The following is a 72,089-nucleotide window of genomic DNA, read 5'->3' on the forward strand; positions in this document are numbered from 1 at the left end:
TACATTACCTTGACATCATCACAGGTCCCTCACTTAATTAAAAACCTGCATTGCCGGACAACAGTCATGTGCTTACAGGATCTGTGATGATGTCACCGTCATGTGATCAGTCACCTGTGTGGGAAGAGTCCGGGGTCACTTGACTAGGGGATGATCAGTGTCTACAGGACTCTGCTGTGCTGGTTGTGATCCCTGCTCTCTGAGATGAAGAATGTATGTAGCAGAGCTGTATGTGATGTACATGTAGCAGAGCTGTGTGTGTGACGTGCATGTAGCAGAGCTGTGTGTGTGACGTGCATGTACCAGAGCTGTGTGTGTGACATGCATGTACCAGAGCTGTGTGTGTGATGTCCATGTAGTAGAGATGAGTGTGTATGATGTGCATGTAGCAGAGCTGTGTGTGTGATGTGCATGTAGCAGAGCTGTGTGGCACATTGCCTAATGATTACTAGTATCTCACATACACACACACACATATATATATATATATATATATATATATGTTTCAGTTTGTTATCATGTTTATGCTTTTTGTAACTACATGCTATGCCTCACACTCACTCATCATCCCCATAGCATTACAGCATGAGCCACAGAAAAGTAGCCTAGCACTACTCACTTAAGAATGCTGTCTAAAAGAAAATTTATCTCAGTTGCAACCAATCATAGCACAGCTTTAATTTCTTACGACAGGAGTGAAAGTGCCCTAATGGCTTCACTTCCATTGAAGTAGATGAGAGCTGAAGCGGACATTACCTGGTGTCGGAGGTGTAAGTGAAATATCTGGCTTTAGCTCCAATTGATTTCAGTGGAAGTGAAATCTGCTAGGGCATCTCTGCTCCCGTCCCCAAGTGACGCATGTGAGTGCAGCGGGCCGGGTGATCAGGTGATTGCCGGGGATCTCAAATGATGGGTCCCAGGTCATTAACTATTGATGACCTATACAGAGGATTGGTCATTTATAGTTTTTGCTCTCCAAAAAACAGTAACTTGACTTATGATCAACTATCTCCACGCATAAGCAAATTGATAGATGATGCCATCACTGGTCGTTAGTCTTAAATGTGCATGGAGCAGGCATCATTTCACAGCGAAATTTCAAGGAGCAAAGCTTAAAACAGCATTTAATACACACCTGAGTAAAATACTTAACTTGCCAGGATGATAAGTTATTCCAATGTGAGTATTTCACAAACTCATTATAACTCATTTCATTTTCTTCGAAAATGAATTACATACCTTTTCCATTATGGAATACATTAAATTCTATTCTCCAGGCATAATGACATTACAGTCGCTCCTTCTTCACTGTTTAATATTCGCAGCATGCGTCCGCAGACCAAACAATTAAAACACTGGATGCAGTTCCCTCTCTATAAATCTTTATGATTCAAGACTATTGGTTCCGTCTTGGAGTGAATTACTTCTTTATAGCATGGTAGGAGCTGTAGTGAATGTGGGCACAGAGCGCTGCAGGGTAGCATAATAACCTATGGGAGATACAGAGGGGATGTAAGATGCATTTTATGACCTCGCTAGGAGAGCACCTGCTCTAGGATGCTTCAGGCATCTGACATGTTTCAAGTGTCGGATGGAAGTTCACATATCTGCTATTTTCACAAATGCCCAGGAAATATATACAAGTCTTAATAGGTTATTGGAGATATTTCTCTGAAATGAATGAAAAGAGAAACATGGACAAAAAATAATAATGCACTGTGATAAAAATGTCCGATTGCTGCAAAACTAGATTTGGCATGCAGTTAAGCCTCAGGCAGATATGTAAATGATTACAGTTGTGGTCTGATTAGATGACCGGTCTTCCCCCGTTGCCATATAAAAAGGCTCTCAGAGGCTATTTTTGTGTAGTGGACCTCCTGTTGAGAGATAGTTGACTGCTAGACATGCCTTTACGATGCACTCAAAGATATTTTGTCGAGTTAATAGACTTTGAGAGGAGGTGCATTATTGGAATGAGAGAAGAAAGATGGTTTTTTGCCCATAGTCTGGGCTATTCTGACAAGCTGTTAGGAGGTTTGGAACCAGTGGATGTGTGAGTTCACCCATACGGTACTGTTGTATCTTGTCTCCACCGGAACTAGGGGTGGAGACAGAGGTTGGCCGGCCATAGTGACAGGGAACACCCACGTTACGGCCCCCAAGCTTACAGTGGCCACGCTCTGCAGCGCTGTTCTGGTAGCTTTTTACAGCTGCTGTTTGGCTGCAGCACAGGCCAACAAGCAGTGACAGAAAGCGGGGAAACTGACAGCAGAGAGTGACAGCAAGAGAAAGCACAGTGACCCGAACTGGCATTAGAGATTACAGGTCAGCGGCGCCGATTGCAGGGCAGGAGGTACGAGAATTACATCAGCGGTGCACTTGAGATGGGGCAACTGACAGCGGCAGCAAAACTAACAGGAGCCGAGAGGGTACCTGAGCAGCAAGCTAAGTGTCAGCGGGGTGAGACTATTAAAATGCCGCAGCCAGAATCGGAGAAGGGAGAGCGCAGGAGACAATTAAGGGAGTGGGGAGGGTAGCTTACTAGCAGCCAAAGTGACATCAGGGTTCTGAAGGCAGATAGATTGCACTGCGGCGTACCTTAGCTCCTAGACAGTCCTCCCGACAACTGCCTAGGAGCGGAAGTTTTCCTGCTGCGGCTTTTTCTCGCAGGTCACAATGCGATGACCCGACTCCCCACAGTAGAGACAGAGGTTCATCCTGAGACGATATTCCCGACGTTGCTTCGGGGTCATGGTTCCCAGCTCCATGGGTTCTGCGGAGGGAGGGGTTAAGGTTGGAACCACCGAAGATGTAGACGTACAGACAGGGCTGGTCCGAGTCGTGGTCTGGCCCTCAAGCTTCGGTCAGCCCAGATGGCCAGGGACATGGCTTACTCCAAGGTTCTGAGCTCTGGGTGTGCCACCAAGAGGTCCTTGAGGCCCTCCGACAGACCGGCCAAAAACAGGTCCTTTAAGGCAGCGTCATTCCACCCAGTCTCCGTGCAGTGTTGCCGAACTTGTGAACAATAGTCCTCAGCCACCTTCCGCAACTGTCGCAAGGCCAGGAGTTTAGAGACTGCGAAGGCAGCACGGTCAGGTTCGTCATACAGCTGGCCCAAAGCAGCAAAAAAGGCGTCTAGTGACTGTCGGGTGGGGGAGTCAGCTGGTAAGGAGAAGGTCCAGTTTTGGGGTTCTCCCCTCAGGCGAGTTATCACGAAACCCACCTTCTGGTATTCTGTGCCAGAGGTGTGGGGTCGGAGGTAAAAAAAAAGCTTGCAGCCTTCCCTGAACACAAAAAACTGACTTCTCTCCCCGGAAAAGTCAAGAGGCGTTGCTCGGGGTTCAGAAACCGTACCAGGAGTGAGGGGGAGCTGCACCATATTAGAAGCCCATCGCTGCTCCTGATGCTGCAGGTGAGCAGTCAGGTCTTGTACCAGGTCCATCAGAACCTGGACCTGGTTGGCTAAGGCTGCCACAGCCTCCATAGCGGGGTTCAAGGTTGCTGGTCGGAGGTAGGGATCCGACTTCCTTTCGGCCAGTGTTACTGTCAGGACTCGGGGTCCGGGAAACTGGAAGTCCCTGAAAATACCCGCAACCCCTGTCCCTACCTACTTGCCCCCCTGGGCTAAGCCCCACAGCGACAACTGGGCGACGGTCCCTACACTCACTAAGGAAGGGGGACACTGGGACTAACAAACGGACAGACACTGGAACAAACAACAGCAAGGAGAGTCAGACTATCCGGGTCGGCAACGAGAGGGTACGCGGTACAAGAGGGTCAGGCAAAGGCAACGTCAGGTCAAAAGCAGAGAGTCAATATCAGGAGTCAAAACACAGAGTACGCTGGTGTAGCAGGAAGACCAAACTAACACTGGCACTGGTCTGCAGACACAAGCAGGTTTAAATGCTGTCAGAGCTCCCGCCCCAGCAGCTGATTGGGGCAGGGAGTCTGACAGCAGCTGAGTGCACCCAGCAGCACTGGGGAACCCGCCCCCAGCACTGCAGGAGGCAGGAAAGGAGACACATACATGGTTGCCATAATAGCGAGGACACGACGCGGGGCAACACCCACCGCGTCCCCAGCAACCCGGCGGCGAGGAAGAGCTGGGCGGCCAGGGGAGGTGACGAGGACTGGGGTCCCCCTGCGCCACACAGCAGCCGCATGTGTGACAGGACCGGCGGTGCGGGCACAATGGACTCGCGAACCGCCAGTCCTTACAGGGAGACATCACATATGACAGTCGGTCACCCCTAGTCGTGGTACGAGGGACACTAACAGCTCAGCAATATGTGCCAGAAATCCTCCGGCCACATGTGTTGCCTCTCCTGGCAGGGCTTCCGACAGGCATTTTTCATCAGGATGATGATGGCCAACACACAGCAAGGGTTTCCCAGGAATACCTACACCAGGTTGCCTTATTTCCTTGGCTTGCTTGCTGGGCAGATTTATTGGACCAGTTAGGATGCCAGCTTTGACAGCCTACAAGTGTGCAGGATCTAGAAACTCAGCTACAACATCTGTGTTAAAATGTGCCATATGATAACATACGGAGCCTGTATGTCTCCATTCCTGACTGCATCTCATCATGTATCCACGTTAGAGCTTCCTCTGAATTATCCAGGTTTCCCCAATATACTTATCACTTATCAGCTCAGCTTACATTCACACATATAACGTTTTATCCAATTCTAACAACTCCTTGGTGCATTATATTTTTTGTCAGTGAGTTTATTTATAATGCAAAACTAACTCGTATATTATAAGAGACAATGATTGATCTTGGCCATCTTATCATAGGACAGCCTCAAGAATGGGCAGGCATAAGTAATGAGAAGAAGTGACAGTCAAAGATTGCATTGAAACTTCCGTATGTATCGCACGGCATTCCATGTCATGTTGGAAGTTCTTATACTTTGAAGGCAATGTTATACTTTGGAGACTTTGCAGAAAATCTTTCGCTTGACAAGATGTTACATGAAATCCATGAGATTTAGAGGTTAGAGCGTTCCCTAGAACTGAAATCTGACAAAAGTAAAGGACAGTAATTGTAACAGTAAAGTGTTGTGTGCTACATTGTGTGATACTTTACCGGTTCCCAATAATGATTCTGGATTACTTGAGTCTCTGACACCAAATTGTCTCTGCTGTCAATTATATAAGAATTAGGTCAGACTTTCTCACTCTCAAAGAGATAAAACCACCCATAGTCCCAGGCCTCCATCCATTGTGCAGGATTAATCTTCCTCCGACTTCTATTATTTCTATATCTATTCTTTGCTTCTTTTCACTACTCTAAAAAAGATATTAAAAGTTTCCCATCTTCAAATGAGTAGAACTATTGGAAGTGGCGTCAATTGGAGCTCCTAGGTCTCCGAACAAAATCTTTCACATGCCCTTCCACCGCCAACCCACACACACACCTACCCTGGGGCATTTATAATACTAGTGTCTTCTTATGTGTCAGAGGGGAATTTGGGACCCCTCCTGGAACAAGAGCTCAGGTGCAGCTGCTACTTCTACACCCCTTAGGCCTCATGTCCACGGGCAAAATATGATTTACGATCCGCAGCGGATCACCCGCATGCGGATCCGCACTCCATAGGGATGCATTGACCACCCGCGGGTAGATAAATACCCGCGAATGGTCAATAAAAGTGATTTTAAAAAAAATGGAGCATGAAAAAAAATGGACCATGCTCAATTTTCGTGCGGGTCTCCCGTGGGGACGGCTCCCGCGGGCTTCTATTGAAGCCTATGGAAGCCGTCCGGATCCACGGGAGACCAAAATCGGAATATACTCACCTGCTCCGGATCTTCCCTTCGTCGCGGCTTCATCTTCTCTCCGTCGCGGCCGGCGCATGCGCGCGGCACGCAACTGACATGCGAGAGGTGAGTTAATTCTTATTTTCAGCGCTCATGTCCGCGGGGCAGGAGGGACCCGCTACGGATTCTCCATGGAGAATCCGTAGCGGGCCTGATTTTCCCCGTGGACATGAGGCCTAATAGTTGCTAACTACCACTGATTATTAATATTGAGCAAACCAAATCAGTAGAACCCTGTTTCGGGATGAGCTTTGCTAAAAGTTTGGTTTGGCATGCACCCAAACCGAACCTTTAACAAAGTTCTACCCAAAACAAGGCTCTACTAATTCAGTTTGCTTAAGACTAGTACTGAACATTGACGCATAACATTGGCTAAGAGACATAAAACTCTCAAAATGTTATACAGGGCTCTCATGGCTCTTAGACAGTGTTATGCACCAGTTTTAGGGATTTGGATCAACTTCCGGTTTAGTTTAAACTAATTCAGATCGAACAAAACGCTTTGCAAAAGTTCGGCGAAGCGGGCAAACCAAACTTTTCGAAAGTTCGCTCATCACTATTGATCATTGACTTGCCTATATCCATGCATGTGCAATACTGAACAATCTACAGATATTGAAATATACACCGGCTTCATTATTTGCACAGATTTTGCACAGAAAAAGCTGTGGATTAGACCCATCAAGTGACAATGTTCTTCGATGTGCCTATTTTGCCGATATATGTTCCGTAGAAATCAGTTTCAGCTTTGGATTTCTGCTATGGATTCTTTAAAAATTAATGTTGTAGTATAGGCAAATTCACTTGTTAGAGCAGAAGCTTGTCCTAATGTAATTTGGAGAAAGAAGTTGCAATGCATTTCTATTTTCGAGCCTTTGGTCTGAACACCACCCAACAGTGTTAGGTAGGGTGCATGCTGACTGCAAGAGGGTTTTTTATGTTTGGGTTAATGTCCAGCCAGCTGGGATTAAGTTAGAAATATAAGGTCTTTGTGTCACCTATGAAGTTGTGATGTGGTTCAGCCTGAGTAGTTCTGGCCATTGGGTGCACTTTATTCTTCCATAAGGAGAACATTTCCATAGTTCACTAATTTAAAGGGGTGCTACCAAAATTCCAAGTGATCTCCTATCCACAGGTTAGTGGTTAACTTGCTGATCAGCGGGGGTCTCACCTCTGAGAACCCTGCCAATATCTAAAATGGGAGTCCCATGTCCTGCACTGACGGTCACCGGGGTTTTGCTTCTTCTCACGCAGAGACATCACTGTGAAGGGAGCACTGGCTGAGCATTCATGGTCAGCACTCCATTCATTTCAAGGAAGCTGATGGAAATACTGGAGTGGATGCTGCTCAGGTATCTTGACAATTCCATTAAAAGTGAATGGAGTGCTAGTGCACTTGCATGACTGGCGCTTCATTCAGCCTCCTTCACACTATTGGGGCTGATGTAACCCAACACTGAGGAGGTCGAGGGATGTGGGACTTCTGTTCCTGAGATTCCCGGCAGTGAGACCCCCACCGATCAGCAAGTTATCCTCTCTGTGAATAGGAGATAACTTGCAATTTTGGTACAACCCCTTTAAGCATGAGTGTATGTAAACCGGAAGGTTGAGACATCCTGCAGGTGATGGTTCATTACACTCCTTTGCGTGGATCTTCAAGATGATTCTTTTCCCACCCCTCCTCCCTTTTTGTATGTTTAGTTGATGAGTTTATTGTATGCTGTTTGTTAATTTGTATCTATTTTGTAGTTTTCAGGATTCTTTCTCATGCATTTTTAAGGGGTTTTCCCACCGCTTAAAATTGCTTCACAACCACTCTGTCCTTCCTGATTGCTGCTGATCAGGACATGTGACTGCTGCAACCAATCAGTGGCTATAGAAGGTCACTGCTGTGGTCACTGATTGGCTGCAATAGTTATATGCTCTGGTCAGCATCAAGCAGGACATATGAAGCAATTTTGAGGGTTAGGAAAACCTCTTCAAATCACAGCTGCCGACTCTGAAGATTGTTGGTGAAAAAGATGGTGCCACAAAAGCTGACTTGCCCACTGGCAAGCTGGTGGTTAGCATAGCAATTCCTAGAGATGTTAAAAACCATTCAGTGCCTTTTAAAAGAATAATACAGTTGGTTAAAAATGAGTTTAATAATAAAAGCTACAGTCACCACCCTCCAGCAAAGATGAGAATTTTTTTGTCTGTGTGTTGGGTGAGGTGGGGGCTTTTACATCTAGGCTGGAAAGTATGCCCCCCATATTCATCTTGCTTCTGTCAGTTTTCCTGCAGTCAACTGGGATTATGTAGTCACTGAGTATACATGTAGTTACATTAAAACTTACCCTGGCTTTCTCTCTTCTATTTTTCTATGCCTGCTAATCTTGTGTATGGAATGCCTATAGTCATGTGTCTAATGTGGCTGCTTGGAGCCTATGTGTCATATAGGCAACCCAGAGAGATGCTATGAGAAGGAGACAATTACAGGCTTCTGCCATTTCCTTCCTACAAGAGATGGAAAAATTATGGATAACAACAAGATCCAAGTCCTCCTGTTTTGAAGAGCAATGCAATGAATCATCACCTACAGGATGTCACAGCCCTCTGCTCTATATACAACCATGTTCAATTTAGTGGACTATGGAAATGCACTCCTTTGATGAGATAGAAGGTAACAGCTATTGAAGATGTATCGACAACCTAAAGAAACCCTCTGGTCTTGGACAAACAAAGATGACCGCATTGGTTTACCTGATGTACATAATCCCTTAGTATGCAATGATAGTCTATGACGCTACATGCTGTTCTGACTGGCTAGTGCTGCTCATGTGAGCAGTCCAGATATTTAATCTGTTTTATCTCAAGCACACCTGATGTAACTAATAAAGCCCTTAATTAGTTGCATCAGGTGTGTTTAAGACAACACCTGATTTGCAAATGTGTGCTCTTGTGAGAGATTCTATTCAGGGGTTGAATAATTCTGAGACTACAGTAGTCATTAAAAGTGGCATTTTGTGTTGAATTTTGAGAAAACACTTGAAATATTTGTTGTGTTGAGCTATTTAAATTGCCCTTTTTTGATTGTAGTTTTGAAAGTTTGTAAATTTGGCAAATAAACCTAATTTGCAATGGTGATTTAATAATTTTGATTTCAACTGTAGTTTTTATTTATCTGCCTTTTTGATATTGTGGGATTTGTTCATATCTCATAAAGGTCACTTAAGCTAAACGGCTAAACACTTCAGAAGTTTTGCAACAGAGACACTGTTGTCAAATGGCAAGGGAGACTGGAATTCGCTAGAGCATGAAAAATTCAGAATATTCTCGAGAAAGAGAAGTCATAAAGAATAAAGAATGCACATATGCAATATTCATCTTTTTTTTATTTTGTGACCTGGATTCCCGATACTGTACATTATTCACACACAATCTCTTTTATGTTTCTATTGCCCTTTTATCATCTGATTGTCTGTTGAAGAAAATCACAGCTGCTCCTTGACTAGACTTCCAAATCCATAAAAGAACCTTGAAGGCTGACTTATAAGAAGGACTGCAGGGGATTCCCAGCAAATTGCAATCTCTCATTAGGGGAGTCTGTGGGGAGGACTGAAGGAAAAGGGAGGTATTGACCGTCACAATAAGTCTCACTGTTAATTCTTCAAGTAGAGGTTTTATAGAGTATTCTCTAAGCTGTTATGAAATCAGTCGCAGTACACCATGAAAGCTGCCGACTGCCAGGGTATGCTGGATCTGTATAGTCACAAGAGCCGGAGAGGCAGGCAGCTCAGGAAAAAGGATTAGACCCAGATAGGCATACAGATACCTCCTAAGTCTAGTCAGACACATTGCAATGCCTGCCGAAATTATCAGCAATAGTGCTCAAACAAGCCAATTACATATATACAGGGGAGGGGACAAAAATATGGAAACACCATAAGAAATGCATGGGATTTTAATAATCAGCACTGAGCTGCCCTTTTGACCCTTGCTTGGCTGAGTAATTTCCTGCCAAATTTGTGTTTACTTCACCTCTTGCCCTGCTCTAGGTGGTTTTGGGAGACAACTGGTAACAGCAGCTGAATGTCTCAAACCCCTGACCAATTGAGCCTTTCTGCTCAGGCAAATGTACACTTCTGCCCGGCAGCATCTGTGTCATATAACCTCCACTTAAGTTACATGGGATTATAAATCGTATTTCAATAAGACATGTAGCGACCGATTTTAAGGCCTGCATTTCGTACAGTGCTTCCATTTTTTTGTCTACCCCCAGTATATGCTTCTGAAAGAAAGCACAGAACTTTTAAGCAGACCCATGCTCTTTTTTGTACTTAGTGAGATCAGTATCAGAGAAAATAAGCAAGAGGATGCCTACATGCAATGTCCTGCATTACCCTGGTTGAATGTCATAGTAGCCGGAAGCAAATGAGCATACCGTGGCTTGGCTTTTATGAGGGCACTGTGACTAGCACTTTTGGCAAGGGCGTGGTTGTTAGCACTACTACTTAACAATGGGGTAACTATTAAATGATAGGGCAATGTGGTTGTTCATGGGGGCAATATGGCTGAAATTAGTTGAGGACAATATGGTTTTCCATTTATGATGACATTATGGAAAATACTCATAGGGATCGTAACGGCTGGCACCAATGGGTTCTGTAGGAGTGCAGTATACAGGATGGCCTGCATAGAACTACAGACAGGCATCCTTGAACCTGAGAGAGGGTTAACACCCGTGGGTGTAGCATAAACTAAAGATAAAGTGTCATTTTCTGCCATACTCAGGGGGCAGGGATAGCTTAGTGGAGCTGAAAGTTCTACTAGCCTGAGGTCCTGCGTGGACCTGTGGAGGCATCGAGTTAGACAGGGACTACAACTCTCGACTCTCATCCTGGTGAGGTCCAATGTGGACCAGTGGAGGCCTCAATTCCGACAGGGACGACTACCCTCGACTCTTACCTTGTATGTGCTGTATATATTTGCTGTAATGTGGAATAAAAACTGGCAGGTGCCAGATTAAAAAGAAAGACACGTCTCTTCAAGGGTTTCTATAAATGTGTGATGCCCATTTCCCGCTGGGGAGAGCGGCGATCTGAGAGATGAGTAACCCTGGCTTGCTGCAGTTCATTGTAACAGGAACTTATAAAAGGAACTGAAGCTGGTACTCATTGAGACACTGTATCTGTTACTATTACTTGTAGTCTTTGGCTGTCTTTTTTAAGGGAAACTGTGACTGTCTCTGCTATGGGGGTACTGTGGTTGACATTATGGTGGAACCATGTCTGTTTCTACCACTGGATGGAGGGTGCAACTGTCTGAGGTGCAGGTAAATGGGGGAAATGAGCACAACTAAGGACAAACTGGGGAAGCTGGGGTGTATTAGCCATTGAACCCACCAAGAGAATTTCTGGTGGGCCAGGCGGGCACTAGGCTAGTGCTAGAGTGTCCTTTTTATTCTATTTGCTGAAATTACTGAAATAAAAAAAAGTTATACTCACCTGTGTTGCTCCTTTCACTCTCAGCCTCTGCAGTCCACACTGTACTGGTGGTCACCTTCTGACTTCCAGGTAGAGTGCGATCACATGACAAGCAACAATGGTGATCGGCCAAGCCTCTGTATGGTGTGAACAGGAACTGGCCTTAGCATTCATGTCATTACTCTATCTGGAAGTCATAGAGTGACCACCAGTATTGTGCGGACTGCAGAGACCAGGAGCAGGAGGAGCGAAATAGATGGATATAACAGTATTTTTTAAATTTAAAATATAGAAAGAGCATTATTGCACAGTGGGAACTTATGAGAGGCATTTGTCAGAGTGTGCTGCTGGGATCTGTAGTACTAAGGTTCCTAGCAGCACAGCTCTACAGGTGAGGATTAATTGAGCTGGCTTGATGTGGTATTCTCCAGCAGCCAATCTCCTTTAGTCTGCAGCACATAAAAGGCAGCATCTCTCAGTAGTGATGCTGATCTTTGCACTGTTGGGATATATCTGGTTGTGCCCGCTCAGAGCTGTGTTTGCATGTAGGTCTGTTGTGTCTCTCTGCTTCCCTAAGACGGTTTGGACACCTGTAGTCCTTGTCTGTATCATATGCAGAACCCTTTTCCCTTCCCCTGACAGGTGCGGCCTCCAAACGTCTTATGTCTCATCTGTGTGTCAGTTGGTGGATTCCTGACACAGTTCCCTATGTCAGCTCGGTGGCTGACTGTCTATTCCACCTGGTGTGAGGACACTTTTAGACTTGCTGTGATTTTCATGTGTGTACATGTGAGCTCTGGGTGGAGTATGTGTGATTTGCACTATATGTTGTAAGTCAGTATCCTGTTGTCTGTCCTGTACAGCTTGTTGTGTGACCTGTGTCCTGTTGTCTTACTGCTACAGTTTGTAGTGTGTCCTGTTGTCTGTACTGTTGCTGCTTGTGGTGTGAACTGTGTCCGGTGCTTCTGTACTCCTGGTTAGTGTAGGGACTAGCGGTATAGCCAGGAGCCATAAAGTGGCCCGCTAGCTTCCATGTTTTGATCAAAATGTCAACTAATACCTGGTATTAATATTCAGCTTTACTATCTGCTACTAGTGGCTGCATTTTGGCTGCTGTATGCTGTGCTTTCTGGCTCTGTGTTTCCTGTTGTTCTGTCCTTGCCATGTGGCATGTGTATGGGTCCTGTTTTGGTGGTGTGGTTCCTAGGAGCAGCTAGGGCCCAGTTCCGAAGACCGCTGGGCCGCCCTTCATCAGGGCGATGTCCCTGCTCAGGTAGGGCCATGTCATATTGTCACTGCTGTGTGACTAAAGCTTGATCCTATGTACTATGCAGCAATGCTACATTATATGCTCATACACGGCACCTTCCAGTGCTGTCATTGAAATGAATGGAGCTGCTGCCTGTATGTACATCCTCCACTCCATATATGTAGGGACCATCACGGTCTCTGTACTTGGGATTGGTGGGGGCCAGGCTTTCACAAAGTTTTTTTCTTATGCTGTGGATAGGGGATAACGTAAAATTGGCTGGAGTGACATCACAGTGACCCACTTGTTCAGCTGGAAGGAGTGTGCCTGTCTGTACATATTAATTCCGGCTCCTCCTTCTGGAGGCCTCTGGTTATACTTTCCAGCTGAAGGAGTTTCTGGTTTAGTCAGCGGCTCTTGTCCTGTTCTATTGTCAGATAAGTGCATTTGGTGTTAAGAATATTTGGGTTGTTGTAACATCTATGTCCTTAAAAAATACTTATTCTGCATTGGCATTCCATCTGGTTCATAGCCTGCTTGTTTTTTTACACTTATGCCGCATATATTATTATTATCTATTCTAGTAAACTTTATCCCGTTTTCCAACTAGAGAGAGTCAGGGGCACTTCAGGTTCCTGACGTGGGGTCGCCCTCATCAGGGCGAATGCTCCAATTTTAGGTAGGGTCTCTTTGCATTAGTAGGTTAGGGTCAGATTTCCTTTTCCCCAACTTTTTATTTTTTTTTATAAATATTTTGTGTTCTTTGCATTAGTATATTGTGTGTATATTCATCCTTTTGGAACAACAAATTATGTCCAAGGAGTTTTGTGTCCATTTCGGATGTAACAAAATGCTTCTGAATCTGGGAGAAGAGTAGCAGGCTGAAACACAACAAAATGTCATCGGTTGAATGATATCCCAGATAATATCAGTAGTAGGGAGAACGCTGAACCTTCCATAAGCTGCACTGATCATCTATTATCAAAATGTCCCATGTTGACTCCAGGTCCCTGCAGGTTTATGAGTATCTGTAATTACATGTACTAAACCTTTAGCCGCTGACCATGTGTTCTGTCAATAAAGCCTACAATTGTTTACCTGATCTTCACCGCGGGAGCCGTTATCTGTGTGTCTAGTGTGGAGTCCGCAGAAGCTGCGTTCTTTATGCCCGCAAACATCCGATCTGGTTGCTGATATTAGTTTTTGTGTGAAATCCATTAGTTCAACATCACTTACAGGATTCATAAAACCTGCAATCAGACTCTTCTGTGGCCGATCTAAAGGATGCTGGACTATTATGTACTTCCGCTGGTGTCTTCTAAAATGTTGCCTTCTGCTATATCAATAAAATCATACACAGTATATGTAAATGGTATATTGTAAAACTGCAGCAGAAAGATAAATAATACTGCCATACAATGCATACATAATACCGCAGTGTAGTACAGCATACTATAAACACACAGGGAGCAATTAATAGCATTTTGCAAATCGCCAAAACAATATTGCCATACAATGCATAAAAAAATACTGCACAACTATACAGAACCCAAGTAATACTGCCAGGCACTGCCACAGAATCAGAATTTCTTCCTATAAAGTTGGCAGCAGAATACAGACTGCTGTTGGCAGAAGTGTGTGTTGTGTCTTGTAGGGGAACAGGGATTCTTGAACTTTCCAGTATACAGCAGTGAAAAATCCCAGTGCAAAGTTAGCATGACTTTATCTGGTAGTTCAGCATGTAGTTGTCAGTGGTGGCAATAAACTGATGCTATCATGAGATAAGTGTGGCTACACACTAGAGCATGTGCGCAATGCGCCAAGAATAGCATCCATTTTTCAATGGGTTCATTCTCATTTTCGCCTTTGCGCGTGCATTTCGTACATGCAAAAAACATGAGCTACTCTATTTTTGTGCACATTTACCCACCTATGGAGTCTATGGGAGTGCACACATTTGCAACCGATCCTTGCAGAATTGTGCAATGAACTGCATAGCCTTTTAAATCACCTGCGCCGATATAAGCGGTCCCCATGTAGCGCAAAAAGTCTGGTTAAAAGTGCTAAAATGTGCGCGACAGTGCAGCTTTCACTGCGCAAAAAGTCATGCCATCGTGTGTCTTTTTGCGCATATGCCCGTGTAGAGCCGCTCAAAGGGTTGTATTGCACTGTAGGGCGCGGAGCTGACTGACAGTTGTCCCAATGACTTTTGCTTCTGTGCTTTCACACAGTAGTCGACCAAACAATGGAGTCACAGAATCTCTGAATGGGCTGTTCAAAAATGAATGACTACTTGTTGACACTGATAAATGAATGACTACTTATTTAGGACTCCTTCAGAGAAGCGTATGTGCAAATACGCTCGGCGCAATGGAGCGGAAACAAGGTTAGTTTTACGCTCGAGTCTTGGTCGATTTTTTTAGGCCATCCAAACCCAGCGCAGCAGCATGCCACTTTGGAACATGGCTGAATTAGACCACTGTGTGAAATACCAGTCTGTATGCCCCAGTGTGTTGTATACATTTATATACGAATCTGGTCTTCGTATGTTTATAAACACAAATACAATTTTAATTTTAATCTACAATAATGGTTACATGAGCAGCATGGGGGATGTGCATCTACAGAACTATTCGATCTGGTTCTGAGTGCATAGATACATTTTGGAACAGTTTTGCAAATGTTATGGATTTATGCTTAAAGGGGTTGTCCCGCGCCGAAACGGGTTTTTTTTTTTTTCAACCCCCCCCCCCGTTCGGCGCGAGACAACCCCGATGCAGGGACGTACAGAAAGCTTACCGGAGCGCTTACCTTAATCCCCGCGCTCCGGTGACTTCTATACTTACCTGTGAAGATGGCCGCCGGGATCCTCTTCCTCCGTGGACCGCAGCTCTTCTGTGCGGTCCATTGCCGATTCCAGCCTCCTGATTGGCTGGAATCGGCACGTGACGGGGCGGAGCTACACGGAGCCTGCATTCTGCACGAGCGGCTCCATTGAAGAGAGCAGAAGACCCGGACTGCGCAAGCGCGGCTAATTTGGCCATCGGAGGGCGAAAATTAGTCGGCACCATGGAGACGAGGACGCCAGCAACGGAACAGGTAAGTATAAAACTTTTTATAACTTCTGTATGGCTCATAATTAATGCACAATGTATATTACAAAGTGCATTAATATGGCCATACAGAAGTGTATAGACCCACTTGCTGCCGCGGGACAACCCCTTTAAATATTACCATCATACAGAACAAAAATAATACCGCCACACAAAACACAGATAATACAATACCTAAAAAGAATACCAAGCAGAGCACAAATAACATTATTTTTCATCCCCACATTGTTGGAAATCTTATGGATTTATGGATAAATAATGCCGCCACATAGTACAGAAATATTCTAAAGGATGAGAGGCAGGGTTGTTCAGGAGGTATAGGGGCAGGAGAGGAGGCAAGAAGGGGCACAGAACAGTACAAAAATTACATACGGTACTTAATGGGAAACAGAACCGGGGTGATAAGGAGGTACAGGGGCAGAAGATGTATAGGATAGGCAAAGTGGAAGGTGTGGGGAGCCATAGGGAGGGGCAGGGGGCATGTTGTAGAGGGTGGGGGATTAGATCAGAAGATTTGGTGTGCCATAGGGAGGGGCAGGGGGCATGTTGTAGAGGGTGGGGGATTAGATCAGAAGATTTGGTGTGCCTCTCTGAAGAGGTGCTTTTTAAAGTTCCGTGCATTAGGGATTGTCCGGATGTCTTGGGGTAAAGCATTCCAGAGGATTGGTGCTGCTCTAGAGACGAGCATGTGAGGATCAAATTAGAGGGGCGTTTAATTGCAACGTGTTGGCTGAGCAGAGCACGTGGGCTGGGTGGTGTACGGACAGGAGGGAGGCAATGTACGGTGGCACCATGGAGAGCTCTGTGGGTGAGGGGCCCTAGCTGCTCCTAGGAACCACCCCACCAGAACAGGACCCATACACATGGTCAGTCAATGCAAGGACTGGCATAGTGCAGAGGCGTCTGAGAAGCGGCGGGATAGGAAAATTAGTCTAGTTGCTGCATTTAGTATGGATTGGAGAGGGACGAGTCTGGTACGGGGAAGGCCAATGAGCAGTGAGTTACAGTAATCGAGTCGGGAATGGATGAGGGTGACAATGAGTGTTTTTAGCGTGTCTGTGGTGAGAAATGGACAGATTTTAGCAATATTACTAAGGTTGCAGGTGTTATGTTCGGGCCAGAGATTGGATGTGGGGGAGTCCAGTGACAAGTCGGAGTCCAGTGTGACCCCAAGGCAGCGGTAGTGCTGTCTGGGGGTTATTATGATGCCAGACAGTGAAATGGAGATGTTGGGGGGGGGGGGGGGGGGAGGTTGGTTGGAAGACGGTAAGACGAGAAGGTCAGTTTTGAGAGAGGTAAAGTTTGAGAAAAAGGGGGACATAGTATTAGAGACAGAAGACCCCCTTTTTTTCTCCTGAAGTGTGCATGATGGCATTTATTGCTATTATTAAGCATACAGATAATACCACCAAACAAAGTACAAATTGGACAGTACATAAAAATACTACTAAACAGAGCAAAAATACCACAAACTTGCATTATCAAGTAATACTACCATACAGGACATGAATAATACCGCTATATAGAGCTAAAATAATACTGCCACATACTGTCCAGATACTATCATAAAATACCTAAACAACAATTAAATCTAACCACTGACAGTTAGATGATTGTAGTCATTCATGACTTTCCAGCTGTCATGGGGCTGGCGTGGAGAAGGCAGTGGACCATGTGATAGACTCGTTGGTGCATGCAAGTGGCATTCAATGTTGGACACTGAGGAAGAAACATCTCCCCTCTGATATTGAGCTGACAGGCTGGCTGAGCTGTGCATTGCCTCGGTCAGCCTATCAGTGGACAGCTTAAAGTATTTTTTACTGCACCTCCTTACAGATGATGCCAGTCATATATTTGCTCACTGATCCTGCTCAGTGGTTAGGCGTTTCTGCCTTTGTGCTTCTGAATAAGTCATTGTGTGCTTTCCTTTTATGGACTTTGGAGTTCGTACTTCGTCTGTCCTTTTCTCTCTCTTCTCTTGTTGCTCTTGTACTCGGACCTTGGTTTGGTTATCAAACCCTGACCTCATATATTCGCTCTCCTCTATATTACACTTAGGTATGTTTAGGAAACCAATTCAGGTTCCAGCCGTAGGGTTACTCATTTCAGGGCGGTGCTCCACTTTATTGGCAGGTTCAATCAAGACAGATCCATGGAAAGATCTTAGTCTTGACCTGAGTCAATTGTATTGTTTTGCATGTCTGGCAACCCAGAACCCCCTGTGCTTTACACATCATTCAGGCTGTCCCTGTTCTGTTTCCAAATCTGTTCATCGGTTTTTTTGACAGGACTGGAGAGGCGTGACACCAGCTTGCTGCATGGACATTTTTGGCTATTGTGATAAAATTCTCTTCCCCCAACATGGCACATCTCCTACTATCCCTTCTGATAGCAATCTCTTTCCTTTCTTTCTTCTTCCCCTCTTCTAGCTATTTTCCCTTTTTTCGTGTGACCTTTATACTACAAAGCCATGAAGATGAAGACAGGTAGTTCACGCTCCTAAACCAGGCGGTTTTAAAGGGGTCTCTCAGCTTTTTAATCATTGTAAGGTGAGGTTATATGCTTTATCTGTAGACAGCTTCACCTTTATTGTAACAAGCCGGGTTATTGTTCAAAAATCCAATAACTACAAGTATTTCTCCAATCCCTCCTTTGGAACAGACAGAAGATGTGAGATTTGATAGATTTTGTGACCTTTTACCCTCCGATTTTCATTGCATACTAAATTAAATCAGTTAACATTACGGATTTGTCAGGCCATAATAACAGTCCATCTCTTTCACTGCTGTACAGCCATAACATCCTTGTATTACATTTTAATGAATCTATAAATGCCAAGGATCACCGGGGTTTTAATATTTTACAATTCTATACGCTTCCCAACTGAAGAGCAGATGAGACGTTTATATTCCCAGCGCAGACGGCAGTAAAATGCAGGAAAATCCTGTTTATAGATGAAGAAAAGAGCAAGTTTAGGACAACACTGCCATCTAGTGGTAGACTGTGGATATAGTCATTATAGTCAATTGCTTTTTTAAAAAACAGCCTCCTAAATAAATACGGACCCAGGACCAGACTATCCTAAATAGATATAGAACTTTAAGCATATCCACTAAAAATACAGACCCCCCCCACCCCCCAACCAATCTCCTTAAAAAAAAACCTCTAACTTCTTAGGGACCGTGTCCCCTTTTTTTCCATTTTCCTTTTTTCCTCCCCCTTTTAAGAAAATCATAACTCTTTTATTTATTAGTTGACATAGTTGTCTGAGGGCTCGTTTTTTGTGGGACGAGTTGTATTTTTCAATGATATTATTTGATGCACCATATAATGTACTGAAAAACTTTAAAAAAATTCTTAGTGGAGTGAAATGGAAAAAAACCTAAATTCTGCCAACTTTGGGTGCGTCTAGTTTCTATGGCGTACACACTGCAACAAAAATGACCTGATAACTTTATTCTATGGGTCAGTACGATTACTATGATACCAAATTTAAATAGTTTTTTTGCTGTACTACTTTTTTTTTAAAGATATATATATTCAGAAGGCTCTCGGCTGCCCTGACACCCACATGGCTCCCTGTGATCTCATCGTAGGGGGGACATACGGGACATCGGTCGGGGGATTTAAATGTCACTGTTAGAATTGACTGTGGCATTTAAAGGGTTATCAAAGCTGTTGCCGCTGGGTGTCAGCTGTAAGAAAGAGCCGGTAGCCACGTTGTGTGGAGGGAGATCACCCCACTATCTACCTCCATACATACCCCAAATGTGCAGGACGTAACCTTATGTCCTGTGTTGTTAAGGGGCTAGACCTGACCCCTTAAAAATAGATTCCAGACTAGACCCTCTAAAATATAGATCCTAGAGCAGGCTCCCTAATAAATACAGATCCTAGACAAAGCTTCCTAAAAAATACAGACTCCAGACAAGACCCTTTAAAAATACAGATCTTTTACCAGGCTCGGTAAAAATATAGATCTTGGACCTGCTAAATAAATATAGACCTCGAACCAGACCCCCTAAAACCACAGACTACATACTAGACTCCTTGGAAAATATATACTCCAAACCAGACACCCTGAAACGTACACCCCAGATTCTGTATATACAGTCACCACTCCATACACCCCCCTGTTTACAGACACCTCACTAAACCCACTGTTTATAGACCCCAGGCCAAACTTTTGTATAGACTCTAAACTGCCCATACGGACCACAGACCGGATATTCACAGAATCATAGAATGATAGAGTAGTAAGGGACCTCCAGGGTCATCAGGTCCAACCTCCTGCTCAGTCTAGGATTCACTAAATCATCCCAGACAGATGTCTTTCCAGCCTTTGTTTGAACACTTCCATTGAAGGAGAACTCACCACCTCCTGTGGTAACCTGTTCCACTCATTAATCATCCTCACTTTCTAATATCTAATCTGTGTCTCCTCCCTTTCAGTTTCATCCCATTGCTTCTAGTCTTTCCTTGTGCAAATGAGAATAGAGCTGATCCCTCTGCACTGTGACAGCCCCTCAGATATTTGTAGACAGCTATTAAGTCTCCTCTCAGCCTTCTTTTTTGCAAGCTAAACATTCCCAGATCCTTTAACCGTTCCTCATAGGACATGATTTGCAGACCGCTCACCATCCGGGTAACTCTTCTATGAACTTGCTCTAGTTTGTCTATGTCTTTTTTAAAGTGGGGTGCCCAGAACTGGACACAGTATTCCAGATAAGGTCTGACTAAGGAAGAGTAGAGGGGGACAATGACCTCATGGGATCTAGACTCTATGCTTCTCTTAATACATCCCAGATTTGTGTTTGCCTTTTTTGCTGCTGCATCACATTGTTGACTCATGCTCAGTCTATGATCTATTAGTATACCAAGTCTTTTTCACATGTGCTGCTGCTTAGCCCAATTCCTCCCATTCTGTATGTGCTTTCTTCATTTTTCTTGCCCAGATGTAGGACTTTGCATTTCTCCTTGTTAAATACCATTCTGTTAGTCACCGCCCACTGAGAAAGTTTTTCTAGATCTTTTTTAATACTCTCTCTCTCTTCTCTAGTGTTAGCTATCCCTCCTAACTTTGTGTCGTCGGCAAATGTGATCGGTTTCCCATCAATTCCCTCCTCCAGATCATTTATAAAAATGTTGACCAACACTGGGCCTAGGACATAGCCTTGTGGTACCCCCACTTGATACATTCTTCCACTTGGATGTGAAGCCATTTATGACCACTCTGAGTATGATCACTCAGCCAGTTGTGAATCCACCTAACAGTTGCCTTGTCAACCCCATATTTGGTCATGTTTTCAATAAGTATAGTATGAGATACTTTGGCAAATGCTTTACTAAAGTCAAGATATAGTATATCGACTACATATTCCTGATCAACCCAGTCAGTGATTCTGTCATTCGCTTCCGTATCTCTGTTTTCGCACTCCTCTTCACTCCTCAGCTTTGATACTCGGCATAAGAATGTTGCCTGCAATAGCACCCAGGATTGGAGGCAAGTACAGTACAGGAATTGGGAGAAGTTAATATGTGCGACATCTGGGAGATTTGCTGACTCTTTCGGGAGTCCAGGTATGACTTGTATCTTGTATTTATCACTAGTTTTCCCTTCTGTAGGCTCTATCTCTAATTGTTAGTTTTCCCTGTTCTTGGCTTCAGTGTGTGCAGAGACTAGCAGCTATTGTGTTTATTGGGAATGGGGATGATGTTTTGGGCAGCTAACTTTCTGCCCCACGGCAGTCAAATCTAGTGTGTTGCTCCCCAAACCTGTCTGTGAAAGAATGTGTTGCGATGATGATGATGATGTGCACTGGGCTCTATTGTTCCCCGATAAGATGTTATGGTCCAGTGCAATACTTCAATAACAGTCCAGAAAACAGGAGAAGCAAATATGAATAGTAGTTTACTGTAGAATAAGCTTGGTAGTTATGTAAGGGGCTGGCCTTAAACGGTTAAAGACTAGAGATGAGCGAACACCAAAATGTTCGGGTGTTCGTTATTCGTAACGAACTTCCCGTGATGCTCGAGGGTTCGTTTCGAACAACGAACCCCATTGAAGTCAATGGGCGACCGGAACATTTTTGTATTTCGCCGATGCTCGCTAAGGTTTTCATGTGTGAAAATCTGGGCAATTCAGGAAAGTGATGGGAATGACACAGTGACGGATAGGGCAGGCGAGGGGCTACATGGTGGGCTGCATCTCAAGTTCACAGGTCCCACTATTAAGCCACAATAGCGGCAAGAGTGCCCCCCCCCCCCCCCCCCCCACTGTCAGCATAAAGATCGTCCTCCTCTGGCACAGCTGTAACAGCTGTAGCAGAGAAGAACGATGTTTGCCCATTGAATTCAATGGAACCGGCAATACAGCCGACTCCACTGAATGCAATGGGCTGCCGGCGATCGCAGGATGAATGGTCGGAAAGGGGTTAAATATATAACCCCTTTCCTGCAATTCATCCAGAAATGTGTTACACTAAAAATATATACCGGCGTATAAGGCGACCGGGCGTATAAGACGACCCCCCAACTGTCACCTTATACGCCGGTAATACAGTGGAGAAAAGAATAAAAAGCATTACTTACGTTTTTAGATGATCTGCGGCGCTCCTGCAGGCTGTCACTCCCTCCTGGTCCACGGCAGACAAGCTTTCTCCACGAAAGACTTTAAATCCCTGCCTCCAGAAGCACATGTGCCTTCAGCCAATCACAGCCAATGACAATGATGTCATTGAATGGCTGTGATTGGCTGTGTTTCTGGAGGCGGGGATTTCAAGCCTTGAAATCCCCGCCTCCAGAAACACAGCCAATCACAGCCATTCAATGACATCATTGTCATTGGCTGTGATTGGCTGAAGGCACGTGTCTTTCTGGAGGCAGGGATTTAAAGTCTTTCGTGGAGAAAGCAATACTCTGCCGTGGACCAGGAGGGAGTGACAGCCTGCAGGAGCGCCGCAGATCATCTAAAAACGTAAGTAATGCTTTTTATTCTTTTCTCCACTGTATTACCGGCGTATAAGGTGACAGTTGGGGGGTCGTCTTATACGCCCGGTCGCCTTATACGCCGGTATATATTTTTAGTGTAACACATTTCTGGATGAATTGCAGGAAAGGGGTTATATATTTAACCCCTTTCCGACCATTCATCCTGCGATCGCCGGCAGCCCATTGCATTCAGTGGAGTCGGCTGTATTGCCGGTTCCATTGAATTCAATGGGCAAACATCGTTCTTCTCTGCTACAGCTGTTACAGCTGTGCCAGAGAAGAAGGATTTGTCTTCTATATGTTCTCAATGGGGTCAGCGCTGCTGCCGCTGGCCCCATTGAGCGCATATAGAATGCATCCATAGCGAGCAGCGGGAGGGGCAGACTTTCATATCAGGCGGACACCTTATCTCCCCAGCCACTCACAGCAGGGGGGTGGTATAGGGCTTAAACGTTGCAGGGGGAAGTTGTAATGCCTTCCCTGTCTTTATATTGGCCAAAAAAAAGCGCTAACGTCTCAGGGAAGAAAGTTTAATTTACCAGAACACCGCATGGTGTTCGTTACGAATAACGAACATCCCGAACACCCTAATATTCGCACGAATAGCAAGCTCGGACGAACGCGTTCGCTCATCTCTATTAAAGACGTTTTCTGTCCTCTATTTCACTGATGGACCTATCCATCCAGCAGCTGATTGTCCAGCGAGCTATCCAGTGCATCAGGTTGGACATTGTCATTAGCTGTCAGCACAGGAAGTGGCGGTGCTGGCTTCCCCGGATGTGACGTCATGACCAGCAGAGAGGCAGGAAGTGCTGTAGCAGCATGGATCTCACATTGATTTCAATGAGAGTGAAGCCGGCGCCACCACTTCCGCCAGTGGCGATGTCTAGTCTGTACTGACAGTAGGGTGGGGGTCCCAAGTAATGCATCCCTGTCCATCACCTACTGATGACCTATATGCTAAAATGTGGCAATATACTTCTGAGCATGCTCTGTGAGACATTTCAGGAAATGATGATGTCAAGTCTATAAAAGACTTTGGAGGATATTTACTAAGCCTGGCATTGGGCTTAATACAAGTTCTCCCGATGCATGGTGAGCTTAATACGTGAAGAGACACACTTCTCAATGTATTACACGCATTCTCAGCTTCTCCGTACGCCTTCTCAGAAATGTACGCCAGGTCTGACCTGGTGTAAATTTCTGGTATAATTTAAGCCAGTTTCTGGGGTAAATTATACATAAATCAGTCAGTCTGGGTGACCACGCCCCAACAGGCCTCACCCACTTTTTGAAAAGAAAAGTTGCACATTTTCATGCAAATATGCACTTGAAACTGGTGTAAAAAGTTTATTAAATGTGCCCCTTTGTAACTGCACCGCAAAGGGGGAGGTGAGCAGAGCAAGTTGCGGATAGTTCTAGAGGCACCATATTCTGCAGCTGTAGTGGCCCAGAACTAGTGGCGCCCCTCCACAATATGATTTGTCTGTCTCATGCCATGGTACTGTCCATTTTTTATTTGTAGTGTGCATTTGATATGTGTATTGCATATCTGCAGCACTGAATAGGTTAATGTCTGGGTTATGTCTGGAAAATGTATCTTGTTGTGTGTCATGTGACTATGTCATATGTATGTGTGTGCAAGCTATAAAGTAGGGGAGATAATATAGAATAGAATGGAGTGAAGTAGTGGTCTTGTAGTCTTCTTGTAAAGAATGGGAGTCAGTTAGCAAGTCAGAGTCTGCAAGGAAGTGAACCCCACAGATATTGCTCAGTCTGTGTGTGGAGAATGGAAGAAGCTTCTGCTTGGCCTGGGCCTACTCTACCCAGGATGTGCCAGTGCTACCATGAAGGAGAGAGAGAGAGAGAGAGAGAGCGAGAGAGAGAGAGAGGGGTGGGGGGGAGAGGGAGAGAGGGAGAGAGGGAGAGAGAGAGAGAGAGAGCGGGATCACACAGATAACTGGGACTCTGAATTGTTCAGATTACCCTGAGAAGTCTTCCCTGTCACACCACAATTTGTGCCAAACTGCTGTTATATGTTGAAACTTTGCTGAAGTTGAAGAAGTTGTGGATGGAGTTTTCCCCCAGTTTTAGAGTAGGGCTACAAAGCGACTTTTGGCAGCAACAGGGGTTGTGTGACCAAAAATCAATGGATAGTCATGTGACCAAGCACTGACATTAAAATAAATAATGTCGCAGTAAGACATGCAGCTTGCCGTGACCACAAGTCGCGGGCCCAAAAATTGAGAGATGGTTTCTCTTTTGCTTGTTTTGTCTTATTCCTGTTATCAGAACCTGTAAATAAAGCTGGCTGAGGTAAGTTGTACCACAACTTTACTGCCTGGACTACAATTTTATTATATTCCTGCTGCAGAGTATTTGTCTACTATTCCACTACATGCTTCTATACAATATACACATTCATGTATTAATGCAATGTCTGCTATGGTTGTATAGAGTATTACAATTAAACATCAATATCCATATACATCTTTCAAAGGGTGATCAATAAAGCATTAGCTATGTAAAATAATTACACGGTTGAGCAATACATTGTATAGATCAGGGACTAAAGCCATAGGAATGCAAAAACAAAGATCATCAATTACAGTGCGTGAGCTGGCCGGATATGCCAGGTTTACGTGACGAGCATATTACAATGCTCTATCAATGCTGACCATGAAAAAGCTACCTGAGAGTTTGTCAGCAACGATGTCAAAGTGCCCCAACCTTCCTGGAAGACCCGGTGTATGTCAGTGACCCAAAGTGTATCCTTGCCTCAACCAATGTCTCTCCCAAAGAATCACCAAGAGTTTGATGCCTTATAACTCTCCAGTAGGGTTATTGTAGGCCCATTTGTCATCTTGGGTTTCAAGTGAAGCCGTGAACTCCTCTCCCACTTCTATTGGTGGCCTGGTTAGAGACAGGATGTCAATTTTTCTGTTTCCCCTTAATCCATATGTACTAAGTTTATGCCATTCCAACAAGCACCTTCTCCAGCCATTGCCTATTGCAACCGAGTCTTGCACGGATTTCTCAATGGACTTTGTTAAACAGGGGTAATTACGGGGGCTGGTTGGGATGGGCACATATGGCAATAAAACCAGGGATCCCTCCTCCTTCTCTTCCTATGCTGTTTTGGGGGTATTCCTTGACCTCAGTGGCAGGGATAGGGTGTAAAAAGTAGCGCTCTGTGAGGCTTTGAAAGCTCACTGAGGTGCGGCGGTCTCACACAGAAGGCGATCAACAAGCTACTCCTGGAACTGCAGGAAGGCGAGCGTTTCCGGGGCTTCTTGTAAATTACACATTACAGGTAGCGGTCTGAATAACGCTGGATTTACACGGCCATATGTGGAAAACACTTGCGGAGGCCCGCAGCAGATCCCAGCTGTGAGCCCAGGCGTCGCCCTGCGTACGGCCGTGTAATGTACTGCACATTACTGCGTAAAACACAGGTGGTCGTGCGGAGTGCACCCTTTTTTGTTTATATTTCTTGCGCCATCACTTAGCGATGACACGGGTACCTGCAGCCCGTACACAATGTAGTTGCGTATAGGCTGCTGGTATAACCATCACCATGGAGCACAATGGGCTCTATGTTGCGGATATCCGCGGTAATATAGAACTTGCTACGCTGTTTTCTGCGAGTGGATTACGCAATTCCGACCCGCTAATGTGAGCAGAACTGTGTAATCCAATGCATTTGAATGATCAGCGAAGGAGGAATCCATGAAAAAAAAGAACACAGGTGGAACTCATTGGGCTAAATATCCATTTAACATGGGGTGTTTGTCTGCTCTGAGCAAATGAACATGCCCGGCATGCACAAAAAATACAGTAGAATGTACAAAAAAGCTTTGTACATAGTGCAAATACGTTGCGCTGAGTTATAGTAAGTTATCTCGCTTGGTTGACGAGGGTCCGTAGCGCTGATCTAGAATGACCACGACCGAGAATATTGTTCCATTCAGTCTTGATGTCGGAGGAGGTATCATTGCCTATCTGTTGCACCCACGAGCGTCGCGGGCGAACTGGAGGCCTCCGCCATCTGGCAGGGGGTCGTCTCTCGATTTTCCTAGCAATTACCATGGTTAGAGCACCGTGGGCCGGGACAGCTTCTGACAAGTGTGCAACATGACCAAAAAGTGCAAGTCGTCTCCTTGGTATTGTTTTTGTTATTGACTCAAGCCTCATGCAAGCCTGTATCTCACTGTTTCTGATTAAGTCGAACCAACGGACATGGAGAATCTGGTGTTGGCATCGTATGTGAAAGGGCTCCAGACGCTCAGTGGTTTGCGAAAGCAAGGTCCAAGTCTCCGAGCCGTACAATAATATTGGCATCACGCAGGTCTGGTAGAATCGAATCTTGGTCCTGAGTGTTATGTTCTGCCTCCACCAGAGTTTTTCCAGGGACCTCATCGCCGAGGCTGCCAGTGCTATTCTCTGCAGGATGTCCGGAAGCGCCCTCCCATCTGTGTGCTGAACGCTTCCGAGGTACACGAACTCACTGACAGTGTTGACTCTGGCCGTTTATGTCTAGGTCCGGAGGGATTGCGCCGACTCCTAGATTCTGCAGCTTGGTTTTTTGCCAGGAGATGTGAAGCCCAAGACAGGATGCCTCAAAATTGAACTGTTTCAATGAGTGTCTCAGATTATTAGATGCAACATGCGAGAGTGCAACATCGTCGACGTAGTCCAGGTCGGTGAAGTGGTACTCCGGAAGAGTGACCCCATTACATTGGACAATACGCCGAAGAATCCAATCCATGGCCCTGCAGAAGAGTGTGGGAGCCAAGACGCAACCTTATCAAACACCAGAAAAGGTCTCAAAACTAGCAGAGGTTGAACTGTTGATACGGACTTTGGCCGATTTACCCTGATGCATGTTTTTAGTAGGTTTAGAAGGGATGTGGGGATGCCAATGCCACGCAAGGTCTTCCAAAGGGCTGCCTTGAGGTTGACATACACGACAAGGAGTGGTTTGTTAAATTCTCTGTGTATCTCTGAGAGGAGCCTAAGAGCGAGTATGGCATCCATGGTGGAGCGGCCTGCCGTGAAGCCTGATTGATAGGTCTCCACTTGGAGGTCAGGAGTGTTTGTACTCTTGAGAGTAGAATGTGCACGAAGACCTTGCGGGGAACCGAAAGGAGCGTTATCGGCCTGTAGCTAGTGCATGCTGCTTTTTGGCCCTTCTACTTGTACAGGGCGAGGATGATGCCCTCCTTCTATTCGACGGGGACTTTCCCACAAAACAATGCATGAACTCATGTGAAGCCAGACTGAGGGCGCCCACCCACTGGCGATTTTTTTTCCTTTGCGTTTTGCGTTTTTTCTCAAGAGCAATTAGTTTTGAATGTACTCCTGTCCACTGGCGTTTTTTTTTTCAGTCCGTTGCGATTTTTAACATAGGAACTGTCAGTTGCATATGTGTCCTTATTTTTCTCTTAATGCACCCATGAATGTCAATATAAATTAACGCAAAAAGCCGCGAAAATGCCGCGAAAAACGAGCGGAAAACGTGCCCAAAACGCGACGAAAACGCTGCGTTTTTCACGCACGAAAATCGCAAACGCCAGTGGGTGGGCGCCCTAAGGGCGGAATCACACTGCCATAGGCGCAACTACTCTCGGCAGTACAGAGTGCAGCTGCTCCTGAATTAGGGAGATTTCTTCTCCCTTGTTGGCAGTTAAATCTCCGCGCCAGAGTGCAGGAGTTTTAAAAAAAACGCAGAAAGATAGTGGCTGCCCGATCTTCCCTGCACATAGTTTAACTACAAGCAGGAAAGATAGGGCAGGTCCTATCTTTCCACAGCCATACAAATCACGGCTAGGAAAACAAGTGGTGAAAACGGAACCACTGAAATCCCTTAGAGATCAGTGGTTTGGTTTTGTCCCGTTATACTGGTGTGATTATCACTGGAACAAAACCACACTCGTCTATAGGCATTTGGACTATACCCCTAAACAAACACAGACTCATAAGAAAATACAGACCCCAGACCCTTAAACAAATGCAGATCTTAGAAATAGACCCTCTAAACTTATATATGGAGCCCAAACCCAACCCGTTAAGTGAAGCCCCTTTAACTCATTAAGAACTAAGCACCGTAAATATATGGTACTTGTTCCTGGGCTTTAATCCCAGCCGATAGTAAAAATATGGCGCAGGATTAAAGCCCCTGCTTCTTTAATCAATCAGACGCAGGTCGGGTTGTCAGCTGTTAGTGACAGCTAAGAACCCATGGGAGAAGCAGGGGTGGTTTTTAACCCTTTCTGCCTCCTCCTTTCTTTAGTACATAGTGCTCAATGAGTGCTATGTACTAAAGAGTGAAAGTGAAAGTTTTTCGTGTTTCTTCCATTATGCGAGTCGACAGTCACGTGACCACCGGGATTCTCTGACATTGCAAAGCTGCAGGGTCCTAGAAGACCCTGATCAGCTCTGCCAGTAACTATTGACACTACAGAGGGATGTTTTGCCCTGTAACTGGGGCTCCTATGGATGCCTCAGCTACAGTGGAAAAGTGTCAAATATAAAAAAAAAAAACACGTGAATGTCCCCCAAAGGTCTTACATGACATATATGGTAAAAAAAAATGATTACATAAATAAGTAAAACAAAATTACAGAATAAAACAAAAATATATACCGTATATGCTCGAGTATAAGCCAAGTCAATAAGTTTTACCACAAAAAACTGGTAAAACTTATTGACTCGAGTATAATCCGAGCTGTACTCGAGTATATACCAGCTAAAAAAGAAAAAAAGCAATACTCACCTCCCAGTCGGCATCTGTGTCTCCGGCCCGATAGTCTGCCCGGTGGTGCGGCAAGCTGCTTGAGAATTCTCCCCGCTGTTATCTCCCTGCTCGGCTTTTAATTCCCCCGCCGTCAGCGCTGTGTAAGTAAGCGCTGTGATTGGAACAAGCGCCAGCCAATCACAGCCGGCGCTCGATATACCAATCACAGCCATTCAGTGATGTAATTCACTGAATGGCTGTGAATGATCGAGCGCCAGCTGTGATTGGCTGATCCAATCACAGCGCTTACTTACACAGATGGCAGCTGGGAGGTGAGTATTGCAGGGTTTTTTTTTGGGGGGGGGGGGGGGTTCTACCTCACTCGAGGATAAGCCGAGCGGGGCTTTTTCAGCAAAAAAGTATTTGCTGAAAAACTCGGGATATTGTCAAGTATATATGGTACATAAGAAAGAAAATGACCCAAAGCCGACGCCAACCAAAATCGTATTCATATGCGCCCTGTAATCCAAAACAATATATATTATATATCAAAACGTCCAAAACAAATAGAGGAACCCATTCCCAGACTTTATTTTAGCTTTTTTTTACTGATTAAAAAAAAACTATAAATGTTAAAAAAAATCGTTTTTTGAGCTTTTTACCCCAAATAAAACAAAAAAACTGAAAACAAAATCAGTGAAAAAGATATTTAAAAAAATAGCCCTATATGTAACGGAAAAAAACGCAGCTAAAATAATTTTGGTAGCTAAAGGAAAAAAATAGGGCAGTTAAACCACCACATAGGTAAAATCCCTAAAAAGTGCCTGGTCCTTAAGGTACAAAACAGCTTGGTCCTTAAGGGGTTAAATAAGTATCAACTCCCAAATAAATACAGACAGCTGACTCCAAATAGATACAAATACAGGATACCAGACCCCAAAAACAAATGCAGGAGCCCAGACCCGAATCCCTAAACTAGACCCAATAGAAACTAATAAAACCCCAGATATTAACTAGTGTTCTTCACTCCGGTCTGCTGCTGCAGAGAATGTCCTGGTGCCGATGCTGGTGTCAAGGTGTTCTCTGCAGCGGCGCCTTTAAGTGAGGAGGGCTGCCGGACTAGAAGAAGTATTTAGTCTTGATTGCATCTAGGAGACATACAGTAACAGCTCATTCAGCTCGTTCTCCACTGTTTCTAGGAGCTTCATAGACATTCCAGGAGAGATGGCAAGAATGCAGAATACTCCAATAACCAGTAGATGTCCCCATATAGCATTGTATTGTATCCTGTAGGAGCTCCAATACATATAATTTAGAATGTAGAACAAGAATCAAAGGTTAACTTTATTTATCATCTGGAGGTCATGAAATCAGCCCAAACATTACAACACAGAAAAGAGTTATTTTAAGTTTCCCTAGTCACAACAGTGTCTATATGGCGAGATGTATGTGGACTTTAGTAATCCATCCTCGGCCAGCTCCAGATCAAATCTCATTTCTGCTTTTAATCTGTCATCTCCAATACATTCTTGTGTACACTAAAGTGTTTCGTTACACTTTAAAAGTCTTCATTCACACACAGCCTTCAAGATCAATTTCATCTTCTCTTAAAGAAACAGTCCTAGGAAATACTCCAGAACTGTCTGCATAGAAACCTGCATATAATGTACCACAGGGGGGAAAAAAATAATATATTATATGCACATATATAAACGCACTAATGCTACTTGCCTACCATAGTAATGCTACTTGCCTATACACCATTGTATACAGGGGGTGGACAAAAATATGGAAACACTGTACAAAATGAGCCTTAAAATTGGTCTCTACATATCTTATGTGAACATCTGCCTGAGCAACAAAGTTCCATTGGTAAGAGGTTTGAGCCACTCAGCTGCTGTTACCAGCTAGCTCCCCAAACCACCCAGAGCAGGGCAAGAGGTGAAGTAAACACAAATTTGTTGGGAGAGCTCTCTGCCAAGCAGGGATCAAAAGGGCAGCTCCGGGCTAATGTTTTAAATTCCATGCATTTCGTACAGTGTCTCCATATTTTTGTCCACCACCTATATTATTTGTCCCATGGTTTTGCTGTAATTATTCCCAGTGTTTACATGTTCTCCATATCTAAAATTGCAAGTGTCACAAGTGTTCCAGTTATAGTGGTGCAATTCCCTTGTCCAAGGTCCCAAAAGTTCTAACAGTCTGGAGAACCTTCTAGATCAGAAATCTGCAGTATGGTAAAACATTGCATGCTAACATGTGATAACTAGCTTTATTAGCTGCTACTAACAGGGAACAGGATAACTCTTTTGTGGTGGTGGTGCTACCATAATGTAGGCAGCACTGCTGTCCTAAGTTCTCGTGTGGCATAGAGTGCTAAGGCAGAAAAAATGCAGTTCTAAACTCTCACTCACGACCTGAAGATTGTGAGTTCAATCCCCGCATGTTTCAGGTAGCCGTCTCAAGGTTGACTCCACCTTCCTTCCTTCTGAAGTTGGTAAAATGAATACCTAGCTTGCTGGGTGGGTAATAGATTACTTGAAAGTGCTGCTGAATAAGTTGGCGCTATACAAGATTTATTTGACTCCAAACTTTTTGTAACTTAATCTCATCTTGACTATCTTGAAGGCCCTTCTATACAGAACGAATAATGTTCAAAAAATAATTCAAATGAGCAAAAACGAATGATAATTGTTCAGTCTAAATGCAGCCAATGACGATTGATTACCATTCACTTTTCGTTCATTCATTTTATGCAGGACTAATAGTTGGCTCGTTAACTTATCGTTCAGTTTAAACAGCAATCGTTCATTTGTTCTCATTCACTAATACAGTGAATGAGAACAAGTGAATGAGTCAGCGATGTATCTGCCTGTATAAACAGGCTCCACAGGGGAACTCTGATGTCATTCGCTTCTTTGCTCGTTCAAATGAGAAATCATCTCATCTACATCTACCCTCAATGCAGCAGCTAGGCTCATCTTTTTGTCCAAATGCTACTCCATTGCCTTCACTCTGTGCCAGTCACCGCACTGGTTACCCATCCACTATTGAATACAATTTATACTCATCAACCCCATCAATAAAGCTCTTGACAGTGATGCACTTCCCTATATTGCCTCCCCCATGTCTATCTACCACCCTACCGATCCTCTCTGTTCTGGTGATGATGTTACACTAAATTTCTCTCCAATCTAAACCTTCCACAACTATCTCCAAGATTTTCTTGAGCTGCACCAGTTCACTGGAATGCACTACCCAAAACAATCTGGTTAATCACCAATATCCACAGTTTTGAGTGTGTCTTAAATGCACATCCAATCAGAAAAAACATTTTTTGTTCATGTTCCTACCAAAAATATGAATAAAAAGTATTTAAAAAGTCATGTAAACTAATGTGGCAACACAGAAACAAATTGTATTGTAAAAATAGGTGTTGTGCAAAAGTAGTAAAATATAAAAAAAAACTACAATAAAGTTTGTACAAGAGGATCCTGGACGCCTTTCTTGAGGGTAATAGGCTAAATTGGATGGACGTATGTCTTTTTTAGGCCGGCTTCACACGAGCGTGACGGGCTCCGCTGCGAAATATTCCGCAGTGAAGCCCGTCACGGCACCCCCCAGAGACCCCATACTTACCAGCGGAAGATAGCGTGAAGACGCTTCCCCGCCCACCGCCATCGCGTCATGTGACACGCCCACCGCGTCACACGACGCGGCCGGCCGTGTCACGTGACGCGCCGGCCGCGTCATATGATGCGCGGCGGTAGGCGGGGAAGCGTTTTTTCACGCTATCTTCCGCTCGTTACAGCGGGAGATAGCGTGAACGGACGGCTTCCATTGACTGCAGTCTTGAAAACGACATCTGAGGGGGTGACCTAATGACTATATATATGTATATCAATGGTCAATACACAGATCTGTTGAATGATCTATATACAAATAAAGTTTATTGTTATTATTATTATTATTATTATATGTATTCGGGTCTATAGCCATAACAAGGGGGCAACTACAATATCTAGAGTAACAAAGGTTTCATCATCAGTTAAGATGGGGACCCTTCACTGAGGCTATAGCACTCTGCCAGAGGCAGTTGTGATGTTTTTTTTAGTTGAAAGCGTTTAGAAGCAGTCCAGATTCATGGCAGATTCAAGTTTTATTTCCCAGATCACTGGAGATTACTCATTGATTCAGGTATTTATTCTAACATATTTAGAGTTGGGAAGAAATTTTTCTCCTAAGATTAGGTAAATTTGCCTCATTGGATTGTTTTACCTTCCTATGAATCAACACCAATGGTGGCTTCACACGAGCGTGTTTTTGTGCATGCATACCCGCGCACAAAAACACGCTTCTATTAAAACCAATGCATTCCCTAGGGTGTGTGCACATGTCCATGCTTTACAGGCATGTGCCTGCAAAGATAGGACATGCGTGCACCACAAGGGATGCATGCATTGTCTTCAATGGAGCCGCGGCTGCGGCTGTCATCTGTAACAGCTGTGGTAGGGATTTCTTTATTCCCTGCAGGGATGAAGAATTCCTTTGCTGCATCTATCACAGATATGGCAAGTGCAGCAGGGAATTCTTTTTCCTTGCGGAGATGAAGGAAACATGTGTTCTTCATCCCCGCGGGGATATGGCAGCGGCGGACAGGTAAGTAATTTTTTTTTCCACACTAAAACTCTTGTTTTTCAGGGAAGAGCTTATATGTAAAGGCCTTCCCTGAAAAACAATTCAGACTATTGCCTTCAATTGAGCCGCCGGCAGCAGCCGCGGCTCTATTGAAGGCAATGCACGGACCTGCATTCACACGTGTTTTTGCACGTACATGGGTGCGCACCTATGTACGCACAAAAACACGCTCGTGTGAAGCCACCCTGAAGGACGGTAAGTTGAACTCAATGGAAAAACTTCACAACGTGATTGTATGCACTGTGTCAATCACTTGGGGGGTTCCGTGAAAACTACTGAAAGCAGCGCTGTGACAGAATCCCTGAACAGAAACAAGCAGGACCATTCACTTCTATTGTGAAGCAGACACCTCTTTGGTGTCCGTTTTACAAGGTTCACGATTATATTTGGAGTACAGAATAGCGTACTCAACTATATTATTCTGTAGTCTAAATATATTTAAAACAAAAGGGAACCTTGTAAGGCTGTCTGCACACGGCCGGATTTGGATTTCGGAATTCACGATTATCACCCGTGTGCACAATCTAGCTCACAATAGCAGACAACAATTGCGATTTCAGCTCACAGAAAAAAATCACAGCATGCTCTATTTTTGAGCAGATTCCACGAGGACGGCTTCCCATGAAGTCAATGGAAGCTGCCTGATCTGTGGCCCTTCCGTAATTGACATTGCGGAAAGGTTACAGATTCCGCGTAATCACTTAGTAACGGCGCTTGAAAATAAAACATTAAAAAAAAAATCTGTACTGCGCATCTCGGATGACAGCTTGTCACAGCCATCCACAGTACAGATAAAGAAGAAAACTGACAGGTACGCATGGACGTTGGCTTCAGTCAGGGCCGGATTCCGCCGCGGGCTCCTTCATGTGGAATCTGGCCCGTTTGTGTGCAGGCAGCCTAAAACAGACACCAAATTTGTGTCTTCTTCACAGTAGAAGTGAATGACCCTATTTATTTCAGTTCGGGAATTCTATCATTGTTCTGTTTTCTGCAGCTGTCACAGAACCCCCCTGAGCATATTACACACTGTGTACAATAATGCTGTGTGAAGGCTCCCTAACTGTTTTGTCCGCTCAGCGCACTAAAGCGCCACGCCTTCGTGCGGATGCAGGATTGTGTCCTTTTAAAACCTGCAAATAGTCATACAGCATTTGCACTGGCAAACTACACCTCTCCAGGCAAGATGGAAGGACCCCTGTCCCTAACTAATCAGGAAAGGTGGGGAACCCCTGCCTAAAAGCAGGGTAGTCGTCCTGATAAGGTCAGCCCCACTGTCTTCATCTGGGACCTGGCTATCCTTGATCAGGAAGCTGGAGATATGTACAAAACACAGGACATGACTCTGTTCACACAAATACTGAACACGCAACAGGACTGCACATAAAGCACATGTCTGGTCACTTGCACAGACATAACACATGTCACTGTTTACACCAACATACAAAGGCATGCAAACCACATAGAACAGGACTACACATAGAGTACATGTCTGTCCACCTGCACAGACATACCCACGTCACTGTTCACACCAACATACCAGGTTATGCATACAACATATAAGAGGAACCCCACCCAGAGCTCACATGCATACAGAGTAATGCACATCACACAATATACACGGACATACAGAAAGTAAACCGTAGTCAGTCAAAGTGTCCTCACACCAGGGGAATAGAAAGTCAGCCACTGTGCAGACGTAGGGAGCAGTGTCAGGCATCACCCATCTGACACACACATAGGACATCAATATCGTATAGAGAAAGTCCCGCAGCACTCCTTAGTAATGCACAGCATGTGCAGAGGTTCCAGTGAGGAAAAAATGCCACTTTATTGCTGCTAACACATATAGGACATCAGACGTCTGGAGGCCACACCTGCCCGGGGATAGGGAAAAACCTGCAGGCCACCTGCACCTGTGTGGTCACTGTACCACACACTACACAATGCACGCACCCCAGAAACCGTAAGGAGGGGAGGGACAGCAGGTGCCCAGACCGTCTTCAGGGGAGGAGAGGCACACCTCAGACAAGCATGCAAACACCAGCTCTGAGTGGGCTCAACACAGGGTACAGGGTAAAGCACGGTGCGATGGTGGTGTTAGAGTCCTTTTGTTTTGGAAATTGATAGTGTCCAATCACCATACATCATTTGCATTTTTCAGTCATACCACTGATAATTATTTTTACAGTATTACAATAGAAGATAAGTAATAAGATGAGCATTATGACTGCTCAGGAAAAAACAAATTGTGATAATAATTGGCAACGGTAGTTCCATCTTAGCCAGACATGGCCATGATTTGAATACGGCTGTTTATGGGGTGGCCATGGAGATGGAAAGAGCTGAATGTGGATGGGCTATACTGCTTCTGTAACTCCCACAGTAGTAAATGGGAGTTACAGAAACAGTGTGGCACATTGAGCTATACTGTTCCCAAACTCCCATTTATTTCCATGGGAGTTATGGAAACCACGTAGTGCTGGGAGCTTTACTGCTTCCATAACTCCCAACCACCACCGGCCACTGCATACAGCCAACATAGGGCGGGGAGAGCACAACTCAAGATATGGATGGGTCCCATAGGTCGGCCTCAGATTTTTTATGGCATATCCTGTGAATTGGAATAGCCTTTTAATGGGGGCATGTTCGAGCTTAGGACAGTATTAGCTGTAAATACGGCCCTGAGTTATGGCACTAACAGTGCTTTACAAAATAGACTTATTAGAAACCAGCTTCCAAGGAACACGAAAATTCTGAGGTTGAGTGATAAAATTTGCCAAAAGGGCTGTATCGGCCAGAATTGCGTAAGCTGCCTTGTGTCTTTCTATATCTTACAGGAAATATAATATAATACAATAGTGATTGAACTGCCTATAGATGCTGGATACGTTTTTCTTCTCTATGACAGATGCATTTCCCCCAGATCTTTTACTACCCCCCTCAGCCAAAGGGGAAACAGAAATGTAAAAGCTGCATGGAATTGCGGCAAAATACCTTCAACATTTTGACTTATCGGTCTTAGATGATTCCATTGATATTGAATGTCATAACGTCATATCTTAAAAATGTCTTAATGCATATATAAAGGTATGGCGAAAAAAAGATGGAATTTCATTTTCTTTAAAAACCTTTATCTGATGTCAAAATGAATAATCCTCAGAATGTTGTAACTAATATGATTCTATCCATCTTCCGTAATGTTGCAGTAAAATCAATTGCTATTTGACTCCTTACCTTAATATTGCTGACTTCCTTCAACTGCAATAAAACATCCATCTGCTTTTATTTTCATGGGCAATTAGTATGTCACCTCTTCAGATTCCTGCACTTTTTCTCTCATGCCAATAGATAAAATTAAATGAAAGCGCTTTCTTTATGACATTGAAATGATGAAGAAAGGTAAAATATGGCTTCAATTTCTCCCTTGTCCTTTTTTTGTATTGATAATTGTATATTAGGTTTTTTTTTCTTCTCTTTCGGCAAGTAACTTTCACTGCATCCGGCCATTAAAAGCAACTTAAAAGTTTACTTTAATCGGTTAGAAAAGTGGAGATGCTAATGTTATGCCATAGCAGAATGGGGCTTCCATTAGTTCAAAATTATTTTAAAATGCCCATTAAGATATGTTGCAGATAATTTATTAGCGACGCGCCCCCCACTTTTCTCCATGACCATTATGTCATTGAGAATTATTTCTTCTGAATGCAAATGGATGAATCAGGGAAGAAATGTAGAATAGAAATGAGTTAATAAAATTTGAAGCGACAATACATTGAAATTTTAGGGTAAATCATTATGAAAGTTGTCCCATAAAGGGTTAACCATGGATTTGGATGTCATACAGGGGGTCCCTGCTCAGGATCTCCCAATATAAGAGGTTCTGTGAGAGAGACTCCCACTCTAGCACTTGGCTTGTCCATCCATTACATAGACAGCCATTCATTTGGATAACGGTTGTCTCATAAAGGGTTAACCAGGCATTTGGATGTCATACAGGGGGTCCCTGCTCAGGATCTCCCAATATGAGAGGTTCTGTGAGAGAGACTCCCACTCTAGCACTTGGCTTGTTCATCCATTACATAGACAGCCATTCATTTGGATGGGCTATGGAGCCGGCCAGGGTTTGTCCATGATGTATTAGGGATATGATGCCCGGTAAGAAGACAAAGTTGGAAATGGCAGTAAAATAATGCAGTTTAATTAGTGTAAATATATAACAATCAGAACGAGAATTTATGGCTTTTAAGTAAATTGCCTCAGTGGAGGGGTTTCACACAAAATAACAAGCGTCAATTACTGTATGAGTCCCTTTGTGACTCCAATACACCTTTTTACTGACTTCGCTAATGGGCTTTAAACCTGCACATACATTTTTTAAGGTGGTGACTTGACTGACTACTGACAGCCAGGCTCCTGCTCTAACAGCCATAAATAGAGAAACCTTAAATACTGGCAACCTCTTACCTCTTAGATGCCTCAATCTATAGCAGCTGCTGCATGTAAGAGGATGACAGGGAGAGAGGGCTCTTTCTGTCACTCATTGGCACCCATTAGTGCGATCACAAGGTACAAATGTGTTCCCATGGCAGTCAGAAGCCTGACAATAGCCTCTGTGTCTGTCATGTAACTCAGCCTACTAGATGCCATTCCTGGTAGAGTCTAATAAGCAGATGTCATAGGCTTAGTAAAATGCACTATGTAAGTAATGCAGTGTACTATTCAAGTGATCAAATGATCACAACTTCAAATCCCCTTCAAGGATTAAAAAATAATGTCAAAAACAGTTCAATAAAGTTGATTGAAGAAAAAATTCCAGTTTTAAAAAAATATGCAATTTTCCTCACAAAAACTTATTTTAAATGAAAATAAAATTTTAAGACGCAAGATATAATAGATATTAATTACCGTATTCATGACTGCAGGGACAATGAAAATATTTTGTTATTCATGTTGCATGAACTACGCCATAAAAATCAAAAGTAAGGCCAGAATTGCTATTTTTGTTTTGTTCACCTCCTACAAAGCACAATAAAAAACAATCCAAAAGTCATATGTATCTCAAACTACTAATAAAATTACAACTCTTCCCGCAATGAAAAAAAAGACCTCATATAGCTCTGTTGCTAGAAAAATAAAAATGCTATGTTTTTTTATTGTGCTAAAGTAGTAGAAAAATTTTAAAAAGTCTTAATGAACTATAAAAAGGTTTATCATCAGTTTATCAGTTGGGTTGCCCAACTTCAGGAGCTGCTTGCCCACCATAGACAAGGACTCTCGATGACTGTTGGCGGGTTGTGTTTTTGGTGTGTCCACACTTACTTGAAGAGACCGGTCTTTGTTTTACTCCTAATAGGAGACATTAGCACAATCCTCAAATGATGCCCTTGTTCTGAGTGGTGAAGTATTGTAGAATGTCTCCCTCTCTCACTGTATTGCCTCCTGTTCTCCTGCTGATTTGCCTGGCAAACATTAGAAGTAGAGATGAGCGAGCATACTCTTCCGAGCTTGATGCTCGTTCGAGTATTAGGGTGCTCGAGATGCTCGTTACTCGAGATGAGCACCACGCGGTACTCGTCTCGATTAAACGAGCACTGACCATTAAATTCAATGGAGCCGGCAATACAGCCGGCTCCATTGAAAGCAATGGGCTGCCGGCGAGCGCGGAATGAATTTTCGGGAAGGGCTTAAAAATATAAGCGCTTACCTGAAAATCATCCTAAAATGTGTAAAAATAAAAAAAAAAAGTATACTCACCTTTCCACTGCAGCCGGAGTTTAGCCGCGTCTGGCCCGCAGTTCTCCTGAACTGCTGTGAGTAGTATTCAGCAGCCCGGGATTTAAAATCCCCACCTGCTGAATGAGCTGCCTCTGATTGTTCACAGCCCCAACAATCAGAGGCAGCTCTCACTCACCCATTCATGAATTCATGAATGGGTGAGTGAGTGCTGCCTCTGATTGGCTCAGCGCAGGGACCAATCAGAGGCAGCTCATTCAGCAGGCGGGGATTTTAAATCCCCTGCTGCTGAATACTACTCAGAGCAGTTCAGGAGAACTGCCGGCCAGACGCGGCTGAACTCCGACTGCAGCGGAAAGGTGAGTATAATTTTTTTTTTTTTTTTTACACATTTTAGGATGATTTTCAGGTAAGGGCTTATATTTTTAAGCCCTTCCCGAAAATTCATCCCGCGGTCACCGGCAGCCCATTGCTTTCAATGGAGCCGGCTGTATTGCCGGCTCCATTGAATTCCATGGGCTAACATGCTGACAGTGCGGGGGGGGGGGGGGGCTCACTCTTGCCACTATCGTGGCTTAATAGTGAGACCTCGGAGCCCGAAATGCAGCCCTGCATGTTGCTCCTCGCCTGCCCTATCCATTTCTGTGTTTTTTACATGACTTTGGTGATTTGCTAAGATTTTCACAAATGGAAACCTTAGCGGAGCACCAGTCATATATAAAAATGCTCGAGTCGCCCATTGACTTCAATGGGGTTCGTTACTCGAAACGAACTCTCGAGCATCACTGAAAGTTCGACTCGAGTAACGAGCACTCGAGCATTTTGGTGCTTGCTCATCTCTAATTAGAAGCTGCCAAGTTGTGTTGCCAACCATAAAAAAGGAATCCTGATGACTATCCAGAAAGCTAGTTACCAGGCGGAGTCCCCATCCCAATCACACATGAAGTTTTCAATTTCTTTCTTTTTTTTAACCAAAACCTGTAGTGGATCTGTCCCTTTTGCTCAGGACCTGGACTCCTTCACTCTTCTTGCACTCCCAACAGGTCCCTCTGGACGACTCTGGAAGTTCCCCCTACTTCCTGTGGGTGAATCACTTAAGATGCATTTACACACACAGATTATCACTCAAAATTCATCAGAAACTGACAGTTTTGAACAATCATTTTGCATAGGTACTAATGAGCTATTCAGCCCATTAGTACCTCACTGCATGTATTTAGAGAACAGCGGGTGGTCTGTTCTCTAAATACACCACTATTGTTCTCCAGTGGGACAGCAGCTGTTAAAGAATGTTATCAGCTGTTATCAGCACTGCCCGTGGAGAACACAGTGTGTGGTCTGTATTATCTTATAGTCCTGAGGGAAGAGGGTTTCATGTGGACCTGAAGTCCGCGATGGACGAAAAGTGCACAGTAAGTGCATGATGGGCGCACATTTGCACAGAATGATTATTGCGCAAAAGATGGCTTTTGAGCAAATTTGAGCGATAATCATTGTGTGTGAAAGGGCTTTTAGAGTTGACATTGTCCATTGAATCTAATAAAAGCTAGCTCTTTTATGAGCTCCTTCTTGTGGTGAGAGCCAATTTTGCAGTCCACTAGTAAAACATTTAAGACTAACAGCCCCTGGCTACAACCGCACACGATAAAACCATCCCTCGAAAAAACTGAAATTGAAAAAAAGAGATCTTGTTTTTTCCTCACTTAAGTAACTCCATCTCCTCCGTTTTTTCTACCACCCTCTTTTGTACATTTAAAAAAAATTTTTTTCTGCATTAAGCCAGAAAAAGTGCACAAAACTACCGTGGAGCCAACAATAGGGGAACAAACTTACTCTGCAGCCAAAGGAGGAAGCTGATCACTGTGGGACCATTATTATTTTGTGGTAGGAACTGATACTGCATAGAAGGCACTGAGAGTGTATAATTAATATCTCTGGGCACAGTGTAATGTAATTTATTTCATGGAGCACAGTGAATTATAGTTTACTTCAGCCGCTATAGAGAGTGGGACTATTTTCAGCACACAATGTGTGGTGCTATTATTTTCAGAAGCGTTTAAGATATCCAGGCGGCAAACTCTGCAGAGACACGAATTGCCTAGAAGTCATGAAGGTCTGGACCAGATGGAGAAGAAAAGAAACAAGTCTAGCGGACGTCATTCAATGTTATTGTGTATTGTGTCACTGACTGCATCACATCAGAATTGTGTTCACATGTAAGGTCTGCGCATTCTAAACTGTGAAACTACAACTCTCAGCATATCCTTACCATTATTCAGGTTATACTCGGAGCTATAGATTCACATTTTAAAAACTTCTATAGCACACAACAGGCGGCCAATAATGCATCGGTGTAGTAAGTTATTAGCAACCCAACACTGCCAATAATTGGCATTATTGACAACTCTAGTATACAAAGCAACAGCACCGTCTTTCATTCTCTCTCATTTTCACTCCCCCTCTTTTGCATTCTTTCTCCCATTCGCAGTCTTTCTTTTTGTTCTCTCACTTTCTCTTTTCCTCTTTCATTCTCCCCCCCCCCTCTTTTTCCTTCTCTCTCCCACTGCGTGCTAGCCACACCCTCTGGTTTAGCCGCACCCTCAGAGGCCCCTACCATTACCCAGTGAAAGGCTCTCGCAGGTTAATGTCTTGGTAATATGCAAGGTTTTATTAGCTAAACACAGGAGTGAATATAGTACAGGGGGGGGGGATTCATCCTTTTATACTTTCCTTTAGACTTTTCCTTCTTTTTAGATCCACTACAGTTTTTGGTAAAGAAAAAAAAACTGGATTGAAAACTGCATGTATGATTGGGGTGGGGGCTTGACCTGGTTACTACCTTTCTGGTTAGTCATTGGGAATCCTTGTTTATGGTGGGCAAGCAGCTTTTTAAGTTGGGCCATCCAATATATCGTTGAGCCAGAGGTTCTCACTTCCTGTAGTCCTCAGCAACAGCTCTTCTGCACAGCAATCAGTACAGCAAGACTGTCTCCTCGAATTCTTCACCAGCTACAACCACTACTACTCTGCTCAGCCTCCTTATACACAATAGCTCCTCAAAGACCCTTTATAGGAACTTTTAGTCTATCCCTATTGAGCATGCCCAGTAAGGTCCACAGAATATAATAGCTCCTACTCACTTCTAATGGCAATAGTGTCTGTATTTATTGGAGCACCCTCTAGTGGTCAGCTTTAATATTAATTGTAGAAGGGGCAGGCTGCCACCCTGCTACATTGTGATGGTGCTGTAAATAAATTGAGCACTTGCTTCTGTGTTCTCCTGCAGATAACTGTTGATTGCTTAGAGACCCAGCAATGGGACAACTTATGATCAGCTTATCATAGGGAAACGCTTCCAACAAATACAAAAAGTTAATCGGCATGTAACATGTCGGCAGAAGAACCAAGACCTGCAATGGAAAAGTGTCTACAAAACCTCAACCAGCATCAAATGTCTGTTACCACAGTATATTTTGTGAGATACTTGAAAGCTGCTGCTGATGTCATTGTTATAATGATGTCATGTTCTCCAAATTATACTGCATGTAATGTGAGCTTATTCCTTATCTGTGTCAAGGAGATTTTCATATATTTGCATTGAATGTTATTTTCCTGCAGCAGATACTCCGGGTAGACAAGGATGTAGAATACACCACATTTTAAAGTATAAACCCTCCTGCTAGACACCATTGGAAGGAATAAAACATTATGTTCTGTATCCTCTCCTCGGGGATGATCTGGTTTCTGTTACTTTGATGCAAAAAGCAGACAATCATATGAAGATGTAGTTGCCAAAAGTTGAGCTTTTTCTTCTGTATTCATCCTGTCAAAATTAACTCTTTTATGACTCATTTAACCAGAGTGTCTGAAATAGGCCGGAGAGCTACTCTCAAATAGAAGGCTGTAATATAGACGTGTTTCAAGGTCCGCATTATGGATGCAACAGCTGCACCACAACCCCACCCTGCAATTCAACTGAACTGTACATAGAACATCATAAGGATGTATAGTGAACTAAGTTTGGTACAATAGAGCCATGCATAGCACGGGGAAAATGATTGCCCTCGTGCTATATCCAAAACTTGCTCTATAAAATGTGTCCCAAAATGATGTTCACATCCTGTGCAGCTGAGTGTATCAGATCCGTCTCTAGTAATGACCCCTGCACCCGTATCAGATGGTCATGATGTGGATACCTCTGGATGTAAGTCTGGGCTGGTGTCAGCACCCAGCATGCCAGGGCCGGTGCTGGGCCCTACTGAGTCCAGGGGTCATACATTGTATTTCAGCCGCACTTCAGTAGCGGTGAGCGATTCCAGCGACCTCATTGGTTGTTGGATACACACCCCCCTTTGGAGATGTGCATGAGTGCTACTTCACGAGACCAGCAGGGGGTTAGGGTTTAGGGTTAGGTTTACGGTTAGGGTTTAGGGTTAGGTTTAGAGTTTAGTTTAAGGTTAGGTTTATGGTTAGGTTTAGGGTTAGGGTTAGGTTTAGGGTTAGGGTTACGATTTAGGGTTAGGTTTAGGCTTAGGGTTTAGGGTTAGGTTTAGTGTTTGGGTTTGGGTTTAGGGTTAGGGTTTAGGGTTGGGGTTAGTTGCCGACCCTCCTACGGCCCTGCTGCTGCTCATTTAACGGGCCGGCCACTCGTGCACATCTCCAAAGGGGGGGGGGGGGGTGTACCCAACAACCAATCACGTTGCTGGAATCGCTCACTGCTGCTGAAGTGTAGCTGAAATCCCAAATATGCGTCCGGGGGGGTCCACTAAGAGTTGGAATCCATCCGGCTTCTGTTCTTTCAAAGCAATTGCATCTGCATCTTAGGGTATGTTCATACCTAGCGAAAATGTTGCGGATTTGGAAAATTACGCTGCAAAATCTGCAGCATTTCCGCATCAAAAACAGAGTCAAAATCAGCACCGCTGGTTCGTATTTTGACTCTGAATCAGCTGTGGATCCGGTCTACATCTGTATCTGATGTGGAAATGCATATTTTGCTGCAAAATTTTCCGCTACGGAAAATATGCAATATTTCCGCTACATATGGACATACCACTAAAGACGCTCATATAATTGACTATGACTGCGGCACTGGAGAAAGCGGAGCTCTTCCTGCTCTGCCGTCTGGCGCCTTCTCTGTTGGGGAGGTTATGCAAAAATGTCATCACGTCGCCTGTGTTGCTCAACACAATACTAGTCAGAAGAGGCCAAAGAAGAGCGTGGAGGACGCTATAGGAACATGATGGAGGTAAGTGAGTTTATTATTTCATTTCATTGCCAGGCACAGTGGGGCTTTTTTAATGACTCGGTACACAGCTGGGCCTATAAATGATTCAGGGGCACAGTGGGGCCCATAATAATTCAGATGACACAGCGGGGCCTATATTTAGCTCAGAGGGCACATTGTGGCCTAAAAAATGACTGGGATATAGCAGGTCCTATAAATGACTCAGGGGACACAGTGGGGCCTATAAATAACAAAGAGAGCTTGTATTGTGACTCTGTCACCCACTCTGTCATGCACTGGATTCCTTTTCCCCAGATTAGGGTTAGCGCTGATAGTGTCGAAGCACGAAGTCTTATTTCCCCCTGTCCTGGTATTTATCAGGGACTGCCACAAGGCAGTATGGACTTAGTGGCCCGGGACCTTTAGATCATGCCCTCTAGTTTACTAGTTGGTGATTCATTGAAGAGGATGTCTAGGAAGGAAGACTAGACTAGACTTCTATGGGAGTGCGTGTGCACAGCAGTCTAAAAAGAGTCCGATTTTCAGACAGCACGCTGACTTCACCGGTAGGGGGCCCAAGAACGGTTCAGCGGATGAGTATAAAAAAGACACCCCCTGCTCCCCGTCACCTCCCAAAACTTAGTTTATAGTGCTGTTCGGAGGTGACGGGTTTCCTTTAATTTCTTGAATTGTTCTTGAGAAATTAAAGCTGCAGTGTGGTTGCTATAGCAACAAGGCATGTTCTTCTCTTAGACAATTTTGATAAATGAGTCCCAGTATATTAAAATTCATTATACAGAGAATACATATTAATATAAAGACCTCTTTAAAGGGAATGCATTACTATGAAATGTCATTGGAATCTGGCAATGGTGCAGCCTCAAGCTTTTTAGATTAGCTCTACACAGCGACATGTGTCGCATTCGACATCACATCTAATGATTGGCAATAGTGTCACATGGCGACCTAATGTGACTACAAAACAACAGTCGCAGAAAACTCAACTTGGTTAGATTTTGGTCACTGGTCACGATTCACATAGGACTTTTTCCACCAAAGACATCAATGAAAGTCACATGTAACTGTGTAAAAGGCGCATGATAGCAAGGAAAGAAGTTAGAGAACTTTTTTAGCTGCGTAACTTTCATGCAAATTGAATTGTTTCTGGAAGAAGCAGACATATTTGTCTAATCCAGGACAACCCCTTTTTATTAAGACTGAACGCATTGTGGTCTCTTCGAACAGCTGATTGGTGGGAATGCCAGAAGTTGGACCCAGTGGTGCAGCTATAGGGCCCCCTTCACCACATTGGTAGGCAGCACTATAGTCAATATGCCCCCCTGGCCCCTGTAACTTATGTGTGCTTGGGCTTAACACATATATATGCTGATGTCTGACCGATCTCACGGCGTGTGTCGCATGTCTGACTCCTCCCCCTGTCTCCTCACTTTTGGAGTACTGCAGGAGTGCCGGAGAGCCAAGATATGGGAAAAAGAGTCGAATGCACCATGTGAGCAGTTAGAAGCCGACATGTATAAGTGCTAAGTTTAGTTTGTTCTTGCTGGAGCTGTGGGGTCTGGAAGGACTAGGAGAGGGGAGATTTTCCACATTTTTAGGGAAGTACAGCAAGGAACAGATTTTCCACATCAGGGGGGGTCCAGCAGAGGCAGATCTTCCCCATAGGGGAGAGTGTACAGCATATTAGAGGAGGTAGATTGCCAGCACGTGAGGAGAGCAGGGGGGCGCTATTACTTATGGAGCACAGAGCAGGCATTATTACTGTTTGTGCAGAAAGTTAGACAGCAGTACTATTGGGGACACCAAGAGTGTAATTGGAGATAATTGGAGATAGTGTCAAGATGAGAAGAGTGTCCAGAGACCAATCATGGCTTGAAGAAGACCTCCTGACAGTCTGTGCTCATATAAACAAACAAAAGGGGAAAAGGACAACTCCAATCAGAGAAAACATCACCTGTGATCACTGGAGGTAACTGCACTGTAATCACTATCACTGTGTAGAGCTTCTATCCTGACTACTATCTGGTGACTGCATTATTGAGAGACATACCAGAGCCAAGTTGCTGTATGTGAGGGTGGAGACCAAGCTGAACTTTAGCACCAGGGTCCATGAACCTTTAACTACGCCCCTGGTTGACCCCCGCGAGTTTCATATTAACTGGATTCTACTACCTCTTAGTAGCTTCTTGGTTGATTCAAGTTAAAGTAAACGACTTGAGTGGATGACTACGATGCGCTCATTATACAAAGTAGCTGTAAATGTATTCCTCCTTCAGGAAGGGTTTGATGAGCTGTCACCCAACATTATGACCTCATGAGCTGGAGCGGCTCCTGGTTTATATAAATAAAAGGATACCGCAATGTCATGTAAACATGGTGACTTCACTTCCGGAGCCGCGGTTAAGCAGAGGCGTATAGTTGCAGGCTTTTTAGGGCTGCATCCAGAATGAAATACTAGAAGTTTGATTTTGAGTAAACTGTAATAACCCAGTCTAAAGCTGGCTCAACTTCACTAAATACAGCCAAGTTTAAAAACAGATGCGGAATTGAATATATATAGATATGCTGTAAAAGAAACAAAGAGAGAGGGAGGCTGGGAAATACATCCAGTCTACCGGCTATTATGTGCAATAACCTGTCGTTAATATTTCAGAGCTCAGTTTTTATATATCGGAACTGGGTCTACAAAGGACAACTGTCTGCAAAGGTGAAACCAAGGGTGTTCATACAGTTCAGTCCACTGAACACATGTATAGAACATATCAGAACATGTCTGTACACTTTATACAAGATGTTTCATAGTCACCAACTCCAACGCTCTCCATCTCAGGTTTCTGTCTTTTACGCCACAAATGGCCCTGAGATGGAAACATTTACAGAACCGCTGTCTCCAATGTGTGGAATGGAGAACTCTTTGAGTTCCGTTTCTCAAGATCTCCATCCCTGTCATTCTTTTGCAGCTGGATAGAAAAGCACCATCTCTGTCCTTGTAAAAAGATAGGGAAGGAAAGCTTGTGAAGCGGAGACCGAAGAGGTCTCCTATTCACACATTAAAGACAACGGTTCTGTAAATGTTTCCGTTCAATGCCATTTTCAGTATAGAAAATGGAAAGCCAAGACTGTGAATGACGGTACAATTGAAGACGCAGTCTGAAAAGAGCCTAAGGCTAGGTCCAGATTAGCGTTATGCTCTCTGTATTTCTGTGCCATAAATGGAAAGTCGGATCTGTCTTATGAAGAATCGGAACGGTACCAGACAGACCCCATTCGCTATAATGGGGTCTGACCAGCTTCCACTATGGCTGCTGACATTTTCCTGGAGAAATAGCACAGCACTATTTCGTCCAGGATTTATGGCTGGATCTGTCCCTTAGGCATACAACGGAGCCTCTGCCGTAGATGGATAGGCGTAGCAGAGGAATGGGGCTACCTTCACCTGGGCCCTTACCCATATCTCTTGCTAGAGCTCTGGACTCAAAAACCAACATAGCTGAGAGACTGACTCTCATGTCTGCATAGACGGGACTGGTATCCCATATGGTTAGAACACAGAGTCCCCTTGGCTGTACCTCTGGAAGAAGGTCCGACCACATGGCTGGTTGATGGTCATTCTGGCAGTGGAAGGACATATCTCATGACACCTCATCTCTGCTTCAAACTTTATTATCAGACAAACCATATGGGTAGTGGCTGACGAGTCGGACAGGTTTATACCGGATATCAATTTTGGCATACAGGTCATTCTTTAGCTCCCCTTTCCTTCATCCGCCTCCCACTCAATACCAGTCTTTTTTTGCAGCACTCAGAATTGTCTCTCAGTTGCACACAGGACCTCTTTTCTCCTTGTCTGTCCATGTCTCACTCTTGAATCTCTCTGCTGAATCCACAATATGGCGCTCGGGCACCTTCCGGTTTTGTCCCGCCATGGTGAACAATTTTTAAAGAGACATACCCCCAACTATCACACAATCAACTTTTAGTTCTTACACATAGCCTTAGAGAGCACTTCAAGACCATAGAGGGAATAAAAGTGTTGTATTAGAGGGGCACCTGTGGCAGTAACCACTATATGAGCACTTTAATGTTACTGTTATGTGAATGTGCAATTTTTTGAATAATTCTAAGTGTTGGGCACCATGATAATCTGTGCTGGTTATTACTATGCTGGCACTACTATTGTATCTATACTACTGTATGGCCCATGTAATGTGGCCTATTTGCAAGGTGGTTCCACTATGTAGGTAGGGTTAGCTCTCTATGAGAGAACAGTCGGTTGTGAGCACTACAATTTGGAACAATTTAAGGGTCACTGGCATAACTGGGTATATTAGGATTGTAATTGGGTTTGATTTGGGAGGCATGAGAACATGTAAAATGGTGGAAATGATTTCCATATCTTTTGCAACAGTACATTTTATTTATACTAGATTGTCCCAATGTTCACTAGAAGAACATAAAATGTATGGAAAAATGGTTTCAGCTTGAACTGTACGCCAGGCCACGGTCTTACATGTTTTGGGGACATGGCAACAGTCAATTAGTGTATATTACATGCTGGTATGTTACACTACTTAGTATAATATGTTGCTTTGGAGCCCCCAGTATATTCGGTGTATCCTGTGGTAATATCTTGTATCTCTGCTATACTCTACAGATTGGATCTGCTATACAGATTGAATACAGTCACTGAGCGGTAGACCATTATATGTGTAGCAGAGCTGAGTGTATATACCTGCATGTAGCAGAGCTGAGTGTATATAGCTGCGTGTAGCAGAGCTGAGTGTATATACCTGCATGTAGCAGAGCTGAGTGTACATACCTGCATGTAGCAGAGCTGAGTGTATATAGCTGCGTGTAGCAGAGCTGAGTGTATATACCTGTGTGTAGCAGAGCTGAGTGTACATACCTGCATGCAGCTGAGCAAAGTGCATATACCTGTGTGTAGTAGAGCTGAGTGTATATACCTGCATGCAGCAGAGTTGAGTGTATATAGCTGCGTGTAGCAGAGCTGAGTATATTTACCTGCGTGTAGCAGAGCTGAGTGTAAATAGCTGCATGTAGCAGAGCTGAGTGTATATAGCTGTGTGTAGCAGAGCTGAGTGTATATACCTGCATGTAGCAGAGCTGAGTGTATATACCTGCGTGTAGCAGAGCTGAGTGTATATACCTGCGTGTAGCAGAGCTGAGTGTATATACCTGCGTGTAGCAGAGCTGAGTGTATATAGCTGCATGTAGCAGAGCTGAGTATATATTCAAAGAATGGAGGAACTGACATCTTGCTGCAACTTTAACACCAATTTCTCAGTGGTTTGCATCTTTATATCAAAATGTTCCCAAGAACAAACATGACTTAAGATCCACTTACAAGAGAAAGCAGAGGTGATGTTTGGATTTCGAGTCTGAAAAAGGGGTTTGCGCTTCAGTTTCAGCAACATTGTTGCTTAAGGATTCAAACCCAAGGAGGCTGCCAAGCCTAAATCTACTACTTCCCGGGTACTGATTGGTGGAGGAGTCTGTAGGCCGAAGAGCACTAGAACAGGCTCTTGTTGCTACAACCTGTGTGCGTGGCCTGACACCTAGGCGTCAACACAACCCCTTCTTTTATAGAGCGCACCAGCACAATGCATTGTCTATATGATTCCTCCATCCAATAAGAAAAAAAACAATATTGGACAATTTGGAACTGAAACATTACAAATCCTGAGCAGAATAGGGCGGACCTCATCCACTAAATAACATTACAGCACTAAGAATAATCATCGAATTAAACGTAACAGTAAGAAAACATTTGGGGCACATTACTTCACGTCACCCCCTTACCCAGAGGGCATCGCCTAGAGAAAGAGCGAGTCACACACTGCGCCAAAATAGAGCACTAAGGTGAGAATCTTAGCAAGAGACCCAAATGAACCTAAGCTGAAAGTACAACAGTCATTTATATCTGCAGGACCGGAAATAAGAGACTCTTCATTTTTGAGGGAGTTGCCTGCAAATAAAATGGCTTTCAACAAGGAGTCTATCATACTTCCTGAGTGTAACAATCTGCGGGGGATCGGCTTAGGTTATGTTACAGTTAGAGCTGCACACATCTGAAAACTTTGGTAGACTTAAGGCTTCCAGAATGCAATTCGTTGGCCAGCCCTAGTCTATGCTATTTTGCAAGTCAGTCTCTTGATGGCAGGAAGGCTACCTAGTAGCATTTGTGATCCATTCAAATCAATGGCACCAGCACGACACAAATGTGAATGGAACTTTTTATCCCGTTGCCTAATTTATCCCCGGGTAGGTCAAACAGCAGGTCGGGTCTGTGTCATATGCAAATGTCAGGGATCCGTCAGTCATCTCAGGCTTCTCTCCTTTTACTGCAGTACAAGCTGTACACTTAGTAAATGTATAGCTACCGTACATCCTACATCAGTGCCAGACAACTCCATTAACAAAGCCTTTCAAGCCCGTCTGTGCAGCTGCTGTCTAAGGAGAGCTTTATGCATGACCTGACTTTACTTCCAGCAGACACCTGCTAATGTAATGTTAGCTGAAGCCGACTCTTCCGGCCGGGAAGGAATGGGCATTTTATTAGAAATGTTTGGACTTGGAAGCAGAACTGGTCCACTTAAAAACCATCTATTATACTGAGGAGCAAATAAGGAGGACAGAACCCAAAGAACCTAAAGGCTGTGTTAATGTTTCCTGACTCGACGCCAGGGCTTCTAATGTATTTTCCAGTATAGCAATTATTGGGTTTATTACTACACAGTGCTTTACAATTTGACTAGCAAAATTTATCCGTAACTTGAACGCAGACGGTAAACAAAAAAAAAAAGATGAAATTTCCAGTTGTGCTATAGAGTGCCAACGCTTCTAGGTCTCTTCAGCCATGGAAGAGAGCCAAGGTTGGCTGTAGAGTATGAGTGTCCATACTGATACATAGAAGCAGGGATAGATGGAGGCGGTCAGTTTATTTGTGTGTGGAGTAATATCATTGATTGGCCTGTTTTGTGCTTTAACCCTTTGCAATCCAATTTTGGATTCAAGGTTTCCTAGGGGGCTTTCTCTTTCCGCCATTATACAATAGCGCCATCTGCTGGCTAGAGCCAGTACTGCGGTATGTGATATGCCGGAGAGGGCCTCGACAACAGAGCGGCCAGTAATATTCAGTAAGAATACCCTGCCAGCCGTCTTCCTACATCAGAGCTGTACAGGCTTCAATCTGAATGTCTTCAGACGTCAGACAATGGATTGGAAAGGGTTAAGGACCAAGCGATTTTCATTATCGCATTGCAAAAGCTATCACTCGTTGACGTAGCCAGATCACGACTTATTTTTGGGAAATGAGTTGTGTGTTTTGATTGCACCCCTTTTGGGTACAAAAAAAAGTTTTTTTAGTACTTTTACTTTTAAACGAGGGGGGGGGGGTGTTACCTCTGACCAATCAAAATTTCAAGATTGTTTTTTTTTGGGGGGAGGGGGGGATATGTTTATGGTGTTCACCATTTGGTAAGGGCTCACACTCACTTGCAATAGCGTTTTTGTGATGTTGCGAGGCTGCGTTTTTTGTATGACATTAAAATGCATTGCGTCTAATGTAGCTGTGCTCATTTGTGATGTTTTCCCTTCCGCGAGGTTGTGTTTTTTTCTTGCGTGCTATGGTCCTATTTCTTTGCGATGTGCTATTTTCTTCTCGCCCATGTAAGTCAATGGAGTGCTGTTATATCGCGTCGCAAAACGCATAACACATGCGATAATGCGATGCGATGGGGCTATGTTTTCTGTGTGGAATAGTGACTAATGGGAAGGGCGGGCTTTTACAAGGAAACAGCAGTACGTCAGCAAGAGAGGCATTAAATACTCCTACCATGCAATGCAAGTTTTCAGAGAACAAAAACGCATCGCAATCGCACAAAAACGCAAGTGCGCACCTGCGATATCGCTGCGATTTTTTTTGTTGCAAAGACACTATCGCAAGTGAGTGTGAGCCCTTCGGATGACATGATCATTTTCTTATCTGGATCAGCACGATTACTGCGATACCAAGTTTATATAGATTTGAATTTTTTTTTACTACTTTTACGCAATAAAAACACGTTTTTAAAGAAAATTGAATCTGCATCGGCGTATTCTACGGCCCAGAACCTTTTTATTTTTCCGGCAGCGGAGCTCTGTGAGGTCTTGTGGGAAAAGCTGTAGTTTTAATTGGTACTATTCTGGGGATATGTGACTTTCGGATTGCTTTTTATTGCGTGTTTTTGGGAGGCAAATGGAAGAAAAAGACTAATTCTGGCTTTAGTTTTTATAATTATTTTTATGGGGTTCAGCATGCGAAACACAATATTTTTATTGTCTGAGTCACTATGAGCGCGGTAATAGGCAGAACTAGATGGACGAATGTAGACTATTTTCGGCCTTACATTCTTTGTTACTACGTACTAGGTTACTAATTATAGGTTGCTTATTATAACATTATTTGGGGGTGTTTTATCCATTTAAAACAGGGGGTTGTGGGGAAAAAATGTGTTTTTCGAAACAATTAAAAAAAAAAATTAAACTATCACATTTTTTTACACTATCTTTTGGTCTCTCAAGGGAACTTGAAGATGTGATCGTTTGATCACTAGGAGAGTACACCGCATTACCTATGTAGTGCATACTACTACTACATCTATAACAGCAGCCTATCAGACTCTGCTGGAACCGGGGCCTAATAGGCTGAGTTATATGGCAGATGTGGAAGCCTTTGTCGGGGCTCTGGCTGCCATGGGAAGACATTGGTACCTTGCAATCGCATTGTGGGGTGCCGATCTACTTATATGCTGCAATTGCTAATGATTGTGGACAGAGGCGTAACTTGAAGCTCCTGGGCCCCGATACAAAATCTGAACCGGGCCCCCAAGTATAATTCTTTATGCATAGTACTAGGCTTCCTATATGGAGAAGAGAGGGCTGATGGGCCCCCTAAGGCTCCTGGGCCCGGGTGCAACCGCATCCCCTGCATCCCCTATAGTTACGCCCCTGATTGTGGAATGTTAAGGGTTAAGCTGCCAGGATCTGAGATTTCTCTGCTACGGGCGGTTAGAGTAGGAGCCTGACTGCCAGTTTTTAGTCAATCCACCACCTTTATTTTTTTTTCCCCCTCGAACAAACCTTTATTTGGGGCAGTTTCAGGTTCTTATGTCTACTACAATATTGTTCTCAAAGACCATGAATTTTCAGACTTTTTACTAATGACGAAGAAGAAAAACAACTGTTGCTTCAAGTCACAGAAGTAGAAAAGCAAATGGGGTTAATGGGGTCCATTCGGCCCAGGGATTCCGCTTTCCTGCTCCCCAAACAGTGCAGGGCAGATGTGAAGCTGACCTAACTGTACATTCAAGCCTGAAAATAAATCACTAAACGGGAAACCTTCATCAGAGACAACATTTTAGGAGTTTCAGTGTTTTATTACTGTAGTTTTAATTTTGCAAATAACTTCAGGCAGGACTATGGCATGTTATATTTTTCATGACCACTAGATGGCAGGCTTCTATACCAATTGCTGACCAAAACTTCCACGAAAAGCCAAAGTATTGTAGTGATGTGCTAAACCTGAAATGCTGTCAGAAAAACATTTTTTGCACCTTTAAACCAAAATTGGATTTTTAAAAACTCCTCTTGATTAATGAATTAATTAAATTATTTATTTTCATATAAAGGGAGTCTCAGCGAGAACCTGCTGTCCCATCTAGGCATCACGTTAGAGAGCAGGAGGGGCTAAGGAAAGCGATATATAGTTTTAGGGGGAAAGACTGGCTAAATTCACTTCTGCGCTAGGGATTCTGTTTTCATCTCCAGTTATGAGAGCAGGAAAATGGAATCTCCTGGTTGGTCAGATCTGTTTTTTTGCAAAACCAAACTGCGCCAAACATGCCCCATTGATCATAATGAGGTCTGTTCGGTTGCTTCACCTGTCCAGCATTTTTACAGGACATACACGCGGTAAATGGAGGCAATGAAAGTCAATGGACTTTCTATTTTTTTGCATATTCGCAGGCTTACGATTCCCAGGCTTGCACAGTGCTATACTCAGCTCATTCGCACTGTCTGCATACAACACTGCAGGAAACTCACAGCATTGTACGCGTACGCCCATGTGAATGAGCCCTACTTGTATTTTCTTCATTTAAATGGGTATTCCAGTAATTAAGGACACATCACAATAAATAGAACTGTAAAAATTAACAATAGTTGCAATAGACATAAAAATAAATTGCAGTTTTAGGCCGCGGTCAGACGAGCGTGCTTTTTTGTGTGCCTATGTGCGCGAAAAAAATGCCCTGCTTACATAAGTGAAAAACGCGTGAACAGCAAAGTTTCATATGCGCATGAATCTTTGCCCGTTCACTGGAGCAGCTGCTTCACAAAGGTCCCCTTATCACTGAGCACTGTGACAACACAGTGATGAGGGCCCACCCCGTAGGGATGAAGGGATCCCCTGCCACAGCTGTCACGATGCTATCCCATTACTTTCCATGTGATTGGTCCCTGTGCTCAGCCAATCAGAGGCAGTGCTCCCAGGAGGCGGGGCGTTTGAAATTCCTGGCCAGAAGAAATGATTCAGAAGAGTATTCCCTGCTCCCGTAGAAGTCAATGGAAACTCCTGCAAAACGCGGACAAGAGATAGTGCATGTCCATCTTTTTTAGGTGCGCGCTATTTTGTGCATCAGATTCCGTGCATATGAACACTTCTATAGGAACCCATTGGTTATTTTAGAAGCGTGCATTATGCGCATGCAAAACACGTGCTTGTCTGACTGAGCCCTTAAAAAGAATATATTGCCCCAAGTACCCCAAATCCTACCCAGGTTGTGATCCTGTTGTCTCTGGCTACATCTTCCTGTAGTTCAGACTCAGCAGGACGGACATGCGTAGTGGAGTCCTTATTCCTCCCTGCAGCAAGCTCCTCTGCACTTTCGGCCCTGGAGCCCTAGTATGTGCGCCTGCACAGTAGCTCCGTTCTGTAGGTACTGGGTGGCCATGCGCAGGTGAGCCCTCCGCAGTCAGCTTTGCAAAGCCTTTATTCTTCACTGTCACACGGCTTAGGCACTTTTCACCTGGGACTGAATATATCGTATCTGCATTCCGCAGCTAAATCTGGGGATCTGATGCAGAATTGGGCTGAATACTCTGCAGGAGGGCTTATTACGCAATGCTCTTGCAGAATATTCCACCCTGTGTGAAAGGTCCCTTAGAGGGGATCATCCTCAATAACTGCTGCAAACATCTTTTCATCTTTAAGGCTTCTGTGTAGGGAGGTCTGATTAGGAGGCCATGACAGCTAGTTGGGTGTAATAAACAGAGATGTGAGAAGGTCCCAACCAGTGATTTAGTGCCTGTGAGCTCCCCGCTAGGGTCAGGTTCCCAGATAGCGCTGATCAGGGAGCTCACAGGCACTAAATCACTTGTAAACTGCCCATAGCATTGCTTCCGGTCGTCACATACAACCAGGGGGAAGTGGGGGGCGCTCACACAACTCCAGGTGGCCCCTGAGAAATTCTGGAACCCAAAGGATCCTTTTGCATGACTATGTGCAGCGTCATTCAAAGACTGGGGCTCTGAATAAAAGTGCACACTGAGGGTGGTTTCACACGGGCAATTAAATTGCGCAATGTAAGAGTGAGAAAAAAAGCAAATTTATGAAATCAGTGACTTACAATGGTTTGCTTCCCATTAGCGATGGTTTCACCTATGCGATGTTGCGAGAACATAAAGTCACGATATGCTACATCTTCGTTGTGTGATTTTTTTTATCTACCATGTTTCCCTATGGAGCCTGCATTTATTACATGACGGTGCAAATTTTACATTAGAAAGTCCTATTGACTTGACAAATAAAAAAAGTGCAATTTTATTGCGAGCGGTAGCGATATAATGCAAAAAACATCGCTGATAGAGATGAGCGAGTATACTCGCTAAAGGCAATTGCTTGAGCGAGCATTGCCTTTAGCGAGTATTTCCCCGCTCGAGACAGAAGGTTCGAGTGCCGGCGGCGGCCAGGGAGCTGCGGGGGAGAGCAGGGAAGAACGGAAGGGAGATCTCTCTCCCCCCCGCTCCCTCCTGCTGACTGCTACTCCCGCGCGCCGGCACCCGAACCTTCCGTCTCGAGCGGGAAGATACTCGCTAAAGGCAATGCTCGCTCGAGCAATTGCCTTTAGCGAGTATACTCGCTCATCTCTAATCACTGACGCTCAAAAATCGCGGGAACAAATACGCAATTTTGCCAAAATTATCTCGTGGCAAAATTGCGATCACCCATGTGGAACAAGCCTGAGACTTGTAGTGCTAGAAAATCCATATCAGGAATAACAAGGAGGATTTGGGTGAATTTTGAAAAACTGCGCTAAAATGGGGATTTTGAAAAACTGGGCTTAAAAAAAACAGGTGCTCAGTTTGCGAATCTCTTGCGCCAACCCGTTAGTGGCCTCTGCTGTTTTTTGCATATTTTTCTGCAGTGATGACATGCCATACATTAAGGTGACCAGATTTTCCCAGGGACAGGCACATCGCAGTATTTCCACCATGTGTAAACATAACCTAAGTCAGCTTGAGGTATGCTACCATGTGCAGAATGGTCTCAGTAGTAATAGTGTCCCCCACAGTAGTAATAGGAACCCACACAGTGGCCTAAGTAGTAATGGTGACCCCTATATTGGCCATGGTAGTAATAGTAACCCCCTACAGTAGACCCAGTAGTAATAGTGTCCCCCCAGAGACCAATATACTTACCTTCTCGTGGTCTTCAGAGCACTGCTGCGCCTCTTCTCTGTGCTGCTGCGGGACACACACACTGATAGCAGTATGTACGCCAGGATTCCCACTCCCCTCATTGGGGGAACCAAGGAGGATAAGTCAGGGGAGGAAGCACTCGGGGGCACACTGACATTGGTGTGTCCGTCTTGGAGCAACTGCAGTGAGTAATTACCAGCCGGGGAGCCGTGACACCCCAGTTGGTAACCACCTTCATGGTAACTCCACATTTTGAATGGCTGTTCAGCTTGGGACCCTGAGTAAAGTGGGACATATGGTACCAAATTGGAACTGCCCATTTAAATCAGGACAATGGGTTCATTCTCATAAGCACGCTTTGCGCGCACATTTCATACATGCGTAAAAAAAATCGGACCTGCTCTATTTTCCTGCATGTTACCAGCAAAAGTTCCCATAACAGTCTATGGTAGGTGGGAAAATACGTAAGGGAAAGCATGCGACACTATGCGAAAAGAGTGGAAAAGAAGACAGCTGGCCCAGAGATCAGGAGGGTGCCAGCAGTCACATGATCGCCGGGGAATGTGGAAGTAATACTTCCGCATTCTCTCTTCACCCTCCTGATTTCGGCTGTGACTGATAGCTGAGATCAGGAGCGTGCCGGCGGTCACATGATTGCCGGGTGGAATGCAGAAGTAACATTTCCACATTCTCTCTTCAACCTCCTGATTTTGGCTGTAAGTGACAGCTGAGGTCAGGAGACTCCTGGCGGTCACATAATCGTTAATCTGTTACTTCGGCATTTTCTCTGCATTACATAGCACTAATTGAGCGCTATGTAATGTGTAAAGGAGAAGGCAGAAGGGGTTAAAAACCCTTTCTGCCTTCTCCTTGGGGTCCTCAATGAGGACCAGTGCAGGAGTGCATCTGCACCCAATGTGTCTGATGATCGGGTACAAATACAGTGGAAAACTTGTCACGTGATTTTACGCTGCACTCCAAGGTCACGGGTCTTACTTACACAGGCGGGAAGCTCCAATTCTTAAAGGGACGGTGCCTGTAATAAAGTGGTCATGCAGTGTGTATACATTTGTAATATAGGGGAAATAAAGGCAAAAAATAATTCTGTCATCTTTGTAGCCACAAAATGTTGTGTTCAACGGACGTATGGGTTGTAGGGCGTTATACGTAGTCACACAAAGCATACTTCCATGCGTATTTATGTGTGTCTGAAAAGCCTCGCCAACAATGCTTTTCTGGCCTACAAGAAAAATGTAGATTCCAAAATGTATGGAAACGTAATCTTTTTTGTAACATTGCAGTTAATGGAAAACATATATAAACATGGCTGACAGCGGATGAATTCAAAGCTAAGCAGAGAAATGAGAGCGGGAGACTTACAGAGCAGCTTGCCGCACCACTGGGAAGACCATTGTGTCGGGATAATGACGCCGGTTGGGAGGTTAGTATTGCATTTTTTTAACCTGGTCTAGCTAGGCTTATATTCGAAGCACCTAGTTTTCCCAGTTTTTTGTGGTAAAATTAGGTGCCTCGGCTTATACTCAGTTCGTCTGATACTGGAGTATATACGGTGCATCTATAATGTGTCCTGTAAATCAATAAGGTTCTAATGGCCACTGGGTGGCGCTGTAATGTTCTACTTCACATCACCCAAGTTTGATTTTAATTAGAGATGAGCGAACGTACTCGTCCGAGCTTGATACTCGTTCGAGTATTAGCGTGTTCGAGATGCGAGTACCACGTGATGTTCGAGTTACTTTCACTTTCATCTCTGAGACGTTAGCGAGCTTTTCTGGCCAATAGAAAGACAGGGAAGGCATTACAACTTCACCCTGCGACGTTCAAGCCCTATACCACCCCCCTGCAGTGAGTGGCTGGCGAGATCAGGTGTCACCCGAGTATAAAAATCGGCCCCTCCCGCGGCTCGCCACAGATGCATTCTGACATAGAGGAGGGAAAGTGCTGTTGGTGCAGGAGCTGCTATAGGAAGAGTGTTAGGAGTATTTTAGGCTTCAAGAACCCCAACAGTCCTTCTTAGGGCCACATCTAACCATGTGCAGTAGTGTGGAGGCTGCTTTTTGCAGTGTTGCACTTTTTTTTTTTTTGTATATCGGCCGTGCAGAGCATTGCGCCCTGCAGTAATTATACATACTCCAGGACCAGTAGTGGTGAGGCAGGGACAGAAGACATATTTATTGAATATAGGCAGTGGGCCTTTCCAAAAACATTTGGGAAAAAAAATCTATTTGGGCTGCCTGTGACTGTCCTCAGTGTACTGGGTCTGTGCTGGGTGTAGTTGTCTTCCTAATTCATACGCAGCCAGCTAAGTGTTACAGCAGGCTTGCGCAAAATTATTTCCTGGCTCTGTGTTGGCTGTTACATCACCGCTGTATTCCTGTCCACAGTGCAACAGTCTGCAGTTATTTTACATACTTCAGGGCCAGTAGCGGTGAGGCAGGGACAGAAGACATATATTTATTGAATATAGGCAGTGGGCCTTTCCAAAAACATTTGGGAAAAAAAATCTATTTGGGCTGCCTGTGACTGTCCTCAGTGTACTGGGTCTGTGATGGGTGTAGTTGTCCTCCTAATTCATACGCAGCCAGCTAAGTGTTACAGCAGGCTTGCGCAAAATTATTTCCTGGCTCTGCTGTGCGTTCGGTAAGCGAAGTGAGCCTCCAACCACAGGCCAATAAGTGGCACATTTAATTACAACGTTTTGTTTCTGCACTACTGGTAATACACCATGCTGAGGGGTAGGGGTAGGCCTATAGGACGTGGACGCGGGCGAGGATGCGGAGGCCCAAGTCAGGGTGTGGGCACAGGCCAAGCCAGTGCGGTGGCCAGGGGTAGAGGCAGGGCCAGACCGAATAATCCACCAACTGTTTCCCAAAGCGCCCCCTCGCGCCATGCCACCCTGCAGAGGTCAAGGTGCTCTACGGTGTGGCAGTTTTTCACAGAGACGCCTGACGACCGACGAACAGTGGTGTGCAACCTTTGTCGTGCCAGGATCAGCTGGGGAGGCACCACCACCAGCATGCGCAGGCATATGATGGCCAAGCACCCCACAAGGTGGGACGAAGGCCGTTCACCGCCTCCGGTTTGCACCACTGCCTCTCCCCCTGTGCCCCAACCTGCCACTGAGATCCAACCCCCCTCTGAGGACACAGGCACTACCGTCTCCTGGCCTGCACCCACACCCTCACTTCCGCTGTCCTCGGCCCCATCCAGCAATGTCTCTCAGCGCAGCGTCCAGACGTCGCTAGCGCCACTGTTTGAGCGCAAGCGCAAGTACGCCGCCACGCACCCGCACGCTCAAGCGTTAAACGTGCACGTAGCCAAATTTATCAGCCAGGAGATGCTGCCGTATAGGGTTGTGGAAACGGAGTCCTTCAAAAGTATGATGGCGGCGGCGGCCTCGCGCTACTTAGTTCCCAGTCGCCACTATTTTTCCCGATGTGCCGTCCCAGCCCTGCACGACCACGTCTCCCGTAACATTGTACGCGCCCTCACCAACGCGGTTACTGGCAAGGTCCACTTAACAACGGACATGTGGACAAGCACAGGCGGACAGGGCCACTATATCTCCCTGACGGCACATTGGGTGAATTTAGTGGAGGCTGGGACAGAGTCAGAGCCTGGGACCGCTCACGTCCTACCCACCCCCAGAATTGCGGGCCCCAGCTCGGTGGTGGTATCTGCGGCGGTGTATGCTTCCTCCACTAAACCACCCTCCTCCTCCTCCTCCAACGCAACCTCTGTCTCGCAATCAAGATGTGTCAGCAGCAGCAGCACGACGCCAGCAGTCGGTGTCATGCATCGTGGCAGCACAGCGGTCGGCAAGTGTCAGCAGGCCGTGCTGAAACTACTCAGCTTAGGAGATAAGAGGCACACGGCCCACAAACTGCTGCAGGGTCTGACAGAGCAGACCGACCGCTAGCTTGCGCCGCTGAGCCTCCAACCGGGCATGGTCGTGTGTGACAACGGCCGTAACCTGGTGGCGGCTCTGCAGCTCGGCAGCCTCACACACGTGCCATGCCTGGCCCATGTCTTTAATTTGGTGGTTCAGCGCTTTCTGAAAAGCTACCCACACTTGTCATACCTGCTCGGAAAGGTGCGCCGGGTCAGCGCACATTTCCGCAACTCCAAGACGGACGCTGCCACCCTGCGGACCCTGCAACATCGGTTTAATCTGCCAGTGCACCGACTGCTGTGCGACGTGCCCACACGGTGGAACTTTACACTCCACATGTTGGCCAGGCTCTATGAGCAGCGTAGAGCTATAGTGGAATACCAACTCCAACATGGGCGGCGTAGTGGGAGTCATTCTTTACAGAAGAGTGGGCCTGGTTGGCAGACATCTGCCAGGTCCTTGGAAACTTTGAGGAGTCTACCCAGATGGTGAGCGGGGATGCTGCAATCATTAGCGTCACCATTCCTCTGCTATGCCTCTTGAGAAGTTCCCTGCAAAGCATAAAGGCAGACGCTTTGCACTCGGAAACGGAGGCGTGGGAAGACAGTATGTCGCTGGATAGTCAGAGCACCCTCATGTCTATATCTCAGCGCGTTGAGGAGGAGGAGGAGGGGGAGGAGCATGAGGAGGAGGGGGAAGAGACAGCTTGGCCCACTGCTGAGGGTACACATGCTGCTTGCCTGTCATCCTTTCAGCATGTATGACCGGAGGAGGAGGAGGAGGAGGATCCTGAAAGTGATCTTCCTAGTGAGGACAGCCATGTGTTGCGTACAGGTACCCTGGCACACATGGCTGACTTCATGTTAGGATGCCTTTCTCGTGACCCTCGCGTTACATGCATTCTGGCCACTACGGATTACTGGGTGTACACACTGCTCGACCCACGGTATAAGGAGAACCTTTCCACTCTCATTCCTGAAGAGGAAAGGGGTTCGAGAATGATGCTATACCACAAGGAGCTGGTGGACAAACTGATGGTAAACTTCCCATCCGACAGCGCTAGTGGCAGAAGGCGCAGTTCCGAGGGCCAGGTAGCAGGGGAGGCGCAGAGATCAGGCAGCATGTACAGCGCAGGCAGGGGAACATTCTCCAAGGCCTTTGCCAGCTTTATGGCTCCCCAGCAAGACTGTGTCACCTCTCCCCAGTCAAGGCTGAGTTGGCGGGTGCACTGTAAAAGGATGGTGATGGAGTACGTAGCCGATCGCACGACCGTCCTCGGTGACGCCTCTGCCCCCTACAACTACTGGATGTCGAAGCTGGACACGTGGCCTGAACTCGCGCTGTATGCCCTGGAGGTGCTTGCTTGTCCTGCAGCTAGCGTCTTGTCAGAGAGGGTGTTTAGTGCGGCTGGGGGAATCATCACGGATATGCGTACCCACCTGTCAAACGACAGTGCCGACAGGCTTACACTCATCAAGATGAACAAAGCCTGGATTTCCCCAGACTTCTCTTCTCCACCAGCGGACAGCAAGGATACGTAAGCAATACGTAGGCTGCACCCGCGGATGGAAGCATCGTTCTCTATCACCATCAAAAACGGGGACCTTTTTGCTTCATCAATCTGTGCATTCTATTCATCCTCCTCCTCCTGCTCCTCCTCCTGAAACCTCACGTAATCACGCCGAACGGGCAATTTTTCTTAGGCCCACAAGGCTCAGTCATATAATTCTTGTAAACAATTTTTATACGTTTCAATGCTCATTAAAGCGTTGAAACTTGCACCTGAACCAATTTTTATTTTAACTGGGTTGTCTCCAGGCCTAGTTACCAATTAAGCCACATTAACCAATTCACCAATTTTTTGGGACCCTCGCCTACAGTGTAATCCAATTAATTTTTTGCCCACCTGCATTACAGCTGACGTTACATCAGCTGTGCTGGGCACTGCAATGGGATATATTTATGTACCGCCGGTGGGTTCCAGGGAGCCACCCATGCTGTCGGTCCACACGGAGTTGTAACTACATGTGTCCACTTCTAAAGAAACCCAGTCTGACTGGGGCATGCAGTGTGGGCCGAAGCCCACCTGCATTTAACATGACATTACCTCAGCTGTGATGGGCAATGCTATGGGATATATTTATGTGCCGCCGGTGGCTTCCTGGCACCCACCCATGCTGTCGGTCCACAGGGACTTCACAATAGGAAGTTGTACCTGCCTGTGTCTATGAATTAAAAAGCCTGGTCAGGTTGGGGGATGCAGTGTGGGCCGAAGTCCACCTGCATTTAATCTGACGTTAGCTCTGCTGTCCAGGGCACTGCAATGGGATACATTTATGTACAGCCGGTGGGTTCCAGGGAGCCACCCATGCTGTGGGTGCACACGGAATTCCCATTGCGGAGTTGTACCTGCCTGTGATATTTATAAAAAACCGCGGTCTGACTGGGGCATGCAGACACCTTGACAGAATGAATAGTGTGTGGCACATAGGTTCCCCATTGCTATGCCCACGTGTGCAGCTCCTGATGGCAGTGGCACAGGATTATATTTCTCATTGCTTCTGTACAGCATTGTGGGCTATCACCCCGCCCCTTTTAAAGAGGGTCGCTGCCTAGCTGTGCCAACCCTCTGCAGTGTGTGCCTGCGGTTCCTCCTCATGGCAGACGCACTTATAAATAGACATGAGGGTGGCGTGGCATGAGTGCAGCTGACGGCTGCGCAGGGACACTTTGGTGTGCGCTGTGGACACTGCATCGTGCGGGGGGGGGGGGGGGGGGGGTTGGGCAGCATGTAACCCAGGAGAAATGGCAGCAGAGTGTCATGCAGGCAGTGATTGTGCTTTGTTGGAGGTAGTGTGGTGCTTAGCTAAGGTATGCATTGCTAATGAGGGCTTTTCAGAAGTAAAAGTTGTTGGGGGTGGGGGGGGGGGTCCACTCTTGCCGCTATTGTGGCTTAATAGTGGGACCTGGGAACTTGAGATGCAGCCCAACATGTAGCCCCTCGCCTGCCCTATCCGTTGCTGTGTCGTTCCCATCACTTTCTTGAATTGCCCAGATTTTCACAAATGGAAACCTTAGCGAGCATCGGCGATATACAAAAATGCTCGGGTCGCCCATTGACTTCAATGGGGTTCGTTACTCGAAATGAACCCTCGAGCATCGCGATAATTTCGTCCCGAGTAACGAGCACCCGAGCATTTTGGTGCTCGCTCATCTCTAATTTTAATCCCTTCTTCAATCAAATAATAATGGACGGATGTGATGACCTTTATTTGTGCACATTTCCTAAAATGTTACATTTGTGTTTAGTCAATGACTGACAGAAAAGTTGTGACTACTTTGTTTCCTAACAGAAGTGCAAAAACTTCTAAACAGGAGCATTGCAAATGATATGCAATAGGTATACAGCGGGGATTTACTGCTCGGCTGAGGAAAGGTATCCAGCCGGGGTAAGAAAAGCAAAAGTAGAGTAAAACTCTTGAGAACTTCAATCTGTTGCTTGTCAAAAGTTGAAGTTTGTTGCAGTCATTAAACCACAAGTGCCCGGGATCTGCTGGGGACCTGGACAATTCAACTTCCTACCACAGGATGTCCTCGCAGTAGCTGCGCTGAGATGGATCCTGATATAATGTTTACCCAGAGGGCCAGTAGATGTGCAGTCCTGCAGAATCACTTTAATGGAAGCAGACTGCTAAACAGCACTTCGACTGACACTGCGGACAGCGATTACCGCTGCTTCCAGGAGCACGTTCGTGGTCAGCGGCTCCTCACTCACACCGCTGCTTAGGATTAAGCCTTTGGAACTGATTTAATCGTTAGGTAAATAAAATTAAAAAAAAACACTTAAAAATTTATCTGTAGTGCATATTTCTGTTCTTGCTTATTTTTAGAGCAATTGATGCAGAAGAGCAAAATCTCCTCTGGCGCAGAAGAAGCCAAATGAAGTTTTTGAAGTAGTCCAGTCAAAATCTAGACTTGAATTCATAAAGGGGTTGTAGCAGAATTTTAAGTTATCCCCTATCCACAGGATAACTTGCTGATCAGTGGGGGTCTTGAGAATGGGACTGCTATCTTGTAACTACATGTGCCATCATTGCAGCCGGGCAAGAGTCACAGTGCATGCACCTGCTCGCTCAGTAAAAGGCTTTACGTCTCCAACGGGCAGAGCTGGAGATGTAACAAAGTACTCAATGGGTGCTGCTTCTTCAATTTAGGGGCAGGGAGAGAGACAGACAGAAGGCACAGCAAGAAAGCACATCGGATGGTGCAACTCTAATTTGCAAATTCTGGGCTATATCTGGAGAGTGGAAATGAAGTGGAAAATAATACAAGCACCCATATCTTCTCCATATCACTGGGCATCTGCCAGTTTATTTATCCAGTAGCTCAAAAAATGGTGACAGGCTTCCATTTACATTTAATCTACATGAGTTCACCTTAATGAGTAAAATAACTTCATGGGTATAGAAGGAATCTGGCACCTACCTTTAGTCACATGAGCTAAGCTTATTGTCCGGATTCAAACCCAGGAGCTCCTGTTCTCCAGGCGGCGACTCTACCTGCTGAGCTATCCAGCCCTTTGGATAGCTCCCCTGCTTGATCTTGTCTGTGTTTTCTGCTGCTGATCCAGTTTCCTGTTTGGCTCCACCCCGTTCTCCAAGATTGGACATCCTATAAAAGCCTGGCCCTTCCACTTCCTCATTGTGTGATTATTGTGCTCTAAGCCTGTAGTCAAGCTCCACCACCTGCCTGCTTTCCCTACTGAAACTGACATCACCATATACCAACCTCTGGCTTTCCCTGACTACACTACTTGCTTGCATAGGTCATCATAAGAGTCTCCAAACCAGCATCTGATTGTTACACTTATAGGCTGAATGTAGGTGATCCGCTGAGTCCAGGAATGTAAGCGTTATTCTTACCTTCCCTGTTGTTCCTCCGATGTCACAGCTGAAAGCATTGAGTGGCGGTGCTAAAAAGTCCTTCCATTATAAAATTAAAATGAGCGAACTACTTAGCATCATGGCATATGCAAATCGCACAGCATGTTATTGCAATGTATTTTTTAACAGTCCTATAGGAAATAATGGGCAATTTTTGAAAAAGAATAACACAAAAATTGGACATATAGCAATATGTACTCACACGGGTGAGTGCGATATCAGAGGGTGGCTGTCCTGCAGGTAATTACATGGGAACAGCTTCCATGCTTCCGACGCCCTCACCATCATATACATGTACATTGGACCTTCCGAATTGCACCTTCATTATTTACAAACTGTGTCAACTAAGAGACCGTTCACGTTTCTGTCCAGAGATGATGTCATATTTAAAGGGAATAATAGCACGCTCTGCTACTCTTCTCGATAAAATGGCAGACAATACCGCTGTGGAACCCAACGTACCCTATTGTTAGGCAATACAGTCCATTGGGTAGCGTTGGTGTCCATCCGGCCTCATGTATGCAATTTTGGGCTGTGGGGAAAACGCACTATTTTTACTGCACGAGTATGTGCATTTGTTGGGGGGTATTTAGTGCATTTTAATGCGTATGCGTTTTCTGCATCCTTGTTTCGCGAATACAAAAACAAAACATGAAAGCCCAATTAATGTCACTTTTTTTCCCACTGTCCCCTGTGAACATCCATAAAAAAAGCAGTGAATACACATGCAACTACGTATTTGCTGTGTTTTTACCCAATCCATAGACTTTAATGGGTGATGTTGGTCTGTGATATGGACCAAAATAAAAAAATGTTGTGATTCAAAGGCAAATCAGTGGTGTTGTATGCGCTCCGAATTAAGTCTATAAAAATATGGACATACAGACAGACAGAAAATGTGCTGGTGTCCATGGGGCCTCAAATGGCAGGCAGGGGCGTAACTATAGAGGATGCAGGGGATGCGGTTGCACCTGGGCCCAGGAGCCTTAGAGGGCCCATAAGGCCTCTCTTCTCCATATAGGGAGCCCAGTGCTTTGAATAAACCATTATAGTTGGGGGCCCTGCTAGTTTTGCATCGGGGCCCGGGAGCTTCAAGTTACGCCTCTGAAGGCAGGTCTATTATTTACAGAGAAATGGAAATCTTGATGAAAGTGTTAACAGAGCTTAAAGTTTTTGGATTCTTCTGGGTTACCGTGGCAGAAATGTTTTGTCTCTGTACCTTTAAAATATCCAATGACCCACAACGCTGAGTCAGCCTGTTCCACAATGACTAGTGAAAGCTTCCTTCTCTCTGGATAACATGAGTCACATCCTTGGTGGTTTTGGCTTTTTATCCCCACACAAAGAACTAGCAATATCCAAATAATCACAAGGCAAGAAGCACAAACACTGCACATAATGAGATTCATATACAAGGCAGAAGTATATGGAAATGTAGAATTGGAAGCAGATAAAACTTTCCTACTTGTATCATGAACTAGCACCATATACTAAAGGAGGTCTCCTGGAACATAAACATTTTTTAAAAGGCTTAGAATGAAGTCAATTAAATACTCACCTATCCTGGCTGCTCCCCATCTAGCCCTACAGCCTCGCTGCCCACCGCACAGAGCCCAGAAGAAGCGTTGGGTGGTCAGTGTGCATGTGACCACTCAGTCCTTGACAGACATCAACGGCCATAGAGGAATCAGCTCTGAAGCCCGTGAGTGGTTGAGCAGTCATGTACAGAATTCATGACCTCCCGCAACTTCTTCCTGGTTCCGTACGACAAGCATTGAAGCTGCAGAGCTAGATGGTAGGCTGCTGGGATAGGTGATTGTTACATTTTTCGTCATTTGAAGGGCTTTTAGCTTTTATGTCCTGGAAAACCTCTTTGACCGTGAAATTAAGATGTATTGACTAGAACTTTAGGAATAAGAGTATTTTTGAAATTCTATTACTATTAATATTATTATTGAGCATTTTAGATAATATCTTTTGTTTTAAGATTTTTCCTGTACAGGGCCGGATTGGGGGCTCACAACTGTAGCGGCATGCCACGTGGCAGCAACTGGTGTTGATCGTTTAGACATACCTCTAACATGTCTTGGATGTTCAAACAAGAACTTTTGAACACAATTCATCTTTCTGTCAATGAGAGGGATGAGGTCAGGTGCCAGCAGTCATGGGCCACTTTAACTGAGACACTGGTAAGACCAGGAGCTCACCCTCTTTGCGGCAGAGGATGTGGCCTCGTGCACATCTTTTAGGCCTTCATCAACTCAAGAGACCCCAGACATGCGTCTTCTTTCTTTACCTTTTTGCACCACACCACCCTCTAATTGGGAGGACGCACACCGTGTGGCCAAGTTCTGCTGTCACATCACCTTGCCCCTCCAATTAGCCGGCACACTACTTAAAAAACTGTTTCAATATAACAAACTGAAACAACATGGTACCCTGTATCCCCACCAATATTTCTTAGTTGGATACACCATAATAACAGTGTAGAGGGGCTACCCCTCGATACCCCAATGATAAACTGATAACAGGGTGTTCTGCTGTTAAAACACCTACATATTTATGAGGGAACTTGACATAAACTGTTACATTTTCCAACAACACCACCACAGAAGAAATGAAACATTTCACAGAGCCCACTGAAATCAATGGGCTGTTTGAGTAATGAAGGTGCCACGTCCTCTACTCTTGCTAATACATGAGGGTTCTGAACTTGGCACCCCCTCTTTTAACTTAAAGTTCCTTAATAGGGTATTTAAAAATATATGTTTTAAACCAGGTAACCTTATTAAAGCTCAATTACCGGGGGGCTTACCTGTTGTTGCAAGCCAGGGTATGGCCAACAAGCCATTCCCCCCCCCCTCCCCTTTCCCACAGCGTGCTTGGTAAGCTTACCTTCAGATCTGGATGAAAGGGCACCAACTTGCATCTTTGATCCAGCTTAAGAAAAGACTGCCTACAGTTCTGCAGAAGACTAATATATCGTTCATGATCTTTAATGACAGCAAGTGAATCTGTACTTCATTCATAAAGTTCTGTAAAATGATGTCAACTGAAGGGTTAAAGCCAAATAAGAAGTTACTTTTATAGGCTTGTAAGCCTTGGATGCAAACTGAAAATTTGTCTTATCCCAAACCAAGCTGCTAATTCAGTAATGTTCCTGGAGCTGCCCACACTCATAAAATCTCAGTTGGTGGTTGAATATTATAAGAAGATCTTCTGATTCTTCTCGCGGCTGCTTCTCTATTCATTGGGTTCTGAAGAATGTTCCTTCAGAGGTACAGCTTGTCCTAGGCCCCAGTGTAAATACCACACCTGAGCCCTCTACCTACTGTCATAACTTCACATGCCACGCTGTCTGATGATGACACGATATATGGAATCCACGTACAGCATAGGTTTATTTTTCTTCACAACAGAGTCACATACACTTGGGGGCTTAAAAGTACTATTAGCAGCACAGAAGGCTTCAGGAACACACCTGATGGCACAGTAGTAGTGTTGAGCGGACCAAACGAGTAGAACCCAGCTTCAGGTCAAACTTTGCTAAAAGTTTAGTTCTCCACGAACCCAAACTGAGCTTTTAGCAAAGTTCTACCTGAAACAGGATTCTACGGCTGAGGCTTGATCAACATTAGTCCTGGCATAATCCAGCATCTAAGAGGCATAAAATCCATGTTTAACACTCTAGAGCATTATACACTCTGCAAGGCTTTTATGGCTCTTAGTGTTCTATACCAGTTTTAGTGGTTTTGGTGAACTTCTAGTTTGGTTCGAACTGATTTGGACTGTCCCAGCCAAACGAAGCTTTTCAAATGTTCGCTTATCATTACACGTTACGTTTGGTGGTTTTTGAGTAATACTTGACGGCGGCAAGGAACCTGTGAGATACTTCAACGGATTCCCCACAACTGAGTTGCACCCAAAGTAACTTTCCTGCTTAGGTATTTCTTGTTGGATTGCATCTGACACTTTGTATGGAGCGGTTCTGCATCTCCATATGTCCTTGCGGCCGCTACTCCACAATCTTTCATAGACCTTATTACCCATGGCAGCAAGCATGCAACATGGATGGTTCCAAAGCATTAGAGTGGACAACACAGTCTAGTCTCTAGTCCTTCTCAGCAAGGGCACCATCTCTAGGACCTTTTAACTTAAAGGGGTTGTCCCGAGGCAAACATCAAAATTTTAAATTAGCCCATTCCCCCTGTCACCCCCCCCCCCTCCCCCCCGGCATAAAATAGCAATTTAAAGCAGTTTTTAAACCGCTTGCTACTCACCTATGTGATGAAATATGAACTTTTAAAATTCTTCTCCCAAGATGGCCGCCGGTCCTTTCCCAGGGATGCACCGCGGTTTTCTCCCATGGTGCACCGCGGGTCTTCTCCCATGGTGCACCATGGGCTCTGTGCGGTCCATTGCCGATTCCAGCCTCCTGATTGGCTGGAATCGGCACACGTGACGGGGCGGAGCTACGATGACGACGCGGTGACCAGCTCTCCGGCACGAGCAGCCCCATTCACCAGGCAGAAGCACAGACTGCGCAAGCACGTCTAAAAACGCCAGAAGACATCGGAATTAGACGGAGCCATGGAGACGGGGACGCTAGCAACGGAGCAGGTAAGTGAATAACTTCTGTATGGCTCATATTTAATGCACGATGTACATTACAAAGTGCATTAATATGGCCATACAGAAGTGTATAACCCCACTTGCTGCCACGAGACAACCCCTTTAAACTTAGAACAGCAGCAATACATTTGTAACAGTGACTCCCCACAGTTTAACTTGCTTGTCAATGATAATATAACACTTGAACTTCACACAGAAGCACTTGTTTGGCTTATCTCTCGTTTGGCTAATCTTCCAAAAGTCCAGTGGACTAACATCGTAATTCTTCACTGTGTCGCAGTAAGTGACACAAAGTTCAGGATATGAGTTGGACACTGGACATACAAAAAAAATAGATTTTTATTACAACTGATAACGACAGGGAAATATGCTTATGCGAGGATAATGAATCAGTATGTATACATTACGTAAACTCTAACGTTTAGCATTACAGGCCTAACTATCGTTAGCTATAGCTAATGATCATAACACTTAGCATACACGTTAAGCGATTTACAGTTAATGTGTACATTTACAATGAGGTATCCAGTGCAAAGGGAAAGTAATGTTTTGTAGACCGTGCTAATTCAAGAATGGCAGCTTACTGCAACCTATCTGTATTTAACAAAAGAGTTGTCCAAAAAGCTTGTACATAACAGGAGAAGAGATACGTTTTTCTTCACACAAAGTTCCATCAAAGATCTGGCTGAACAGCATGGCATGTCTAAGTTTTAACCTAGCAGACTACATACTGTGTCTCTCTAGTGATTCATGTGTACACACTCATTTTTGTATTCGAGGTCCATCCTCA

The sequence above is a fragment of the Eleutherodactylus coqui genome, chromosome 13 (assembly GCF_035609145.1).
Source record: "Eleutherodactylus coqui strain aEleCoq1 chromosome 13, aEleCoq1.hap1, whole genome shotgun sequence".
NCBI lineage: Eukaryota > Metazoa > Chordata > Amphibia > Anura > Eleutherodactylidae > Eleutherodactylus > Eleutherodactylus coqui.